The sequence below is a fragment of the Orycteropus afer genome, unplaced genomic scaffold (genome assembly GCF_000298275.1).
Source record: "Orycteropus afer afer isolate SDZICR_OR568_19922 unplaced genomic scaffold, OryAfe1.0 scaffold00326, whole genome shotgun sequence".
NCBI lineage: Eukaryota > Metazoa > Chordata > Mammalia > Tubulidentata > Orycteropodidae > Orycteropus > Orycteropus afer.
The window spans coordinates 1810497-1872833 of record NW_006921913.1 but is presented as its reverse complement, the minus strand read 5'-3'; the positions used below and the strand labels follow the sequence as shown (position 1 = coordinate 1872833).

The following is a 62337-nucleotide window of genomic DNA, read 5'->3' as shown; positions in this document are numbered from 1 at the left end:
GCCATTTTCACGAGTGAGGTGGTATCTCATTGCAATTTTGATTTGTATCTTTCTGATGGCTTATGATTGTGAGCATCTATTCACAGCATTTGTTGGCTGTGAGAATGTCCTCTTTGGTGAAGTGTCTGTTCATGTCCTTTGTCCGTGTTATGATTGGGTTGTCTTTTTGTTGTTGAGCTGTTGAAGTTTTCTGTATATTTTAGATTAGATCCTTGTTAAGAAAGTTGTTGCCAAAGATTTTTTTTTTTTTTTTGTCCAAGTCTGTAGGGTCTCTTTTTACTCTTTTGGTATAGAGTTTTGTTGAATAATAAGTATTTTTTAGGAGGTCCCAGTGATCAAAATTATCGTCTGTATTTTGTGTATTATTACCAAAAAACAAAAACAAAAACAAAACTCAATGGCATCAAGTTGGATCCAACTCATAGTGACCCCTCCTTGGGTTACCAAGGCGGTATCACTACAGAAGTAGATTGCGCAATCTTCCAAAGAGTGGCTCATGAGTTTGAACTGCCAGCCTTCTGTTAGCACTCAAATGCCTTAGGCACTATGCCATCAAGAGCTCCCTGTGTATCATTACTTGTGTTTAATAGGCTATTTATGCCAAAAATGAAGTCCCCTAGTTTTGTTCCTATATTACCTTCGAGGAACTTTATTCAAGTCCATTAACAGTCCCAAGATTGGCAGACAACATGACAGGCTGCTGAAGATGACGTGGCTACATGCAGGATTCAAATATTCCAAAAAGCTGCAGCTATTTCTCACAGCTTCTTATTATATACTGGAAGCAGACCACATCCATAAGGCAGCTACTCAGCTGCACCAATAGATTCCTCCACAGAGTTGATTACCAATCTCACCATGGGAAATGAATACATCCAGCTGCTCATTCACTCAAAATAAGGGCCAGCCAAATTGACACACAACTTAATGGTGACAACTCCACCCCTTGTCAACTTGGCATCTGTACTCATCTCCTTCACAGGGTGGCTCCAGTCCCCTAGTTCATCTGAGTGGTGACCTCACCCCCTTGGCCTGGTAGGATCTGTTCCTCTGCCTCTTGGGAATGGCAGCCCTGTCTCTCTCACTTTTGGGCAGGAGCTATGGCCCCATTCTACTGGCATTCATGAACAGCACACCTACACTCCAGAAGTAAGTTGGTAAAGATCTGATTCTTTTAAACCTAGGAGGCCGTGGTGGTTCCACCCCTAGAGGCCATGGTCCTATCCTGGAGACTGAGGCAGCTCCGCTTTTCATGTCCTTGGTCTCTCAGCTTGTCAATTAATGCCTAAAGGCAACCCACTCTGCCAGGAATCTTCCTGACCAAAAGGCATTAATCTCTCTTGATCCATGGGCTGGCTAACCTGCTACTGCATTTCATGCAAGTCTCTTCTACCAATTAATGCACGAAGGCAACCCACTCTGTAGGAAGCTGCCTAGCCAATGGCATCCAGCTTTCTCCTCCATGGGCTGTTAAGTCTGTTGCTATCTAACACTGGTTTCTCAACTCTGCTGCTGCTATCTCTCTGCTGGGGTCTCAGTGCAGGGATCTTGGGTCAAAGACACACTCCACTTCTGTTTCCACATTTTAGGTATCTGTCAGAGAAGCACCCCAGTTGGTCTTGCTACCAAGTTCTGTTTTGGTCTTCTAGTGCTGCTCTAACACTTAGCACGAGTGAATGGATGGCTTTAACAAACAGGGATTTATTTTCTTACAGTTTTGGAGGCTACAAGTCCAATTCAAAATGCCAGCTTTAGGGGCTGGGTGAAGGCTCCATGATCTTAGGCTTTCTTTCTGCTTCTTGCTCCTGGTCCACTGAAGCTGGAGGCATCTCTTAACTCAGGCAGCTGTTGGCTGTTGAGGCTGACAAACCCAAGGGCAACAAGTAAAATAGCACAGTCCCAAGATTATTTAGCAACACTATAGGCCACTAGTTCAAGTCCAGAAACAGTCCCAAGATTGTCAGGTAACATGGCAGGCAGGCTGCTGAAGACTCAGCTACATGCAGGGTCCAAGTGCACCAAAAAGCTGGAGACCTTTCTCAAAGCTGTCTTCTTATATACTGGAAGCAGACCACATCCCTAATGCAACTACTGAGCTGCTCAGAGCAGATTCCACTATGGAATTGATTACCAGTCTCATCATGTGGAATCACTGTATCCAGCTGCCCAGCCCCTCAAAATCAGGCTCAATCAAGTTGACACAAACCCTTAACTACTACAGATGGATTTACTTCTGGTTTCTCAACCCTGTTCCTGTGTCTGTGTCTGTCAGTGAACCAGTACTAGGCTGTTTTGATTACTGTGGTTGTATAAGAAGTGTTCAGATTGATAAGTGTGAACACTTTTTCTTTTATGTGTGTGTGTGTATTTATATATATATTTAGCGATTTGGGCCTTCTTCTTTTACAAATAAGTTGTCAATTAGAATGTTGTTGGAATCTGGACTGGGATTGCATTATATCTATAGATTGCTTTTGGAAGTACTGACATTTTTACAATATTGTCTTTCATTCCATGAGCATGGAAAGTGGTTCTTTTATGTTACATCTCTTTTAAAAAGTTTCTCACGTAGTGTTTTATAGCTTTCCTTGTATAAGTCTTTTATGTCCCTAGTTAGATTTATTCCTAGGTATGTTATCCTTTTGGGGACTACTGTAAATGGCATTGATATCTTGATTTCCTTTTCAGAGTCCTCCTTGTCAATGTAGATCTTATACTTTACCACTTTGCTAAATCATTCTATTAGTTCCACTAACTTTTTCTGTGGAATCTCTGATATTTTCTATGAATAAGATCATGTCACCTGCAATAAGGATAGTTTTACTTCCCAATTTGGATACCCTTTATTTCCTGCTTTCATTTCATCTTGTTCAAATATTCTAAGATGTTACTTAGTAAGGGTCTTAGATTTCATAAGGCATGTTATAATCTTAAAATTCCTATTTCTTTAAAGAAATAAAGACAATTATTTGATGTGCATAGAGTTTATTTGGTACACCTATCAATTTCTACAGTATCAATACAGATGATTAGAAACAATTCACATTGTGCCCACCTGCACCCCATGTCTAAAATGATTTATTTAGTATGGTATCTTGCAAGGCTGCAAAGTCAAGGTTCCACAGTATCAGTGAAAATTGTTTTATCTTGAAATAAATATTACAGATTAGTATATTCATCCATTTCCCATTAGAAAACACCAAAATTACACTTTTAGTTGTATTATTTACAGTGAAAACTTAGATTTGACAAAGCATCATTTAGTTTATCAAGAGATGTAGGAACCTCCCCCCCCCCCGACTTTTTCAGGATCCTTTGAAGTAAAATAAACTTTATATAACTTTAAGCACCAGCTTGACAATTTAAAGTATTCTTTCAGTTTTATAAAATATTCCTACTTTGAAAGGCAAAGTGAATGAAAAAATGTGAATGTAATTAAGCAAATCCTGGCCTGGATACTCTTTACTGCAATAGTCCCATTGTTTAAGGTTATGGTCAACTTGGCTGGATCATGATTCTTAGAGATCATCTTGTTTTACCACTGTGTTCACTTTGAATAAATTTGTTTATACGCTTGCAACAAACTCTTTGCCTTTTGTCTTAAAAATTACCTTAAAAAATTAATCATTTTGGAACTGTACAACTGCATTTTTCATTTATAGTATTAAATATGCAACTTGGTCCTTGGAGGTCATATTATTAAATTCCAGCTTCTTGGATAATTTGTTATTACACAAAATAATAAAAAAACCTTAAACTATAAAAAAATATTACTGAAGTCAACAGTCATATATATATATGGCATATCACTGTGCCAAGATTAGCCTGCCAATGGGTGCTTAAACTATTAGTGTACAGTCAGGTCTTAAAACATGATAGTTAAATTTCCATTCGGTATGTAAAATCAAAAGCTCTAAAAGACCCTTTTGAGTTCTTACTTTAGAAATACTAGAACACTATTAAGGCATTACTTAATGAACAGACCTCATGGAAAGTACCTAGTATGCCTGTACTGAAGTGCTAGTCATATTTTAAGGCAGTCAAAAGGTTTTTTCACTTTAAGGCTCTTGCATAATTAAATTTTATTTTCTGTACCCTATGCAAACATTGTTTTTTATAATGTAAATATCTATTAAGTGGCCAGTTTTGGAAATCAAAGTCTTTTTTATAAAGCAAATGGGGAGTTTAGAACTAGTTTGTAATACTCCTAATCTCACCTGATTTTTTTGATAATTTAATGTATCATAATTTAATTTGGCCATGTATGTATTCTCAAAGTTATATTTGCAAATGAAGCCTAACAAAATAATTTAAACAGAAGTTTCAGTAGAATGTTTGTATTACTATTCCATCAATTACCTGTGGTAGTAATGTATTATTTAAAATAAAGGCTTTAAACTCATTCATTACCCTGAATGATCCAAATATATAAAAGGATAATTTTCTTCTCAAATACAGGTAGGTACATTTATTACTGCAAACCAAAAAAGGCTGAATGACTGATTAAGTGAAACCAGGAGGAATGTAGCTAATTTACTATTTGTTTTATTCAAGCACAGATTCTAATAACTTCTAAAAGTGTAGAAAGTTAAATGCATTTTCAAGTTAAAAATTAAGTATTATACTTGTGTTCATAAAATTAATATGATACATGGCAGTGCTAAATCAAATAGAAGGGAAAAATATCTTAAAGGATCAGAAACAGCTTTTGCTATTTTCTTTGTATTTATAAATTCATTCTCATTGAAAATAATCACCTTAATTTCAATAACAATTCTGCAACATTATCACATCTGTCCTAGTTTCTATTTCTTTACCTCTTTCCAATGTAATTTGGCAATTTTGGGGTTTATAAAAATGTTATTTAATTTTATTCAAACAGTATGCCTGCCTACAGATTAGTTTTCTACATGAAAAATATTACCTTAGAATTAACTTTTAAATTAACTTTATAATATTTTTTCAAAAAAGCAAAAAATTGACCAGTTTTTAAAAAAATGTTGAAGGTGAACTCACTGCCAACCTTCTGGTTAGCAACCAGATGTCTTAAGCATCACACCACCAGAGCTCCTTAAAATCTGACAGTAGTCTTTCAAGTTTTGGAAAGATAAACATTGAGACATGCTATTTTCCTAATGTACTTATAAGAGAGGCAATTTTCTTCTCATATATAGGTAGGTACATTTATTACTGTAAACCAAAAAAGGCTGAATAATAGATTTTACTCAAAACACCACAAAATTTCTGGAAACATACAAAAGGTACATAATATAACTTGAGAATATATCAACCCAGTTGTATTTCCTAAAGACTTGCCCATTATTAATTAAAAATAATACAACCTTAAAGCTATGTGGAACAAACAGCAATCTGCAAATGCTCTTAACATTCTAAACCTAAATGTGACTTTCCTATTCATTTTTATTACCCAGGTACAGCAGGGATAGAAAAAGACAAAAAGATCAAAAGAAAGGAACTTTAAAAGGGAGGTTAAAAGCAATCTTCCAACCAACAGATTAGGAAGCACATAATAAACACCAAATAAAATGAATAAACACAACTAATTTCATACCTTCTTTTTCCTAATCCTTCCTTGTACATATTTACATTGATCAAATCACCCCAAATCTGTAGTATATAAGACTAGAATTTTTTGCTTTATCTACTTACTGTAAGGGAATCACCAAGAAATGTGGTTTTGTGGGTTTATCTTTAGGCCAAATGAAAACAAATAGAAGAGATTACAATGATTTAGCTTTTAAGTTATTGTTTAGATGTAGCTTTGTTGTTGTTAAAAATATTTCTCACCTAACTGTTAGGTTCTAAAATTTATTCAGGGTTTTATCTTTCTAAATCTATTTAACAAAATCTCAGAAAATGAGGGGGAGGAAAAAAAAAAAAAGAAAAAAGCCCAATACAATGGCATTTGTTCATTTGGAGATATACCAATTATTTTAAAAGATTAAGCAAATGTTTGTTAATATCATCTTCTCATTTAGAATATGAGTGTTTCCTAGATCTTTTCAAGAGTTGAAATAAGTGTTCTTTTCATGTATCGTAAGAATAGTTAACTGTAGTGCCTAAGGCATTTGACTGCTAACCAGAAGGCTGGTGGTTCAAAGCCACCAGCCACTACTCGGAAGGAAGATTGGGCAATCTACTTCCATAGAGTTACTGCCTCAGAAACCTAAGGAAGGGTCGCTATGAGTCGGGATCTACTCCATGGCTTAGTTAATACTCACTTTCACTGTGAAAACTTTCCCACTCTGCACCATAGTAGATAAAACTAAGGTCTACTCAGCTAATTTTCTACCTTTATTTTCAAAACACATATCCATCACCAAGAATGTTTCCAGTTACAAAAAAAAAAAAAAAGGTTCTAACTTGTATTGCAAGCCCTCCAATTTCAACTTTTAAAATATACTAAACTATTAATTCTTCTATGATCCAAGCATATTACTTTTAAAAGACTATGAAATTAGAGATGTTGCATCCTCTACGTCACAGTTAAAGTAAAACAGGTTCCAGAGAAGTGACACTTAAATTTAATTCACTAGCATCTTGCCTCACTAATAACTTCATAAAAGTTACTATAGTAATAAACAAGTGTTAATAAATGGAACTCCTAAGAAAGTTCAACAAGATGGGTTGTGTATATTAATTTTTAAGTTACAACTATGAAATATTTACATACCATCTAGGAAATAAGTGTATTTTCCTCAGGATTGTTTTTGTGTGTGTGCTTATAAATGATTATTTTTTAGTTTATTTTATAAGCAGTTTCTGTCTAAAGGTGTGTTTTTATTCTTTTTCAATATTTATTGTTTTTCAGGTGAAAGTTTACCCAGTGAATTAGGTTCCCATGTAATGATTTTTATACAAATTGTTCTGTGTCATTGGTTACAATTTTCACAATGTGTCAGCATTCTCATTATTTCCATTCTGTTTGCTGTTTCCATACTTCTAGTTTCTCTTCTTTCGTTCTTAGCTTTGCTTTTGGGTAAATGTTAACCATTTAGTCTCATATAGTTAATTGTTCAATAGACTCATGGGTGATACTGTTTACTTTATAATCCAATCTATGGTATTTTAGGACAACAGTCTCGGGGTTTCCTCCAGTCTCTAACAGTCCACTAAAGTCTTTTTTTTTTTTAAATGAATTTCATTTCTGTTCTACGTTTTTCTCCCATTCTAAATGAGACCTTCTATTGTGTCTGTGGTCAGAACAAGTGGTAGTGTAGCCAGGTACCACCTAGTTCTTCTGGTTTCAGGTTAGAAGAAGCCTCGGTTCATATGGCTATTAGTCCTGTGGACTAGTTTCTTTAGTGTTTTTTTTTTTTCATTCCCTTTTACTCCAGATGAGTAGGAAACAAAAGTTGTATCTTAATGGTCGCTCTCAAACTTTTAAGATTCTAGGCACTACTCACCAAACTATGGTATAGAACATTTAACTTTATGAACTGTATTATGCCAACTGACTGAATTATCCCACGAGACTATGGGCTTAAGCCTTTAAAACCCAGTAAACCATTTTACAAGTTGTTTGGATATGTCCAGGAAGTCTCTGTAACTGTGTGCCCCATATGCTTTATTATATCTATTGATAAATATGCAGCACACAAAACACCTATACCTACATGTGATGCACTCACATATGCCTTCTTGTTGACATATATGCATACACTTCTACCTATGTAACCACATACATATTTTTTGGTTATTACTGTTGTTGCATCGGGATTTTTATTTAAAAGCAACATTTTTCCAAATATTAATGTGATAGAATTCCTAAAAGTAATTCAGAAAATAAAACTTTACCACTTGAGTACATTTTATTTATACTGAGGTAAAGTTCTTTATTTTTTGTATAGGGTTATGGTATATATCAACACAGGTTATTAAACCAACATTAACTGTGCATGAGAATTACTATGAATTACAAAAGTAGATCTGTTCACCATCTTCATATTTCTCTATTCCTAAATCAATCATGTATATACATTGTTTCCTAATACCTAAATAAAAAACAAGTCTTGAGTAATCCTATTTTATCTCCTATTCCTCTCAGCCAGTCTGCCCAAGTTGTGGGGGAATGAATACTGGAAAGGGATTCGAGTGACCGAGATTTCTAAATCTAGCACTGCAAAATTACATTCATTCTCTTTTGGACCCTGGATCTTTAATCAAAATTTTACAGTTAGTTGATAAATTTTTAGTTTTTCCAGCTCCAAAATTCTATGATTTGAAAATACAGTAAGTCCCTGGGTTATGAATGTTTGACTTACATTATGCAAATCTGCCCTCACTTTGAAATGACTGAACCAACCCCTACTAGCAACAAATTCTTCATTACAATCACTTTCACTTGCTGCACGTGTAGCTTTTTAAAATTACTGAAAAGGCTTCAAGGCTTTTCGTACTCTAAAGACAGGCTAACTAAGAATGTTATGTGGCTGGTCTGACGCACCTACAATTTGACTTAAAGACACACTGAGGAACAGATATAGTTCATAACTAGGGGACTACTTGTATAGTTACTTTCTGTATTGGTTTCAGTATTTTTTTTTTTTTAAAGAAACAGTCTTTCTTTCTTAAATTAAACCCTAATCTGTTTAATTAGACTTATGTAAATACTTCAAAAAGGTCACTTCTAATCTTATTTCTCTGATGAATTTAATATTAGCTCCTAGATACATTTGTCTAAAAATACTATAGAAATAGTATATAACTGAAGGAAATAGACTTTTATACTATATTCCATTTAACGTTTCTATTAAGAATAAAAAGATCATATTATAATTTTAAATTTAAGAAAAGCATGGGTTTAAAGAATTCTATTACACAATTTGATTAGGTTCTTCACACTTTAAATTCAATGAGAAAAACATTTTAATGTATCAAAAGTAGCTAACATGTTAAATTCCATGCTTGACAAAGGATTAAAAACAGTATTTTCAAATCTACCATATAATTGACAATAATGATCAAAAACAATGCATTTTTCCCCATCACTAGCTGTGCTGACCAAAAAACAAAACAACCCCCCCCCCAGGTAATTTCAATATTTAAAACCTGTTACCAGTTCCCCTGAAGAAATGGCTACATGTAGGAACACTTTCATATCACTCCTGCAGCCCAAATTTCCCACGAAACAGAGGAAAACATCTACACAAACTATAATACTACCAAAGTTCCTTTCTCCCATAAAGGGAGAAACCATAAAACCTCTAACCCCCAAACACACAAAAAGGCTATAATTTACATTTATTAGTTTGACTTTTCACATATGGTAAGGGCTTTACAAAACCCAGAGTAAATTCTCAATACTTAAAACAATGAATACAAAAAGTTTTATGTGTAAGCTATCTTCAACAACCATGATGAAATTATAAGCAAAGATTCTGTCACTTCAACAGGTTGTTTTAATATTAAATCTTCCTTTGAAGAAGAGATGCTCAAGTAAACTATGTACTTCAGTGTAATGAAAATGAAGTTGAGTATACACAAATTAAACAGGAAAAAAAAGAAAAACTAATTTCTTAAAGACTGCTTGGTGATAATATGCTATTCAAAAATTGCCTTTCAAACCTTAAAGGGCCTAGCTTGCTTTATTATTTTTTTCTACGATCCAAAAAGAGTATCTGCTAATAAAATCAATGCCATACAATTGTACATGTGAAAAAATGTGAAAGTGGCAAATACTGGGCTATATATATTTTACGACAATAATAAATCTAGTGTCATGTTTTAAAAAAATGATTGCCACAAAATGACTACTGGACAAAAGGATAAGAGGCCACTGACATTTTTACAATTAGACAGTATCTAAAATCAATTTACAACTGGCTAAAAAAAAAGTTAAAAATAAACAATTTTTAAAAAAGTAAAAGGCTAATTTGATTTTAGTTGAAATTTTAATTGTTATACTTTTAACATTATGGATGGGGGAGTTAAATACTTATTTCCACTTAAGAGTATGAAAAAGAAAGTATGAGTACATGGTCTATGCTGTAATTCAGAAGCACTTACTGTCAAGTCACACTCCCCAATCATGGCAATAAAAGCAAACAAAAAAAAAATCAAATCTAATAGGTTACCTTTGCACACACAAACTTTAGTCTCTTCTCATCAGAAATAAAATACCCCTTTAATTGAAAAAGAAAGTTATTTATGGGATCTTAGATGACACTGAAAAGAATTGGTAAAAACTCATTCATAATTTAATCAAATGTCTTAGCATTTTCCCCTCTTCAGTATAAAAGTTTACAGATGATTTTCATATTCCATCACAGTTACATGGTCTAGTGCATTTCAGAGTATTTGGAAATTATCAAAGTTGTCCTTTCCCAGTGAAAACATGTAAGAAAACTTCTCAAATAAGGTGTTAAAGTGTCATGATATGGAACTACTTATTCTTTCGGCTCTCACCTCCTTTAAGTACAAATGCTGTTATTCTCCAAAGAAATAATAACTATTCTACTGCTCTACTATTGTACAGTATCAACCAGTAACAAGTCGTCTTTCTCAGTCAGAGGACGCTAACATGTATTCTGATGCTATTTCGCAAAAGAATGTTTAGTAGACAGAAAGAACTTTGGGCTCATCTTATTTTTTTTTTCTTCTTCCTTTTTTTCTTTTGGTAAAGTTAACTTTCCATCACATACTGTATCACCTTTTGCTGGATTAAGATTAGCTGGGAAGTAGCTGTGTATTCTTAGGAAGAGATGGCAATGGACCTTTTAGATCATGCTGGTACTTATGGTTAAATCACATCTAATGTGAAATTCCGAATTACATCCAGAGCTCCAGTATCAAAGCCACACATATCCAACATGCCTCGATCATCTGGGTCTGCAATGGTAAAACCATTTGATGTCATTCCGCAAACAATCAATTTGGCTGGAATACCCATTTTCTGCAGGAAAAGATCAAAATATTTAAAGGTTTTTATTAAGAAAGCAAATATCCTCCAAAATTAAAATATTTTAAAATCTGTAGTATAACTTTTCATTACAAAGTTAATTTTTTTTTTTTCCTGTCTCCATAAAATTTGTCACCTTTCAGGGCAGAATCCTTCATAAAGCACCTGAGTACTTTGTACTCACAGAACTGAGTCAGGGTGTTCAGGGGAGCTAGACATTTTCATCAACTTATCAAATACTAGAGTATGTGTGGATATAAATATAATGAAGTATTTCTCTGGAATTATCATTTTGGCCTATGACTTTGATATGTACAATATTCACATGTCCCATGGAAGAACTTATGTTGTCCTCCACAGCTACAATTTAAGGTTAAAAAAACGGAGTTTTGAGAAGAAGTAATAATTAGTGAGTGTGCAGTATGTCAGACACTAATAAGCTCTTAATTTATCTAATTATCATCGTTACAGCAATCCAAAACGTAAGTACTATTATCTACTATGACTTACAGCAGTTAAGTAATCTGCACAAGCCCACACTCAGTAGAAGAGATACGCAGGACCTGGAACCCACGTTGTCTTGACTCCAAAATCTATTTTCTTCACCTGTGCTGCTAATACTCAAGCTTATTATCAGAATGTGCTGTCAGGCTTGTTAAAACATACTGCTGGGTCCCATTCCCATAGTTTCTGATTCAGTAGGACTTTGTTGGTGCCCAGGAATTTGCATTTATAACAAACCTGGTGTATTATGCCTGGTGATGCTAAGGCTGCTGGATGAGAACCACTACTATTCAACAAGTTCTTTTTCTGTTTCCAGTCACAGTAGCCACATTTCAAGTGCTCTACAGTCCTCTGTGGCTAGTGGCTATTAGCAAATACAGAACATTTCTATCATTTCAGAAAATCGTATAGGAGAAAACTGATTAGAACACAAAAATACCGAAAAAACTTAAAAAGTATAAATAATAGCTTTGTTTTAATTTTATGAAGTCTTTTGGCAAAATTCACAAATGATAGTTCTAATTTTCAAGGAGCACACTGAATCATTCAAAAATTAACATTGTTGTTGTTAGGTGTCGTTGAGTATGTTTTGACTTACAGTGACTCTATGTGTGATGGAATGAAAAACACTGCCTAGTCCTGTTTCAGCCCACTGTTGCAACCACTGTGTCAATCCATCTCGTTGAGCGTATTCCTCTTTTTTCACTGACCCTCTAACCCTCATGACCAAACCTGAAGTCTTCCTCCAAAGAGTGGTCCCTCCTAATATTGTGGCCAAAGTACGTGAGACAAAGTCTTGTCATCCTCGTTACGAAGGAGTGTTCTTATTATACTTCTTCTGAGACAAATTTGTTTGTTCTTCTGGAAGTCCGTGGTACATTCAATATTCTTCTCCAACACCGTTATTCAAATGAATCAATTCTTCTTCAGTCTTCCTTATTCACTGTACAGCGTTCATACATGAGGACTAAGAATACCATGGCTTGGGTCAGGAACTTAGCCCTCAAAGTGACATCTTCGCTTTTGAACACTTTAAAGAGGTCTTTTTGCAGTACGTTGGCCCAATGCAATATGTCTTTTGATTTCCTGACCACTGCTTGTAAGGGTGTTGAGTGCGTAAGTAAAACGAAAACGTTCACAATTTCAATCTTTTCTCCATTATCATGATGTTGTTTACTGATCCACTTGTGAGGATTTTTGTTTTCTTTATATTGAGGTGTAATCCATATTGAAGGCTAGTCTTTGACCTTCATCAGTAAGTGCTTCAAGTTTCCTTTCAACAAGCAAAGTTGTGTCATTTGTGTATTGCCAGACTGTTAATGAGTCTTCCTCCGATATTAATGCCATGCTCTTTTTCATATAGTCCAGCTTCTCTGATTATTTGCTCAGCATACAAATTGAATAAATTTGGAAAAAGGATACAACCCCAGCACACACCTTTCCAGATTTTAAACCATACAGTCAGTATCCCATTGTTCTGTTCAAACGACTGCCTTTTTGTTATGCATGAATATAATTAAGTGTTCTGGAAATCCCATTCTCTGCAATTTTATCCATAATCTGTTATGATCCACACAGACGAATGCCTTTGCATAGTGAAACCAAACCAAACCAAACCCTACAGGTAAATATCTTTCTGGTATTCTCTACTTTCAGCCAAGATCCATTTGACATCATCAATGATATCCCTCATTCTGTGTACTCTTCTGAACCCAGCTGAATTTCTTGCAGTTGTCAATAAACTGCCACAATTGTTTCTGAAGTATCTTTAGCAAAATTTTATTTAAGTGTGATATTAATGACACTGTTTAATAATTTCAGCATTCTCTTGGATATTTCTTTGTAATAGGCACAAATAAGGATCTTTCTAGCATACAATGAAGATTTTCAGTGTTGCATATGTCTGCTGAAACATATCCACTGGTATTCCATCATTTTCTGGAGCCTTGTGTTTTACCAATGCCTTTGCTGCAGGTAGGACTTCTTTGAACACAATACATTTTTGATCATATGCTACTTCCTGAAATGGCTGAACATCGGTCAATTCTTTTTGGAACAGTGGCTCTGTATATTCCTTCCATCTTCTTTTTATTATGATTTGGGTTAAAATTTACAAAGCAAATTCATTTTCCATACAATAGTTCACACTCATTTTGTTTCATGACATTGACCACAATCCCCACCACATAACAGCCCTCCTCCTACTTCCTCTTTGTGGCCACCTTTTCCCTGTGTCCTTCTTTTCCATGTATTCCTGTCCTCTGAACTATCTCCCTGTGCAAATACTGCCCTTCTGATCTCCCACGGTTGATCATTCTAAGGAGTGTACCTACCTGGTGTAAATGTTCATCTTATATGCCTGTGTGTTATTTGGCTGGAAGCCATAGGAGTGAGTTCAATTCTAGGTCCGATTTCAAGGGCCATAGTCTCTATCAGACCAGTGAATCTGGTCTTTTTTATGAGTTTAAGTTTTGTTCCACATTTTTCTTACTCTATCTGGGATCTCCTACACTGATCCTTTTCTGATGGTTTACAGTGGTTGCTGGGCACCATCTAGTTCTGGTCTCACGGTTATATAGACTAAGGTTCACATGGTCCACTAGTCCCTTGAACTCAGGGTTTCCTTGTGTCATTGGTTTTCTTCATTCTTCTCTGCTCTGGACCCACTGCTGCATCTTAGATGGCAGTTTGCAAGCTTTCACTACTCACCAAAGTAGGACATAAAAAACTCATTGCCATCGAGTTGATTGCGACTCACAGTGACCCCCACTGGGTTTCCAAGGCAGTAAATCTCTATGGAAGTAAACTGCCCCATCTTCCTTCTGCAGAGTGGCTGGTGGGTTTGAACTGCTAAACTTCTGGTTAGCAGTCAAATGCCTTAGGCACTGTGTACCCCAGAGCTCCCTAAAGTAGGGTACAGAACAATGTTTTTGTGTAGCAATTGAGCTTGATAGTCTCTGCACCCACAGTCCCCAGCCCACAGGCCCAAAAACTCAGTCCCTCAGGATGCTTGGCTGTAGTTAGGAAGTTACCTTGACTTTGGCCCGTTAGCTTTATTATATAGGCATTGTTACAGCACATACAAATACATATGTAGAAATATTGTCTGCCATGGGAATATTCCCTTTTGCCTAGACATACGTGATCATTCAGCCTGTTTACCTGTGTATCCACCCATACATTGTTGTTGTTGTTGTTGTTGTTATGTGCCATCGAGTCGCCCCAACTCATAGCGACCCCTCCTTGGGTTTCCGAGGCAGTATCACTACGGCAGTAGATTGATTGCCCCATCTTCCTTCTGAGGAGTGGCTGGTGGGTTTGAACCGCCAGCCTTCTGGTTAGCAGTCAAGTGCCTTAGGCACTATGCTACCAGAGCTCCCACCCATACATTAATGTTTGTTATTATTGATAATGCAGTACTGTGTATGTAAAAGTGTTTATCTTTGTTGTTCATACCTCTTGTGCATGTCTATCTTCTTTTGATGCTTCCTGTATCATTCACTGTATGGCACATAGAATCCTTCGATGTTAGAACTTAAGGCTTAATTGTTTTTCCCTTTCGGTATTCTAATTCCAGGTGTTTGTATATTTCACTATAATTTTCTTGAGTGAGCCTCTGAAATCTTCTGTTTAGCTCTTTTAGTTCATCATTTCTTCCATTTGCTTTAGCTACTCTATGTTCAAGAGAAAGTTTCAGAGTCTGACATTCATTTTGGTCTTTTCTTTCTTTACTGTCTTTTTAAAAGACCTTTTGTTTTCTTCAGGTACACTGCCCTTGATGTCACCCTACAACTTTTCTGATCCATTAATGTTCAATGCGTCAAACGTATTTTTGAGATGGACTCTAAATTCAGATAGGATATACTCAAGGTTATATTCTGGCTCTCACAGACTTGTTTTAATTCTCTTTAACTTGAGTTTGCATATGAGCAACTGATTGTTCCAGTCACTCCCTGGCCTTGTTCTGATATTGAGCTTCTCCATTATCTTTCTGTATCGATAAACTGAAATTCCCATGTATCCCATCCAGTGAGGATGGAATAATTTATAGTAAGATAAAATATGTATTTCTCTTGATTATTGCTAAAATTATTGTTTGCAAGCATATTATTAGAAATATACAGCATTGGAATTGGTTGAAAAAACATTACATATATGTATGGACAATACTTTTCCTTATTTCAAGTACTACTGACACTGTAACTGGCATTAGTTTCCTATACAAAGGTACAGAACTACTTTTAGTAATATTTTTTGAATAGATAGTGAATATTTGAGAAATGACTATTTCTAGGGTGAGAAAAAATATTAGATTTCATTTTACCTTCCGATACTCTCTTAGAGCAACAACAGGATGGACACTTCCAGCAAAGGTCTCATTATCAGTGAATACAATGAAGACATCAGCAGCTGTGTTTGTCTTCTGAGCCCAGATCATTGGCAGAGCGCAATCAGTTCCACCTGCTGGGATCTAACTCATAACAAAAACATAAATAAAAATAAAAGTCTTTACTTCCCCATTAATTATTCACATTATCTTTTTGTTTACAACCAATATATAAGCCTTCCCAAAGCCTACATATATTTTTTTGATTTTATGCTTCTAGTGAGAAAATTAACATATAAAACAATTTGTTCTCACAAACTGTATATAAAATTATTATATATGTTAAGTATACTTATTAGTTTCTTACCTGATTCATAGCCATTAAAACTTCTTGTAAGGTCATATCTGCAGTAACTTGACATGGCACCATTTCATCTGAAAAAGCAACTACATAAGAATCTTTTTCTGTCCGTGTGACAACCTGAAAAATTCAATGGTAGTAATTTTCAGCAGAGTTTGAGGAAATGAGTATAGTATGATGAAGCCTGACAGAGCTGGAACTCAACAAGATTGCCTTGTTGTTCCAGGTCTTCTAAGTTTTCCCTGTTTGACAGGGTACAGTCTTACTACTTTTCTACAGCTTGTTTTAGGAGAAAATATTTGAGTTTTCTGTCTCTGACAAATTATCCACCTTATACAGGTTCCAGCTTTCATAGGTTTTACTGTATCTCAAGTACATAAAAATTCAGCTTTCAGAAAAATACAATATGAGGTTTATGCTATTACTAAACTTGCATTATCAGGTTTTGGAGCTACATGCAACAGCAGTATAGTTTATAAAGTACTTTCACAAAGAAACTGGTTTTTATAACAACAACCCTCTGAAGCAAATTGAGTATATATTCTTCTCATTATATTAAATAAGGAATAAAGCCACAGAAGAAAAGCTAAGAAGCTAGCCTACTGTTTATCTCCTATTCAGTGACAGGCTAGAACTGAAGTCTTCTGACCTGATCCCTTATCTTTAAACTTTTATATTCATTAAATATTTTTAAAAATGTATTATCTGCTTTCTCAAAATTACTAATTTTCTGCTATAAAAATTAAAATTTCTATTCTTACAATTCTTTAAACATGTTTTCCCAGTGTGCTTAAAATTTTGCTTTAAAAAATTATCTTCAGCTCTAAAAGGGTAGAAAAATGTACCAAATTAAGCTGGAGAAATACAAATAAATGAAAATGTATTTCCTGATTATATATAACTTTACAGTTTTGCTCCATTCTAAATATTTTTTTAGAGTAGAAAAAATTCAAGATGGTCTTAATTTTCTCACCATGCACATTGCTGCAGCAACTGCACTAGCATTGAGTATACTACCCAAAACTCTTTGGTTCATAGAAGCACTGACATCCACAGCCAGCAAGAAACGCTTTCCCGTTGGCTCGACTATCTAAAGAGAGAACAAAATAAAAAAAATCTTCACATGCAATCACAAAAATTATAAATAGATTAAGTTTCTAATAAATCACATTTGCCTACCACCTTTCCTTCAAAGGACTAAAGTGAAAGCCTTTCTGATTTTTTGATTGACAATTATTTCAACAGGCGTGGGAGCTCTGGTGATGCAGTGCCTAAGGCATCTGACTGCTAACCAGAAGACTGGTTGTTCAAATTCACCAGCCACTCCTGGAAAGGAAGATTGGGCAATGTACTTCCGTAGAGATACCTCTGACACCCAGGGAGGGTTTGCTATGAGTTGAGTCAACTTGACAGCAGTGAGTTTGGTTTGGTTTTTGGTAGCTTTCACTAATGGTAAAATAAAGTAAATAAGATAACATATTAAATAATTTTATTTAAAAAAGGATCTACCTATTTTTTCTTTTAAGTCTTTCTCACTGAGGTAGAGTAAAAATTTCTAAGAAATTTTTAAAATCAATAATGTTAACTTTTGGTTTTGACATGGAATTTCCATTTCTAAAAATATTACTTCCTATATCAAAGCAGATGACATCCATTTATTAAGAGGAAAAGCAGAGGACAGATCATGCCAAAGAATCCTATAGGAGCAAAAAATTTTAAAGTTGGCAATTTAAAATTATCAAAATGATTTTAGGATAATTAGCAGCTGGTAAAAGGCAGGGAGAAATACTTTACTAATAAACTTACAAGATTCATTACATATCCATACACCCACAAAACCAAACCAAACTCACTGCCATCAAGTTGATTCCAGCTCACAGTGACCCCTGTTGGGTTTCTACTTCTTTATGGAAGCAGATCACCCCATCTTCCTTCTGTAGAGCAGCTGGTGGGTTTGAACCATTGACCTTTGGGTTAGCAGACAAATGCCTTATGCACTATGCCACCACACCTCCTTACCTACACAGGTACTCCTTACTTATTGACTATCGTGTTATCAAACATCTCACATTTACGACGATAGTAAAAACAAAAACAAAAACAAAAAAACTATTTTGCATATTAACATGATATACCTGGCTGTAACAGACATTGAGGTATGAGACAAAAGTAAGGCTGGCTGTGATAAAGTTATGTGTCAACTTGGCCAGGCCATGATTCCCAGTGGGAATGATGTAATCATCCTCTGTTTTGTGATATGATGTGATTGTCATCCTCCATTTCCACATAATGCTGATTTTCACATAATGACCTGCTCTATGGAACCTAACCATGTTGCTAAGTAAGGAGTGGGTGTATTTATATGAACTAAGGAAAAACAAATGAGTATCTAACCCAAAATGGTTTTGATGATTAATATAACCATTAAAATATGTTTTAAGATTTTTTTTTTTTATATCATTACCTTAAAAGTCTTGTAAAAAGCGTCATCTAATGCTTTCAAAATTTCATTATCAGGGCGCCACTTCAGTTTTCCTCTAAGCCCATGCCCTGTTTTATAAGTTTCTAGTGCAAGTAAAACATGAAATGGATGTATACGAGCCTAGAAACAAGATAACAGAAAGCAAATACAAAATTCAAGTTAAAAATAATAGTAATTATGTATCTTCCTTGAATTTTCCTGTTACTGTTTGTATCTCCCAAACATCTTTCAAACATGGCAAAATGAAGATCTATTAACCTTAAATTTAAGAGTCAAAATGTAATCTGGTATGAGAAGAATCTTAGAACACCAAAAAATACACTAACTACATTTCCAAAATTTAGAAGGCAACTTTTTGAATCAGCAGTGGCTAAGAAAGGGCTACTCTGATGACTAGCAAGAAGGATGGGGCCATCCACTCCTGAAAAAATTGGTCACCGAAAACCTTATGAATAGCAGTGAAACTGTCTGTGATACAGTGATGGATAATGAGCTCCTCAGGCTGGAAGGCACTCAAAATACGACTGGGAAAGAGCTGCCTCCTCAAAGTAGAGTCACCCTTAATGATGTGGACAGAGTAAACTTTCAGGACCTTCATTGCTGATGGGGCATGACTCAAAATGAAAAGAAGCATTTAGAAGAAATTATTATTAATCATTAATCATCAGAACATGGAATGTATGAAGTGGAAAACTAGGTTATCAAAAATGAAACAGATTGTAAACAGACTGATATCTTAGGCCTTACTGAGCTGAAATGGACCGGTGTTGACCATTCTGTATCAGAAAATCACATGGTCTACTATGACGGGAATGACAAATTGAACAGGAATAATGTCGCATTCATGGACAAAAAAAACTTTCAAGATCCATCCTGAAGTATAATGTTGTCAGTGACAATAATATCCATATGCCTACGGGATGACCAGTTAATACTAATATTATTCAAATTTATGCACCAGCCACTAAAGCCAAAGGTGAAGAAATCAAAGATTTTTACTAACTTCTGCAGTCTGAAATTGATGAAACATTCCATCAAGATATATTGATAATTACTGGTAACTAGAACGCAAAAATTGGAAATGAAGCAGCATTGATAGTTGGAAAATACAGCCTTTGTGAAAGAATGATTCTGGAGATCACATGATAGAATTCTTAACACCTACGAATACCTTTTTTCCAACAACATAAATGGTGACTATACACATGGACCTTGCCAGATAAAATGCACATAAATCAGATTGACAGTATCTTTGGAAAGAGGTGATAGAGAAGCTCAATAACATTAGTCAGAACAAGGCCAGATGCTAACTGTGGACTAGACCTTCAATTGCTCATATGCAAGTTTAAGCTAAAGCTGAAGAAAATTAAAAGAAGTCCACAAGAGCCAAAATACAACCTAGAATATATCCCACCTGAATTCAGAGACCACCTGAAGAACAAATTTGATGCACTGAACACAAATGACTGAAGACCAGATGAACGGTGGGATGACATTAAAAAAAATTATATATGAACTATGCAAAAGGTTATTGAAAAGACAGAATAGGAAGAAAGGACCAAAATGGATGTTAGAAGAGACTCTGAAACTTGCTCTGATATGTAGAATAGCTAAAGCGGATGGAAGAAATGATGAAAAAGTGCTAAACAGAAGATTTCAAAGGCAGCTTTCGAAGACAAAGTAAAGCATTATGATGAAATGTGCAAAGAACTGAAGTTAGAAAACGAAAAGGGAAGGACACGCTTGACATTTCTCAAGCTGAAAGAACTGAAAAAAAAATTCAAGCATCAAGTTGCAATACTGAGATTCTATGGGAAAACTAGTGAATGACATGGGAAGCATCAAAAGAAGATGGAAGAAATACACAGAATCATTGTACCAAAAGAACTCGTCAACACACGAGGAGGCAGTATATAATCAAAAACTGATGGTATTCAAGTAAGAAGTCTAAGCTACACTGAAGGAACTGGCAAAAGCAAGGCTCCAGGAATGGATGGAATATCCACTGAAATGTTTCAACAAATAGATGCAATATTGGAAGTGCTCACTCATTTATGCCAAGAAATTCAGAAGACAGCTACCTGACCAAATGACTGGAAGAGATCCCTGTGTGTATTCATTCCAAAGAAAGGAGATCCAACAAAATGCGGAAATTATCAAACCGTATCACACATGCAAGTAAAATTCTCATGAAAATAATTTTAAAACAATTATAGCAGTGTACTGCCAGAGAACTGCCAGAAATTCAAGCTGGATTCAGAAGAGGGTATGGAACGAGGGATGTCATTGCTAATGTAAGCTAAATCTTGGCTGAAAGCAAAGAATACCAGAAAGATGTTTACCTGTGTTTGATTGACTATGCAAAGGCATTCGACTGTTTGGATGTTAACAAATTATGGATGATGTTGACATAGATCAAAATGCAGTCATTTGAACAGAACAAGGGCATACTGCATGGTTTAAAATCAGGAAAGGTGTGCATCAGGGTTGTATCCTTTCATTGTAATTACTCAATCTGTAAGACAACCAAATAACCTGAAAAGCTGGACTATACGAAGAACGTGGCATCAGGATTGGAGGGAGACTCATTAACAACCTGCTATACACAAGATGAGAAGACCTTGCTTACTGAAATTGAAGAAAACTTGAAGTACTTCCTTATGAAGATCAAAGATTACAGCCTTCAGTATGGATTACAACTCAATATAAAGAAAACAAAAATCCTTACAACTGGACCAATAAACAACATGATAAATGGAGAAAAGACTGAAGTTGTCAGGGATTTCATTTTACCTGGATCCACAATCAACACTCATGGAAGCAGCAGTCAAGTAATCAGATGAAGTATTGCACTGGGCAAATCTGCTGCAAAAGACCTCTTTAAAGTGTTAACCAACAAAGATGTCACTTTGAAGACTAAGGTGGGCCTGACCAAAGCTAAGGTATTTTCAATAGCTTCCTATACATATGAAAGCTAGACAATGAATAAGGAAGACCACAGAAGAATTGATGCCTTTGAATTGTGGTATTGGTGAAGAATACTGAGAATACCATGGACTGCCAGAAGAACAAACAAATCTGTCTTGGAAGAAGTATAGATGGAATGCTTCTTAGATGTAAGGATGGCCAGACTTTTTCCCACAGGCTTTGTCTTGTTGTCAGAAGGGACCAGTTCCTGGAGAAGGATATCATGCCTGGTAAAGCAGAGGGTGAGTGAAAGAGGGGATGACTCTCAACGAGATGGACTGACAAAGTGGATGTAATCATGGGCTTAAGTATAGCAAGAATTATGAGGATGGTGAAAAAACAGGCAGTGTTTCATTCTGTTGTACATAGGGCTGCTGTGAGTTGGGGCTGACTCAATGGTACCTAACCACTACAACAAGAAGAAAGGGCACTGAGAATGCTTACCTTTCTTATCAGTTTTTCATTACACAGTTTTTCACATACTAAAGATACTTCTGAATTTCCTGGTTCAAGCACTGAATTAGCAGTCATCTTTCCTAGATTTCTTAGTAATGCAGTAAGTGGCATTTCTTGTAACAAAGCCTTCCATACCTATTGCAATAATATAGGTAGAAGTATAAGGAATCAAAGGAAAACGAATTGATGTACATAGTTATATCATAATATTCATAATATATCTCTAAGCCTTTAATATGGGGTGCAGAGCACTTTTAGAATGAAAATCTATGCTACTTGGTCAAAGGCTTATCAAATAAGCTAACTTGTTCTTTACTAGAATAATAAAGTGAAGTATATTGAAAGGAACAGCATAGAAAAAATTTGTTTTACTTGACATAGCTTTCAACGAGTGTATTTTCCAGAGTGGAATGATACTTACTAAATGACAACTACATTCCAGGCGTTTGTGAAAAATGTTTTAAATAAACATTAATATCATGACAGAGTTAATTTCTTTCTTAAAAAAAGTAATTAATATACAGTTATATGTTTATCCTTTTAAAATATTACATAAATTATTCATGTTTAAACACATAAACCAAGAACTAAACCCATTACCAATGAATTGATTCCAACTCACGGAGACCCCACGTTTAAGACTAGAACTGCTCCACAGGGGTTTTTCTGGCTGTAATCTTTTCAGAAGCAGACTGTCAGGCACCACACAGTGGGTTCAAACCACCAAACTTTAGGTTCGTGGTTAAGTGCAAACCACCTACACCATTATGTTTAATCACATACTGTAATTTACTCACCTCTTTAGACTTTAAGTGGTTTGTTAGAAGATGTTCTCTAACTAATCTGTGCTCTTCTATTAGATGAATGACTTCCAGTTCATCTTTTGTTCGCTTGACTTTCTCTACAGCTTCCAGATAATTTAATAATTTTTCAGTCTCCACAGAAAGTGCTTTTTCCTTATACAATTCATGGACCTCTTTCCAGCCCTTTGTAATGTATTTGGTCACAATAGCAAGTCCTTATGAAAATAAAGAATTAAAAAGACACGTAGAATTACCAGGTAAAAAAATAAAAATGTTAACTGAATATATATGATATGACAGTCATAATGTGAGACTTGGGGGGAGGGGAACCTATATCCTAAGTCATTTTGTCACAGAAGTTTTTTTTTAATTTTCTATTTTTATTTTTGATACAACAGAATTAGAAATTTTGGTTGACAATGCTTATCTCAAGACCATAATTTCAGAATAATTTACAAGTATATGGATCTATCCCAGTTAATCTTATGAATTCACTTGTCTCTTTCAGGTGCTTAATAAATAATGAATTTTTGAATAGCAGAGATAAGTGGAGGAGCTCTGGTGGTGTAGTGCCTAGGGCACTTGATTGCTAACCAGAAGGCTGGTAGTTGAAACCCACCAGCCACTCCTCAGAAAGAAGATGGGGTAATCTACTTCTGTAGTGATACCACCTCGGAAACCTAAGGAGGGGCCGCTATGAGTTGGGTCTGACTAGATGGCACATAACAACAACAACAACAGAGATAAGTGGAAGCAAATAGACAGGTAAATAATTTTTGTTTTTATAGCTGAGAAAACACCATAGGCAAATTTAAAAAAATAAAGGGGAAAATAATGAAATATTTGTTCATTCCTTTTACAATTACCTTTAATAGTAGAAAGAGCTTCGGGTTGGGGGTAAGAAAAATCTAAGTTCTAGCCTTATTTTGTAATATATAAGCTGTATCATCTTTCCAGACCTTAATTTCCACTTCTAAAAAAGGTGATAATTTAATTTTCAAATTCAAACCTCTTTGAAGGGACAGACAGTTAAATAAATGATCCAAGCAAAGAGACACAATAAAGCAATATAATGGGAAGTGGTTATAACCATGTGTGATGAACTGAAGACAGTACATCCTGACTAGTGTTTTAGCCAAGTGTTGCTCAGAAAATGTATGTTTAAGAGAAGTCAGAACATGGATTTTCATGTGAAGTCTTATTATTTTCTCCCTAAAATATCATTCAAACAAAAGAAAATACATCTCTAAACCAGATTTATCTAATGTGCTATTTCTAAACTCTAAGTCATTAGAAGTCAACACTATATGCAAGAATTTCTAAACTATTATGACTCTTGCTATCATCCAAATTTTGGTACAAAATCTTATATTGTCTTAAACAATCAACCATTTCACGTAAGCATGTCTTCTATTTTGTTTTTCTAGCTAAAATGAAAAATTTCTCAATGGCAATCTTATAATTATTTTTATCTACCCAGTTCTAGTACTGGCCACATAAATAGATGCACATTAAATACTTAATTAATTGACTTATTTTATCTGTTATGTGGTAGTTAAGTTTGTGTGTCAACTTGGCTGGGCGTGGTTGAGTGGCTGGGCAGCTGGATGTAGTATTCCCCATGATGAGAGTGGTAATCATCAACTCCATGGTGGAATCTACTCTGAGCAGCTGAGTAGCTGCCTTAGGGATATGGTCTGGTTCCTGAATATAAGAACAAGCCTTGGGAATGGTCTCTAGCTTATGGCATGCTTAAACCCTGCATGCAGCTGGGTCGTCGTTCAGCAGCCTGCCATGCTCTGCCGATCTTGGGACTTTAAATGGACTTGAATTAATGGCCTGCCATGTGGTTTGGTAATATTGGGACTGTGCCTTATTACTTGTCAACCTTGGGCCCGTCAGACTCAGCAGCCAGCAGCTGACTGAAGAAAAGCCTCCAGCTTCAGTGGGCCAGGAGCAGGAGGTAGAGCTGAAGTCCAAGGTTGAGGGGCTTTCACCCAGTCCCTACAGCCTGGCACCTTGAATTTGGACTTAAAGTCTCCAAACTATAAGAGGATAAACTCCTGTTTGTTCAAGCCATCCCATTTGTGGTGTATTTTTGTTACTAGAGTGGTACTAGGTAACCAGAACATGTTATAAATGCACATTTCAATTAAAGTATATTGTTCACACCTTACTGGGAGTTTGTTTCAAAATTCTTTTCAGTCTGAGCAGCTTAGAAATTGCTATTATTTGACATTATGCCTAAATTTGAGATTGCTATTACAAGGTTTCAAGTATGAATTCTGCCTTCAACAATTAAAGAGTCTTAACTAAAAGATGAAATTTAGAGAATACTTAATGCCTCATTTTATAGATCAGGAAACCAAAGCCCAGACCAGTATCTGCACAGTTCAGAAATTAATCTGTATAAGTAGAGCTAGCAACTATGTGGTCTTCCTCTTAATTCAGTACTCACTCCACACCACCATGTAGTGTATTAATGAACAAATAACATAAACAAACAAGTAAGATAAATAAAGCTGAATCCCTATGTTCTTTGTATAGAATCAGAATTAAAAGTAATAAAATCATGGCTACGTGAGAAAGAAAAGCCCAGATAAATATTCTTATCATCTTAGTTGGATAATGGAAGGAAGGTTGGGCAATCTACTTCCGTAAAGATATCGCCTCGGAAACCCAAGGGGGGGTTGCTAAGAGTTGGGACTGACTTGATAGCAGTGAGTTTGGTTTCTTTGGTTTTAGTTGGGTAAGTTCTTTCCAAACCTAAAACAAAATCTCAAATCTATGAAGAACAATAGGTAAGTTACATTACATTAAAATTCCAAACTACAAAGGTAAGTTAGATTATAGTAAAGTTCCAAACTTCTTTATACTAGAAACACCTCATCCCAAGAAAAAATCTAAAGACAAAGAACTACAGGAAAATGCATGAAATGTATATAATAATAAATTATTAACTTCTACACTATGTATCCCAACAGTGCCCATCTATAGTAGGTACTCAGTAAGTCTTTGCTGAATGAATGAGTGGTGACCATAATCAATATTAAACACAATTGCAACCTAATGGATAAAAGGGCAAAGATCCAATAATAAAATCCACAGGAAAAAAAAATACAAATAATCAGTACATAAAAAAATGAGCACCCTCAAAATGCAAATTCAAATAACAAGACATAATTTTTCACCTAACAGAAGAAGACTGGGCAATCTACTTCTGAGAGATACCGCCTTGGAAACCCAAGGAGGGGTTGAGGGATTGCTACTAGTTGAAGCGACTCGACAGCAGTGAGTAACAATTAAAATTAAAAATACATATGATACAATTTGTGGAAATGTAAATTTACAACTTAACCATTATAGAAATATTTATTCTACACAAATCACTTCACTGCACTATTTTGTAGTAGTAAAAAAAGTCTGGAAACTACTTAATTGTCCACTAGTAAGAGACTAGCTAAATATAGTATATTTATATGATAGTGTATACACACACATACCTACTTCTACCAGCCTAGAAAACTATTAATAATACGCTTTTAATGGAAATAAACAGAATATCACTGTTTTTTTTAAAAAATTAATATATAGTACAATATATATATATTTAAGGAGCTCTGGTGGCATAGTGCCTAAGGCATCTGACTGCTAACCAGAAGGCTGGTGGTTCAAACTCACTAACTACTCCTCAGAAGGAAGGTTGGGCAATCTACTTCCGTAGTGACACCACCTCAGAAACCCAAGAAGGGGTTGCTACTAGTTGAAGCAACTCGATGGCAGTAAAACATTAAAATTAAAAATACATATGATACTATTTGTGAAAACGTAAATTTACAACTTAACCATTATAGAAATATTTATTCTACACAAATCACTTCACTGCAGTATTTTGTAGTAGTAAAAAAGTATGTAAACTACTTAATCGGCCACTAGTAATGTGCTATGAGTCGGATTTGACTCGACAGCAGTGAGTTTTTTTTTTTTTAATATATAATATATTTAGGAAAATCTGGAGTAAGATACAGCATACTATTTGTAATGATTTTTTTTTAAATGGGAAAAACTTACACTTTCTGCATATTATTTCTGTATGACTCAACTATTTTTTTAAAAAAATATTTAACTGCTAATAAAAAATGAAACACAAATATTCTTGTATATATAAATATTTCCAATAATTTACTGCTTAAATTTCATTTGAAAAGTCCATTTAAAAAGTGGCAAATTAGAAATTACTGAGGAGATTCTGTGCATGAAGGTATCATAATACAGTAAAACCTGAGAAAGTAAAACCTGTGTAAGATGGAAACCTGCCAGAGAAGGAAACCTGAAATATTTTGACTAATAGTGAGTGACAGAAAAGTCATAAGCTGTACCGTCTGTCAAAAGTGGAAAACTTCTAAGACCTGGAAGAGCAGGAAGTCTCGTCATATTCTGGCTCTCACAGATTTCACTGTACAATACATATGGAAGAGAAGGGGAGGGAACAAATACTGTACTTCTATTACTTGCTCAAGAGTATTTATATGCCTTCTAAGAAAGAGTAAGTAAGTATTATAGCACCAATTAACTGCTTGAAAGTCTCTTCCCATACCAAAACAAAACAAAACAAAAAACCCACTTGCCATCAAGCAAATTATGACTCAGAGCAATTCCATATTCACTGCCATCCAGTAGACTCTATTCAGCGACCCTATAGGACAGAGTGGAAATGCTCCACAGGGTTTCCAAAGCTGTGAATCTTGACAGAAGTAGACTGCCTCATTTTCCTCCCATGAAATGGCTGGTGAGTTTGAATCACCAACTTTTTGGTTAGCAGCCAAATGCTTTAATCACTGTACCACCAAAGGTCCTAGCAACTCCACAGACAGAAAAATATCTTTGTGTGATTGCCTATTAACATCCTGAATTGCTAGTTAAATTCAGGACTATTTCAGGTAGCTTTTAGGTTCTATAAGGAGCATTGGTGGTGCAGCAGTTAAGGCATTTTGGCTGCTAATCAAACGGTAAGTGGTTTGAACCTACAAGCCACTCAGCAAAGAATAGACAGGGCTGTCTGCTTCTGTGAAGATTTATAGCCAGGGAAACCCAATGAGGGTCTCTATCAACCCAATGGCAGCAAGTTTGGTTTTTAGGTTCTATAAGGAGCCCTGATAGCACAGTGGTTAAAGAATTTGGCTGCCAGCTAAAAGGTCAGCAGTAAGAACCCACCAGCTGCTCTGTAGGAGAAAGATGTGGCAGTCTGTTTCTGTAAAAATTTCCAGCCTTGGAAACCCTATTGGGCAGTTCTACTCTGTCCTAGTTACTGTGTGTCAGAATTGACTGGATAACAATGTGTTTAAGTTCTTTCTGGGAAGACAAAAAAACCAAAAACCAAACTCACTGCTTACTAACTTCTGGTTAGCAGTCAAATGCCTTGGGTACTATGAACCAGAGAGAAAAAAAAGGGGGGCTAGATGGCTTAGTGCCTAAGGCATTTGACTGCTAACCAGAAGGCTGGTGGTTCAAACCCACCAGCCACTCCTCAGAAGGAAGACTGGGCAATCTACTTCTGTAGAGATACCACCTCAGAAATCCAAGGAGGGGATGCTATGAGTCAGAAATGACTCGAGCATAATGAGTTTGGTTTGGTTTTTTGGTTTAGAGAGTACAGCCTGGCTATCTGCCATCTAGTGTCAAGGAGCTACTTTGCTTCTACATTAGTAATCTTGATGCTGCTTTCATAGTCCATAATCATTGAGATGAACATTCAAATTAGTGGTTAACATATTAAGACTTAGAAAATTAATCTGTAAATTGTCATTTAATTTTTGATTAATGTCTGAATTGCTTGTAGTAAGTTTTTAGTTCCATGCTAGCATTTAAAATATTTGAATTAGTCAATTAGTGTATGTTTTGAGAATTAAAGGTTATTTCTGAAATATATAATTATCTTAATGCACATAAAAATTTGCTATTTTTTGAAACACTCCTTTCTTCCCTGTTATAAAGATCTTATGCTTACCTTCGCTAGAAGGTTTAAGATGCGACAATCTTAACAGATCTTTGTGGGACCAGCCATTTCTTTGTTTATATTTTGTAACCGCCAGAGCAAGGGCCATGCCACCCTTTTCATTGTACCAGTCTGCTACAGCCTTCCGGAGCGCACGACCCCACATACCACATTTCATGCTTTCCTTCAGATCTTTCTTAAACTGGATGAAAGTAAAGAGATGTGTAGGAATACGGCAAACTTCAGAAACAGCTTTAAATGCTGCTTGTTTGGTGCTTATGTCAGAACACTGGGAACAAATGGCAAGTGCAAAGAGCATAGGCTCTTGCTTTGCGGTTCTGCCTTCTCGACTAAACAACTTTATTTCCTGTATTACTTCACATCCTCTGCCATCTTCAATTAATCTAATTAGAGATTCAGCATTTTCAAGGCCCAACTTCTGTTCTTTGATATAATAAGTTCCACCTTCAGAACCAAAGCATAAGAATCGGTGTAATCGAATCATGTCAGTCACTTGCCATACATATCCATCTTCAGAATTGGCTATCTGCTTCTCATTTAGTGGATGCATTTGGTTTGCTGATCTCTCCATTTTTCTGTTTTTTAGGAAACCTACCAAGAAAAGAAAAACATTATCATAGTTAGATAAAAACAGCAAAATTATAAAAAGGAAGCAGTATTTATTAATCTATGTTTATTAAAATATTTCATGGAATTTTTAATTTAAAAAAATCTTTTTAACCTAGTAAATTTTTCTCTTAATATAAAGTGTTACCATCTGACTATCCAGAGACAATCACTTAAATACCTTACTTTATAAAATGTTTTTTTTTTTTTTTAATTTACCAAAACTCAAAATCCTTCAAAGCAAACAAACTAGATTATAGCCATGGTAGTATGAGCATTACAAGCTGTGTTGGATTATGCAATAAGGTAAGCATGGGCTTACTTGTACTTACTAATCATAATGAACAATTTCACATTTTTTTAAATCTACATCAATGATTCTGCTAGTAAGTATGACTGGCATCTGTCTTTTTCCCAGTCCCACAGTAGCTTCCTGCAGAATCAAAGCCTCTTCTCAAATTTATAATCCCTGATAGGGACAGAGTACCCCATAAGCAAGGTAAGCATGATGTTTACCTTGCTTACGGGGTACTGTGCCCCTATTATAAGCAAGAAATAAGTAGTCACACCTCTGACGTATAGTATGCTTCTGAGATAAGCAGGTAGGTTAGCATGCAATCTTGAGGTATAAACAGGAGAATAAACCAGGGGTGGGGAGTGATAATAGTCACTAAGACAGATCTTACTCCCTGAAGAGCCAGTCATGTCCTTTAGGAGAGGCTAGATCTTTTCCTAGCGCCCCAAGGAATGAATTTTAATTGCAATAGCCAGTGGTTCTCAAACTTCATGTGCATCAGAATTACCTGAAGTGTTTGTTAAAACATAAATTGGTGGCTCTCGGCCCTAAGAATTTATATTTATCCCAAGTTCCCAAGTGGAGTATAATGGATTTCTCTTTATATATGGTCTTTCAGGCCTTGGATTTATAATTACTCAAAAAATCACTGGCTGGGCCCTTTCTACCAAGGACCTTCTATTTTGACTCTGGTCAGGCAGATAGTGGGAGCTGGGCCCCATTTAGTTCTTCTGGTTTCAGGCTAGATTCAGGCACTCTTTTAAATAGTATATGTGATTTACCGGGAGCTCTGGAAGCATAGTGCCTAAAGCATTTGACTGCTAACCAGAAGGCTGGTGGTTCAAACCCACCAGCCACTCCTCGGAAGGAAGATGGGGCAATCTACTTCCGTAGTGATACTGCCTCGGAAACCCAAAGAGGGGTCGCTATGAGTTGGGTCCGACTCGATGGCACATCACAACAACAATATGTGCTTTACTCATTCAATCTTACCACAACCCAAAGGTGTTGTTATCCTGATTTTACAGATGAGGAAACAGACAATGAGACGACAACTGACTTGCCTATGTCATCCAATTAATGAGTGGATTCAAGTCTACGAAGTCTGGCAGCAGTACAACTGTAGACGTAGACAGAGATTACAAATATATATGCATTTATCCTTTATTGCTTGTTTAAATGTTTATCTTCTCTACCTTGAGCTCCCTAGGGTCAAGGGAACACTACATGGCACACTGCAGTTCATCAATAAATATTTGGTGAGGAAAAAAAAAAATCATTGTTTGGGTTGCAGTTTGCTCTGTAATTGATTTACTTTACATACTTTGCAAGGATTGGTCAATTCTGCCCCCCTGCTAGGCTTATATAGGACCAATTCCACAGATGTTAATGGAGGACCTCACTATAACTGAGAAGAGTCTACAGTGAAGCATGTCCTTTGGACCCATGATCCCTGTGCCGAGAACCTCCAAGTCCCAGAAGAAAGAGCAGAAACACTGAAAATGGCACAAGATGTTGAGAAATGGCAGCAAGCACAGCAGAGCCCAGTGGCAGAGAAATGGTGGCAGCAGTATAAGCACTGAGAGCTACGGGGCTGGCAGATACCTACAAGCCCATTGAGAGAAAGCTGAGTGACTCTGGGCAGGACGCTTGCTGGTAGAGTGGGGTGTCTCCAGGTACTTGTTGGTGAAGATACAAGAGTAACACTTGCCCCAGATGGGCAGAAGCCCAGAGGCCCAGATGGGCCACTGGCTATCACAGGCAAGAGAAGGGCTATCAGCTGTCATGACCGAATAGGAACTGAGAGTTGTCCCGGTTGGAAGCTGTCCTGATTAACAAAGTTGATCTTCTCTCCCGAGTTGCTGCCTGTCACTTCTCTAATAAACCCTGTAGCTATGGGTATGGTCTGTGAGTTCTGTGTGGCCAATGTAACAAACTACTAAACCCAGTAGAGAAGTAGAGTGTGCCATGGTTGGTGGTGCGGATGCTTGGTATCACAAATGATTAAAAAGTTAAAACCAAACCAAACTCACTGCTGTCGAGTTGGATCTGACTCACAGTGACCCCTCAGGTTACTGAGGTGGTATCACCACAGACTGCCCAACCTTCCAACCTCCACCTCATAGGAACCAGCTTTACGCTGATCCAAATTCTCCCTTGTGGATGTAGATGAGTTCTGACAATGCTAGATTATAGCAGGTAATGCTAGACCTGGGCCCAATCACGGTGTTGTCATTCCCCTTTGCCACATGATTATTGGAGGCACTAGGCATGTGTCACAACTCTGGTCAATCTGACACGATAAGAAGTCTGCTCGGAATACTTCTCCGGTTTTCTTCAGTCTTAAAAGGGGGTTCAGGCTCTTAAAAAGGGATGTTCCCTTCTGCCCCGAGACATTTTCTTAACTTTTTATTGTGGTTTTGGGAAATGTTTACAGAGCAAATTCATTTTCCATTCAACATTTCACACAAATTTTGTTTTATAACACGGCCTGCAATCCCTACAATGTAACAGCACTCTTCCCACTTCCTCCCTGTGGTTACCATTTCCTGTGTCCTATCTATTTCTGCCTTCTGAGTTTTATCTCTGGGCAAATGCTGCCCCTTTGATCTCTTATTGTTGACTATTGTAAGGCGTGCGCACCTCCCTGGTGTTAACAGTTCACCTCTCACAGGCCTTTCTATTGTTTGGCTGAAAGCTGAACACTGGGAGTCAGTTCAGTTCTGGGATTAAAGGCTGATGAAGGGCTATGGTCTCAGGGGTCCCACCAGTCTCTACCAGACTAGTATGTTCTACTTTTTCCTTCCACTCTATCCAGGATCTCCTATTATGATCCATTTTAGAGTGGGCAGCACTGGTAGCAGGGCACCATCTAGCTCCCGTGGTCTCAGGGTTGTGAAAGCTGAGGTTCTTGTGGGTCATTAGTCCTTTGACTGAATGTTTTTGATTTTCTTCACTCTTTTTTGCTCCAGGTGAGATCCACAGTTGCACTTTAGAGGGCCACTTGCAAGCGTTTAAGACCCCAGTCACTACTTACCAGAGTAGGATGTAGAACAATGTCTTTGTAGACTATGTTATATACAACTGACTTTGATGCCCCTTGTGACTATGGTCCTGAGCCCACAGGCCTAGTGACTTATTCCCCTCTCCCAATATGTTTGGTTTTGGCTAAAAAGTCTTCATAACTTTGCCCCATTAGCTCACAGATGTTTTTATAGTACATACAAATATGTATGTACTAATATCATTTGCCAAACCTATATATGGTCATGGGTATAGTCCTGTTTGCCTACCCATACCTGATCGCCTTACCTGTCTACTTATGTATCCACTCATAGATTAATGTTTGTCATTAAAGATAATGCAGGATTGTGTATGTAATAGTGTTTACCTTTGCTGTCTGTAATTCTTGTGCACCTCTCTCCCTGTCTTCCTTTTCCTTAGTGATATTGTGCTGGCCACCCACTATTTGTATATTGCCTTTCCCTTGACCCAAATTAATATGTGATTCATAGTTAGTTAGTAATTTTCCCTCCCCTCCCTTCCCATCCCTGGTAACCATCAAAGAATGTTTCCTTTAGTGTGTAAACCTTTCCTTTATTTTTTGTAACAATGGACTCATATAGTATTTGTTCTTTTGTGATTGACTTATTTCACTCAGCATAATGTCCTCCAAGTTCATCTACGTTATGTGCTATTTTCATTCACAAGACATTTTCAATTACAAGTCATGCCTAAAGTGGTGGCAGCCCTATCAAGACTACGAAGGGAGCCAGGACAAGCCAATAGACATCTAAGGATAATATGGCAAGAAAAAAATGGAAGGAACCCGGGTCCTTGATGATCATTGAGCTGCCTAGAACAGCCCTACTTACAAATTTCCTGTTATGCCATAAATATTTATTGTTTGTTGTTGTTGTTGTTATGTGCTGTCGAGTCGGACCCGACTCATAGCGACCCCTCTTTGGGTTGCCGAGGCAGTATCACTATGGAAGTAGATTGCCCAAACTTCCTTCCGAGGAGTGGCTGGTGGATTTGAACCGCCAGCCTTCTGGTTAGCAGTCAAGTGCCTTAGGCACTATACTACCAGAGCTCCTATTTATTGTTTAGGATATTTTTTAGTTGAGAGCATCTTAACTGATTAACATTCTACCAACTGTGCATATTTGTAATTTAAAAGTCATCTGTAACTAACCCTCACTTTCCTTCTTCTACTATCTCTAAAGCTACTAGAGCTTTCTGGCAACAATATGCCTCTTTATCTTTCTAATGAAGCAATCACAACTGTCCACTACTTTATCAGTCCACCAATATCTTTATTATGGTATAGCTGTTTTTTCAGGTGCCACAAATCTGCCTGTACTATAGTTGTTGTTGTTGTTGTTATGTGCCGTCGAGTCAAACCTGACTCATAGCGACCCCCTCCTTGGGTTTCCGAGGCAGTATCACTACGGAAGTAGGATTGCCCAACCTTCCTTCCGAGGAGTGGCTGGTGGGTTTGAACCGCCAGCCGTCTGGTTAGCAGGCAAGTGTCTTAGCCACTATGCTACCAGAGCTCCCAGTACTATATTAAAACCTGTGAAAACTGAACCTGTGTAATGTGGAAACCTGTCAGAGAAAGAAAACTCAAATATTTCCCACCAAAAGCGAGCAATAGAAAAGTGTTAAGACTGTACCATTCAAAGGTGGAAAACTTGTGAGACTTGGAAAAACAAGCAACTTCTCCAATTCTGGCTCTCACAGGTTTCACTGTATTATTATAGTACACTGAGCATGAGCAAATGGTTGTTGCTAGGTGCCATCGAGTTGGCTCCAACTCATAGCAACCCATGTACAACAGAACAAAACACTGCCCAGTCATGCGCTATCCTCATAATCCTTGCTATGCTTGTGCTTATTACTGAAGCCACTATGTCAATCCATTTCATGAAAGATCTTCCCCTTCTTCCCTGACCCTCTAATTTACCAAGCATGATACTCTTCTGCAGGGACTGGTCCCTTCTGACAAGTGGCAAAAAAACCAAACCAAACCAAACCCTAAAAATTTAATCAGCACTTACTGAATACATGCTAAGTATAAAACGCACAAAGACTTCATTAGAATGACAAAAGAACCACCTCTCAGGGAAATCTATTTGGGACAGTAGAGATACATACATAACACAAAGCAAACTGTAAAATTAAATGCTCTAATAGAAAAGCCCAATCAATAATCCAGAATACGTGTATGGGGAAGACAAACTAAAAAGTTGATGAAATTTGTTGCTGTTGTTAGATGCCTTTGAGTCAGCTGACTCATAGTGACCCTATGTACAACAGAACAAAACACTGCCTGGTCATGCGCCAAGTTTGTTGTTGCTGTTGTCATGTGCCATCGAGTTGACCCCAACTCACAGTAAACCCTCCTTGGGTTTCCGAGGTGGTATCACTATGGAAGTAGATTGCCCAACCTTCCTTCTTAGGAGTGGCTGGTGGGTTTGAACCGCCAGCCTTCTGGTTAGCAGTCAAGTGCCTCAGGCACTATGCTACCAGAGCTCCTAAGATAAAGTTTAGGGGAAGGCATTTCAGGAAGGAGCTTCTGAAATCTTGCTCTGCATCTTTAAATTACAGAAAAGGAACTGTCTAAATGCACTGGCATAGCTATAAAGAAAAGTTGACAGGTAGAACAGTAGCTTAAAGAGAAGCACAAGGCTAAAGAAATTTTTATGTGATCATGACTATATTCTGGGGAAAGGGCCAGAAGGGATGGAGGGGTTAATACTATAGTTGAGACACAAGATAACTGCAACTGATAGCAGAAGTTAGAAGGGGATATGGCCTTAGAGCACAGGAATGTTCTCACACAGCAAGAGGGCAATCACCATTAAAAATCACTAATTTAAAGAGCAGGAAGAGGAAGATACGCTAACTAAAGAATAAGTAATAAACAGGTTGAAAAATCACCAGACATGGTTTTTGTGAAAGCTAACAGAGAGGCTAGCAATGTCAGTAGGTTAAAGTAAGATAAAATTTTCTATTAGAACTAGCAATTAAGGTGTTAGTTTCTTGGGTTGAAAGGCAGAGGTACAAGCCAAACTGAAAGGGGGTGAAAAATAAATAGAAAAAGTATCATCCATTGCACCAGGATCTTAGCCTCCACTGTACTCAGTAACTATAATCAGTCCCCAGTGACTAATGCTGTTTTTAGGAGCCTTCGAGTTGGTTCTGACTTAAAGTGACTCCATGTGCAATTGAGGGAACCACCACCCAGTCCTGCACCATCCTCACAATCATTGCTATGCTTGAGCCCACTCTTGTAACCACTTGTCAATCCATCTCACTGAGGGTGTTCCTCTTTTTCATCAAGCATGTTGTCCTTCTCCAGGGACGTGTAACTCAAATGCATCAATTCTTCTTTGGTCTTATTTATTTCCCAGCTTTCGCATGCCTGTGAGACTGAAAATACCACAGCTTGGGTCAGGCACACCTTAGTCCTCAAAGTGACATCTTCTCTTTCTAGCACTTCAAACAGGTCTTTTGCAGGTGATTTGCCCAATGCAATATACTGTTTGATTTTCTGATTGCTGCTTTCATGGGTGTTGACTGTTGATCCAAGTAAACTGAAATCCTTGACAATTTCAATCCTTTCTCCATTTATCATGATGTTGCTTATTGGCCTGGTTATGAGGAATTTTGTTTTCTCTATGTTAAGGTATAATCCACACTGAAGATTGTAGTCTTTGATCTTCATCAGTAAGTGGTTAAATTGTCTTCAATTTCAGCAAGCAAGGCTGTGTCATCTGCATATCACAGGCTGTTAGTGAGTCTTCCTCCAATGATGCTGCTGCTTTCTACTTAACAGAATCAGGAAATCCCTTTATACCACCTGAGGCTTAGGCCTGCACCAATGTAACCAACTTTACATGGGAACTGAATACCGACATACAGAGTTCCAACATAATTCAAATCACTGTTCCATCAGTCACATTCAAAACGTGAGGCTCTCCATTCTCTCATGTACTTAATCCCCACACCATTATCTCAGAAACTCAATCTTTGATTTGTTCCCTACACACCACCAGGAGTTCTACACCTCCTGTTAGGTGGAAACTGCCTAGTTTTCTTACATCTCTCTTTCCATCAAACCTAGTTTCACTCATACCCTTAAAGAAGGAGGTGTCTCTTTTGCCGGCAACAGGCCAGTCTCAAACTGGATACTCTAAAGCCCATTCAGTCCCACTTCCTTCAGAATCTCACTTCCTCAGTTATCTATCCCCTTTCTCTGTACTATCTTCAACTTTTTGAATTGAATTTAACCTCAAACTCAATGTTCTCTCACCTAAAAGGGTAAAAGATTTTCCTCTAGCCCCACCCTCTCCCTTGCTTTTATAATTATGCCTATGAAATCTCTTCTTCACTGCACACCTTCTGAATCTCACTAGAAACAAACTATTTTCTGTATCACTCTACTGCAATTGCTTTTCCCAGAGTCATTCCTTATTTGCTAAATCCAGTAGTCACTTTCAGGTCCCTTATTTTATTCAGAGCATTTGACAGTGCCAGTCATTCACTCCTTGAAGTTCTTTTTCTTGTGGTTCACACTTATCTTTAACTCTATGTACCCCTCCTATCTCCTTTAAAGGGTCCTTTCCCTTCTAGCTCTTAATTGTTAACATTCACTAGGATTCTATCCTAGGAGCTCTGGTAGCATAGTGCCTAAGGCACTTGACTGCTAACCAGAAGGCTGGCGGTTCAAACCCATAGAAGGAAGGTTGGGCAATCTACTTCCATAGTGATACTGCCTCAGCAACCCAAGGAGGGGTCGCTATGAGTCGGGGCCAACTCAACAGCACACAACAACAATAGGATTCTATTCTTACCCTTCCTCTCTCCACTAAGTGACTCCAAACCTGTTATGGGTCATAGGACCCTTTGACAACTTGATTAAACTAAGTTCTTGGCCCAGAAGAATGTATCCACACTGAACATTTTATTTCTTAAGTTTAGGTGTTCATAGATCTCCTGATGACATCTATAGAAGATATCTATTAATAGGTAAAATTTATGGACCTATGTGCCATGCATTGTATTAAAAACTTTGCATGCATTATCTATTAACATACTGTTAAAATTGCTAGTCCATGCTCTTGAGTGATCTATCTCATCTACTCCATGCTTTCAACTAACACCTTTATGTGAATGACTCTCAATTCTATAACTTTTTCGGTCAAATCCCTCTTATAAGTGCCAGATCCACGCACCCAACTGCCTAAGAGATATCTTTGCCTCATGCAATTCACACTCAACATACCGCTAAATAAAATAATCTCCTGCTTTCATCCAGCTGCCCAAGCTAGAGCTTCTCAACCTTCATCGGTTATAAGTGGGCTAAGATATTGATCCCTGAGACCTTGGGACAATCACTGGAGTCAGTCCTGGGGCTAGCAGAGGCAATCCTCTCTTCCTAGCATGAGGCTGCCTTTGGCCAGCACCAGTCTCATCTGCATAGCCCAGTGTGTTCTACAAAGATGTCATTTTCCACAGGTGTTATCTGGTGAAAAAGACTGGAAAACATTGGCATAAGCCCAAAAGATGACAACTTTTCTTTTTCACCCTCACACCCAATCAATCAACAGTCCAGTCATTTGCTTCCTCTGTATCATTTGAATCCCCACCTCTTGCTGTCTAGCTCTACAGTCTATACCTTGATGTAGGACCACCATACTTAAGAGTATGGTGATAGTCTCTTACCTGGTCTCCAAGCCAATTGGCTTACTTTGTGCCAATTTATTCATCATCCTATAGCCCAGAGTGATAGTTCTAAAACACGAATCTGACTGCACTACTCATCTATTTAAAATCATTCAATGGTCCCTCATAGTTTTCAAATATAAAATCCAAACTCCTTTACTTTTCCTCACAAGAGTACCGTAACAGTCTTTCCTAAAATGCATACAAAATAAATGCTCAAGTAGAACAGCATTTAATAAACACAGAATTCTGTATGTGCTCTCAGGGTCACACCTAAGATTGGTAGGGAAAGGAGCAATGAAGAAGTTGAAACTTTCATATGAATTATCTATTAATCCACTGTTGAAGGCAACCACTCACCTGTCAGTTTGTTGTACCGTGGTAACTATGTGTTGCTGTGATGCTGGAAGCTATGCCCTTGGTATTTCAAATACCAGTAGGGTCACTCACAGTGGAACTTCCAGACTAAGCCAGATAAGGAAGAAGAATGTAGTCAGGTTCACTTATGAAAAAAAAGTGGCCAATGAAAACCTTATGAATAGCAGGGGAATACTGCCTGATATAGTGCTAGAAGATAAGCCCCTTGGGTTGGAAGGCACTCAAAACACCACTGGGAAAGAGCTGCCTCGTCAAAGTGGAGTTGATCTTACTGATGCAAAAAGACCAATACTCCAGGAATGAGTGAGCTGAAATAGACTGGTATTAGCCATTCTGAATCAGACAATCATATGGTCTACTGTGCCAGAAGCGACCAACTGAAGAGGAATGGTGTTGCATTTGTCATCAAAAAGAACATTTCAAGATCTATCCCGAAGTACAATGCTGTGACAGGATAATATCCATACACTTATAAGGAAGACCAGTTAATACAACTACTATTCAATTTACTCAACAACCATTAAAGTCAAGAAACTGAAGTTTTTTTTTTTTTTTTTTTACCAACTTCTAGTCTGAAATTGACCAAACATGCAATCATGATGTATTGATAAATTCTGGTGATAGGAATCCAAAAGCTGGAAATAAAAATGATCTTGAGTGAAAGCAAATAATACCAGAAAGATGTTTAACTGTGTTTTATTGATTGTATAAAGGCATTCAACTGTGTGGATCATAACAAATTATAGGTAACATTACAAAGAATAGCAATTCCAGAACACTTAATTGTGCTCACGAGGAACCTGAACATGAACCAAGAAGCAGTTATTTGAACAAAACAAGGGGATACTGAATGGTTTAAAATCAGGAAAGGTACGTGTCAGGGTTATATTCTTTCACCATACCTATTCAATCTGTATGCTGACCAAATCACCTGAGAAGGTGGACTACATGAAGAAGAATGCAGCATCAGGATTGGAGGAAGACTCATTAACAATCTGCAATATGCAGGTGACACAACCTTACTTGCTGAAAGTGAAGAAGACTTGAAGCAAGCACTTACTGATGAAGATAAGCATCTACAGCCTTCAGTATGGATTACATCTTAACACAAAGAAAACAAAAATCCTCAAAACCTGTCCAATAAATGGAGAAAAGATTTAAGTTGGCAAGGATTTTATTTTGCTTGGATCCACAATCAATGCCCATGGAAGCAGCAGTCAGGAATTCAGGGGACGTACTGCACTGGGTAAATATGCTGCAAAAAGACTTTTTTTAAAGTGTTAAAGAGCAGAAGATGTCCCTTGGAAGACTAAGGTGCATTTGAGCCAACCTATGGTCTTTTCAATAGCTTTATATACATGTGAAAGCCGGACAAAGAACAAGCTAGACTGAAGCAGGATGGATGCGTTTGCATTCTGGTGTTGGTGAATAATGGTGAATATACCATGGACTGCCAGAAAAACAGACAAATCTGTCTAGGAAGAAGTATAGCCGGAATGCTCCTCAAAAGAGAGGCTAGCAAGACGTTGTTTCTTGTACATTGGTCATGTTATCAGGAGGAAGCAGTCCCTAGAGAAGGAGCTCAAGCTTGCTAAAGGAGATCAGTGAAAAAGAGGAAGACCCTCAATGAGATGGGCAGACACAGTGGCTGCAACAATGGGCTTCAGCATAGGATGTGAGGATGGCGCAGGACTGGGCAGTGTTTCATTCGTTTGTACGTAGGGGCACTATGTGTCCGAATGGACTCAATGGCACCTAACAACATTACAGTGATAGAATGATATAAATCTTCCCTTTCTAATTAGACTGTAAGCTTTCTAAGGATAGACATCGGATTCTTCTTTCTCTCAAAAATTCTAGTTATCTTCCCCAAGTTACCTAACACTATACTTTCACACAGTATGTATTTAATAATTAAATGGCAGTCGTATTTGTTAGGTGAACAATGTTGGAATGATATTTAATATCACATTACTGTATCCACCACCTTTTTTGCACCAAGTCCAAAGTGGTGCGATTTAAAGGTCTCAACCCAAATGCCAAACCCCTTACCTATCTACTCTTTCTCTCATATTATTCTTTGTGTCCATGTCTGGTTAGCTACATTAGTTCTCTTGAGAGCAAGAACCAGGTATGATCATTTTGAAAATCCCTCTGCACCTATAACATCACTTTTGATTAGTCATTAATCCATACTTAAAAAGATCTAAATAACACATAAGGTTGATTTCATAAACCATACATCTAAGAATAACACATTAACTTTGTAAATAAAAAAAGTCTCAATGTGTGCAATTAAAAATTTTATGTCTTTAAGTCTTAGGTATTTAGGATAAATCTTATAATCAGAATAAAATATAAGATACCCAACATGTAAACTCAAAAAAAAAAAAAAACCCCACCCAAACTCACTGCTGAGTCAATCGCGACTCATAGTGACCCCTCTTTGGGTTTCTGAGGCAGTATTGCTACAGAAGTATATTGTTCCATCCTTCCAAGGAATGGCTCGTGGGTTTGAACCACCAGCCATCTGGTAAGCAGTCAAATGCCTTAGGCACTATGACACCAGAACTCCTGTACAATATGTAGTTAATGAAAGTACAATAAAAAAAAAAAAAAGAGAAAGTAATGAGAACTGAAGGAAAAACTCATGTAAAATGTCTTTGTTAGTTTTTCTAATTCATTTAATATTAGGTATTCAAGGATCTTCTACGAGCAAGAAAGAAAATGAATTTTATCATCTAAGGAGAATGTCTGAGAGAGAGGTAATCCCTAAATATAATCCTTGTAATCCGTAATATGAGAAGTGAAGCTAAAGTATTTATTAATAGCTGTATCAATGAAATCTTCTTCTCTTTGTATATTATGATACTAATGACAACCATGATTTCAATATTTCTGCAGTTGAAAGTGTGCTTAGCTTTTCATATGCTCTGCAACCGTATCTCAGGATCGAACTAAAACAGTTGAACAGATGACATGATTAACAGCTAGGACAAAATTTATACCTCCCATTTGTAATATCATTCTAAAACCAATTTATATATAAACTATTAATACATGGTTTGTAGTATCATGACAAAACAAATTCTAAAAAATTACCAAATAAACAGGCATCGACCTTTTCTGTCTTCTAAATTATAAAGAAACCATATAAAAGTATGTAAAAAACCTACTGAGCTTAGAGAAAAATGGGTTAAAAAAATGAAAATTGAAAGGAATAAGATAATATCCATTGTACATGATCTAAAAAAAGAAAAAACAAACCATAACTTTATCTAACTTTGCTTGTATAAACTTACCAGCGTGCAAAGTTCAAAGTGAAAAATGCACAACAGAATGGTAGTATGTCCCGAGCAACTCCTTCCTGCCAGTGCTGATATACAAATTAATTTAAAAATTGGCTGCTAAATGACACCAAAGGCATAGGTAACAAAAGAAAGCTAAGTAAACTGGACTTTATCAAAATTAAAACTTGTGTTTTAAAGGACACCATCAAGAAAATGAAAAGATAGCATGTGGAATGGGAAACAATATTTGTAAAGCATACATATGATAAGGGATTTGTATCTATAGCATATATAAGGAATTCTTACAACTCAATAATAAAAAAACAAATAAACCAATTAAAAATGAGAATCTGAATAGAAACTTCTCTAAAGATATACAGATGGCCAATAAACACATCAAAAGATCTTCAACATTAGTCAGTTGGGAAACGCAAATCAAAACCACAATGACACAACTTGACAGCCATTAAAAAAAGAGAAAGAAACCAGCTGATGTTGAGTTGCTTCTAATCCATGGCTACGCCATGTGTTGCAGAGTAGAACTGTGGTCTACAAGGTTTCCTTGGCTGTGACCTTTTGGAAGCAGATAGCCAGGCCATTTTTCCAAGGTACCTGTGTGGATTTGAACCGTCAACCTGATTTCAGTTAGCACTCAAGCACTTAACCATTTGTACCACCCAGGGATTCCTTCATACTCATTAAACCCCTTGCCATCAAACTGATCCCAATTTACAGTGACTCCCACTGGGTTCCCAAGGCTGTAAATCTTTACAGAAGTAGACTGCCTCGTCTTCCTCCCATGGAGCAGCTGGTGGGTTTGAACCTCTGACCACTTAGTTAGCAGCCAAATGCCTTACCTGCTATGCCATTAGAGGACTAGGAGAATTTGGAACACTCATACCTTGCTGGTGACAATGTAAAATGGTACACCTGCATTGGAAAAGAGATAGTCTGGTAGTTCCTCAAAAAGTTAAACTTAAGAGTTACTAAGGAATCCAACAATTTCACTCGCAGGTATATATATACAAGAGAAACAAAAACATATATTCACATGAAAACTGGTGTAAGAATTTTCATCATCATTCACAATAGCCAAGAAAAATGGAAACAATGAAAATGTCCATCCAATAGAAAACAGATAAACAAAGTGTGGTGTGTCCATACAATGAACACTGTCAGCAATAAAAAAGGAATGAATCTTAAAAAAATTATCTTGTATAGAAGGCTACATATTGAATTATTCCATCATTTCTAGAATAGGTGAACTTGTAGACACAGAAAGCAGACTGGTGGCTGTTAAGGGTTGGAAGGAGAGGAGACTAGGGAGTAACTGCTATGGGTAAGGGGTTTCTTTTTGGAGTGATGAAATGTCCTGAAATAAGATTGATGATGGTCACACAACTCTGTGAGTATACAAAACCCACTGAATTATATACTTTAAAACAGTAAATTTCAAGATATATGAATTATGTCAAAAAAGCTATTTAAAAAAAATTAAAACTTAAAAAATTGGTTAACTGAAATATATTTGGGAAATATATTTATATTTAAATAAATACTACATGTTTATTTAACTCTATTTTTACCTATACCAGCAATGGAAGGGAACAGCATAGATTCTGCGAAAATATTTAGCCCTACATTTTTTAGATTTGACTTTAGAAATCAACTTGAGATATACAGGTATGTAATTCCCCCAAAACCAAGCCTGTTGCCATCAAGTTGACCCTACAGGACAGAGGACCTGTCTCATAGGGTTTCCAAGACTATTAATCTTTATGGAAAGACTAAAACATCTTTCTCCCTCAGACTGGCTCCAAAAAAAAAAAAAACCAAAAAAACCAAACTCAGTGCCATCAAGTCGTTTTCAACTCATGTTGTTGTTGTTATGTGCCCCATTTGGATTTCTGAGGCTATAAATCTTTATGGAAGTAGATCACTCTGTCTTCCTTCCCCGGAGCAGCTGGTGGGTTGACCCAGAGAAGCCGACCTTCCAGTTAGCAGTCAAGGCTAACAGCCACTGTGCCACCAGGGTTCCTTCTACACAAATATATACAGAAACTTAATTTATTCTTTCCTCAACTGGCACTATCTCCCTCCTACATGCATAAGTTCTATTATCAATCCTTTAGAAGGCAGTTGGGCACTGAGTGAGGTCACAGCCTGGTCACCTAGGAATCAGCTAATCCACTTCTGAATAATGAAGTGCTGCAAATCCAGATTAACAAAAAAGTACTTAATTCTTTGGGTTGGTCTGACCTACCCAGTGCTCTTAATGTGCATGACTCCAAAAAATTTAATACAGTTATGTTGTGTTAAATTTCTATAAATTAAAATGTTAGGGAAAAACTAAACAGATCACAACTCTTTTAAAAGAGCGACAGTGTAAAATTTTATTTTATATACTCATTTCTTTCTTGATTTATGACGCAAAATCACAGTATGTAAAACACAATATGTAATAACACTTGTTTCTGCTTCACAATCATTATAACTAGAAGATTCATAACATCTTTTACTAGTAGTAACAATATATTATTTCCAAGGATTCCTACATTTGCTTATATTTGCTGTTGTTAGGTGCCACTGAGTTGATTTTGATTCATAGTGAGCCCATGTGACAGAACAGAACTGTCCCACAGGGTTTGGTAGGCTGTAATCTTTACAGCTGCAAACAGCCAGGTCTTTCTCCCACTGAGCCACTGTGTGGGTTTCAACTTTCAACCTTTCTGTTAGCAATCAAGAGCTTAACCGTTGTGCCACTAGGGCTCCTTTTCTCATATTTAAAAATGAGTTATCTTTCAAAGTCTCTTGACTTTGACAATCCTGTTATTTGAAAATGCTACCATTCATCCCAAGAGGTCAAACAGATTAGCTTACTCCATTTTAAAATAAAGCTAACTTAAATCTATGACAGTGCAATAGGAGTTTTAAAATAAACAGTATTGGAAAAACTGGGATCACCAATTCAAGTATCTGTATGAGAGAGACAGGTGATGGAAATGAGTGGATCAAGTCAAGGCTGATGCAATAATAAATGTCCAGAACTGTGGCAAACAAGAGAGCATGTCAGTCTAAGTGGAGCTGTCAATGCAAGCACCTCCAGCCAATTGCTGCCATGTAGTAGGTTGCCAGAATTTATATTTCTCATCCAGAAATACGGATTTTTATGTAAACTCTTAGAATTAAATGTTAACAGCATAATTAAAGAAATTTTAATCCTCTATCCTGATGATTAGGGAGCTCTGCTGGTGTAGTGCCTAAGGCACTTGACTGCTAACCAGAAGGCTGGCGGTTCATACCCACCAGCCACTCCTTGGAAGGAAGGCTGAGCAATCTACTTCCATAGTGATACCGCCTCAGAAACCCAAGGAGGGGTCGCTATGAGTCAGAGACGATGAGTCAGAGACGAGTCAACGGCACATAACAACAACAATCCCGGCACATAACAACAACAATCCCGATGACAGGCACCTTGTGTCAAAGGCTAAACATTTGGTTTGGCCTTTATACAACAGGCACTATTTAAGTTAGGTGCCAAAAAAATGTTAGTATTGATATATATATACAGGACAAAAAAATCTTAAAAGTTCACAGAAATATTACAGATGACAAATTAGCAGAAATCACTACAAGTACCTTTGGGTTCTGATGATCATTATTCTAAATGTGGTTTATAAGGAACTAAAGCCAGACCCATGTGACTCTAAAATTTTTCCATTTAAGTATCTTAGAAGCATATACTGAACAGAGAGACTCCACAGCTTGAGGGCAGAAATTTTTTTCCCCAGAAAGAAATTTTTGACATCTTACCATTTTACACATATTTTTGCTTCTACTCCATAATACAGCCATGATTGTTAATATGAAAGATTTTTTTTTAAAATGTAGTTGTTTCCAACCTCAGTAAAATTGATGTTTATTTTGCGGCTTCACATAATCCTTAGCACGGTGCTCCCTAACTCAAGAGTATAGCTGTGACAGTTAATTTTATATATTTACATGTCAATTTGACTAGACTATGGTAGCCAGCTGTTTGGTCAAACACTAGTCTAGATGCTCTTCATCAAGTCAGTCTTGATTCATGGAGATCCCAAGCACAATGGAATGAACTGCTGCCCAATCTTGTGCCATTCCCATGACTGGCTGTGAATGGGAGATTTGTGATCAACAGGTTTTCATTGGCTTTATTTTGGAAGTAGATCGCCACACCCTTCCTCCTGTTCTATCTTATTCTGGAAGCTCTGCTGAAACCTGTTCAGCATCATAGCAACACACAAGACTCCAACAACAGGGTAGCAGCTGTGCATGAGGTGCAGTGCCCAGGAATCAAACTTGGGTCTCTTGCATGCAAGGCCAGAATTCTACCACTGAACCATCAACAGTTCATGTCATGAAGTAGTCAGTTATATATAATTAAATCATAAGGTCTAAAAACAGATTACTCTCTAATATGTAGGTGGGCCTCATCCAATCAGCTGAAGTACTTAACAGCAAAAAGGAAGCTTTTCCTAAGGTGCATTCTACCTCCAAACTGTAGACAGACATTTTGTCAGAACGCCTCGACGTTTTGGACCTACAGATTTTGGGACAGAAGACCAAAGGAATCTTCAGTCTAAAAATCTGCTTGACCTCTCGTGATGAAAGGTAGCATTTTCAAATAATAGACTAAAAGATATTCAGATGTGTAAATACAGAAAAGGAATTAATAACTGAAAGGTTGGTTGTTCGAACTCACCCAATGGCTCCATGAGATAAAGACATGACAATATGCTTCCATAAACATTACAGCCTTGAAAACCCTAGGGGGCAGTTCTACTCTGTCACAGGGGGCCACTATGAGTCAAAAATTGATTTGATGGAACCCAACAACAACCACCTGACCTGCAGATTTTGGACTTGCCACCCCACACACAATTGAACCAATTCCCCTCTCTCTCTCTCTCTCTCTCACTGGTTCTATTTTTACAGACGACCCTAACACGTCATCTGTTTTGAGTGTTTTAATGACTAATGCATTTTTTAATTTGGAAGCCTAAGGCCCTTCTTAAAAAAATAAAAGCTTTAGTCGCGTAGTGCCTAAGGCGTTTGACTGCTAATCTGAAGGCTGGCGGTTCAAACCCACCAGCCACTCCTAGGAAGGTTGGGCAATCTACTTCCATAGTGATATCGACTCGGAAACCCAAGGAGGGGTGCTCATGAGTCGAATCCCACTCGACGGCAGTGAGTTTGGTTTGGTTAAGGCTCTTCTTGGAATGATTTGCTTTTAGGGTGATGCATAAATCCACTCTTAAAGACTAATTTTAATGCTTTTGTAAGAGCCTGTTGAATGAAGACGATTTAGTCATTTACTGAAAATAGCCATTTTTGGCTTAACTCACCACTATCCAGTCTTGGAACCATCATAGATATTTTTAGCATAATACACTTTTATCAACCTCATTTTCATTCGGGGTTTCGCATCCCTTTGCATCTGTCTACCATAATACGGTCCGTAGGATCTTTCTCTTCTCTTTCGTCATTCCCCTTAGGGTAAATTCGCCTTCCCTTTTTCCACAAAGATTTTCCCAAATCCCGGATCGGTGGCAACGCCCCGCCGCGCAGAAGCCGGGGGAGAAGGAAGAGGAGGAGTAAAACAAGATCGCTGGACGCAAGCCTGCAGGAAGCTCTGCAGTTAGAGGCAGGAGGAGTCTCGGGTTCGGAAAGGGCCCACTTTCGGGAGAGTGCAGGCCTAGCTCTGCGAGGGAGAATGTCTCTAAAGCGATGCTGGTACCTGTACCTAGCAAGGGCAGGGCGCATAGGCGGGGCAAGGGAAAATGATGGTTTGGCGAAGGGTTCGCCCCGATTATGGCCGCTGGGATGCTGGGTGAGGGCCATGGAGGAGCGCCCTTGGAGCCGCTCAGACCGCACAAAGGGCCCCCAAGCCGGCCTCCCGCAGCTTCCTCACCTGTACTTGGCGGCCGAGATCCCAGCGGATCCTCGTACACGCACCGCCGCTGGTAGAAGCTCTGAGCAGCGTTGGGAAACCACGGGAGTCGGCGGCCTGGAAGGTAGCTGTAACTCCAGCTCCACCGCCTCCGGGACTTTCAGGTTCGGCTCCCGTTATCGGGCCCCGCCCCCTCTCTTGCTCCGCCCTCACTCCTGACTAGCGAGGACCCCGGATGTTACCTCTTTCGGCCCTCTGAATCCCCGCCCTTTCTTCTCAGGCCCCAGCCCCTTCCGAATCCGCTACGAGTCCTGCAAGGCTTAGGAAGGGTTTCGATGTCTCTTGGGTGGCTAGAGCGTCCTCCAGCGCGCCGTCGCGCTGCAGGTGACGGCGCCTGGAGGCTGTCGGGAAGTAGGCGGGGTGACGTGGGGTTGACGAGCTCAGCGGCGGGTATACCGATATCTGTGATCGGCAGCAGCTGGTGCAAGGGGAGGCTGAGAGCGAGAGGTGGAGCGGGGCGGCGTGCGGTCTGGGCCATGACGGGCAATGCTGGGGAATGGTGCCTTATGGAGAGCGACCCCGGGGTCTTCACCGAGCTCATTAAAGGATTCGGTGAGAGCCAAGGGGACCGTCCTGGGTCGAGGGTCACGGGAGAAGGCCCAGTCTGGGCATATATGTGGTTCTTTGCCGCCGCCACAGCTCCGTGTCTGAGGGAAGGTGGCTTCAGGAACCTGGAGTTGGGGAGGGAAAATGCAGGGCTCCCCACCGCTCTCAGCCCTTGGCAGTCACTTTTCCACAGTAATTTTAAAAGCCACGCCACGAGGGCAAGGACCATTATCTCTCGTGTACTCCGCTTTATTCTCAGTATCCGGCACTCAAAAAAAAAAAAACCCAAACCAAAAACTTGTTAGACTTGAACGCCCCCCAATCCATTAGTCACACATCTTTTTTTCCTTCCCGCCGCTCTTCTCTGGAAGGTAGTAAGATGCTTTGCTTAGGCCATCAATCCTGCAGGAAAAGTCAGGCAAGGGTGTGCCTTCTTAAGGGTGGAGTTTCTAAAGCCCAAGCTGCCCAGGAACCCGAGATTCTAGTTATTCGAAGCAGAACACTTTGTACTTGTGTGATGAGCTCCCCACACGCTGACTGCGTGGGACTGACAGGCCACTTCGCAGGCTCTTCTGTCCCCTGTTCATTTTTAGCTTCCGGTCGAGTATTTTTTTTTTTTGAGCTGGTGCTGTAGACTAGAAGCTTTTCCCATAATATCTCTCTGGTTATATTCCCTGTCTTCAATGCTAAATAATCAACATATTTTGTGTTTTATCCTTGTCTCTCCCTCTTGTTCCTGACCTCTTCTTTGGAGTAACTTTATTTTTCATCCGTTAATTTCCTCAAGTATTACTAATTTTAGTTCATCTTGAAAGTTGTACTCAGGATAAGAATTAAATGTTGATAATGTGTTTATTGAACATATTTAAATAATTGGAATATTACTTATTAAACATATTTAACATCTGCTGTATTTCAGGCACATTACTAGGGATTGGGAATTTTTAAGTTGAATAAACCATGACTGCTTCTCTGAAAAACTCACAGCCAAACAATAATATGGTGTGCCAATTGCTCTGTTAAAGTATGTAAACATTGTTCCACAACACAGGTCATGGAAAAGCATGGGGAGATAAAAAACATGAACAATTGTGATGTTAAAGTATATGGCTTAGGGAATAGCTAGCAAAGTGACTGAAACATAATTATAACAGTCTGGACAAATATTTGGATCTAAAGCTAAGAAGATAAGCTTTACATATTGTGTAGTTTGGATTGCCCTGCAATCACGGGGATTTCACTGTCAAAAATATTTGCATGGGATAGTGACATGATCGCTTTTATAATTAAGAAAGATTACTATACTCGTACATTTGGCCCTCTGTTATCTGTGGGTTCCACATCGGTGCATTCAACCAACCGCCGCTCAGAAATATTTGGGGGGTGGGGGGAAGAAAAATTCCAGAAAACTCCAAAATACAAAACTGGATTTTGCTGTGTGCTGAGCACTACATTGAATCCGTGTGAATGAAGTGATGTGTTGATACAGCCTTCCACCATTTCACAGATCCTCCTTCTGTTCAGCACTTGTTTGTGCATTGATCACTTCTTTTTTTTGGTACTTGTGTTGTTTGCACCCTTTGCTTTGGTGAAAAAATTGATCCTACAAAGCAATTAAGTGGCCAATGCAATCCCTCAAAGAGGAAGTATAAAGTGCTATTTATAGACCATTTACAGTTTGTTAGGTATTATAAATAATCTAGAGATTTAATGTATAGAGGGGGATTGTGCATAGGTTCCACTCCTCGGAAGGAAGGTTGGGCAATCCTACTTCCGTAGTGATACTGCCTCGGAAACCCAAGGAGGGGTCGCTATGAGTCGGGTCCGACTCGATGGCACATAACAACAACAACAACAACAAGGTCATTTTATATAAGGGACTTGAACAACCATGAATTTTTATATTAGTAGGGGCCCTGGAACCAATCTTCAGATACCCTGCAGGGCTATTATAGTTTGCAGAGTGGATTGGAATAGAGTGAGAAAAGCTAGAGATCTCTTAAAATGGTCAGGGTCTGAAATGATTAACCTTACTACTTAAAGTGGGTTAGAGAGGAGGAGGTAGATTTCAGTAATTTTGCTGTAATTAAAATCAGCAGGAATGGTGACTGACTGAATGAAGGGTTAAAGAGAGATGAAATGATTATGGTTTTTAGCTTGGGTGCCTTGTGTGAAGTGCAAGAGAAGAGTAGGCTTGATGGATAAGAAAATGGATTCAGTTTTGGACCTACAATGAGTTTGATATGTCTGTAGGTTTAGCAATAAATTTTATCCTCAAAACCTTAACTATTATGACATGTTAAAGTTAACTAAGGAATATTGTACTTGATAAATCTGTGTATCTTAAGATATCCAATCCACTAACAGCTATTCCTTTGATTTTCATATGTGTAGAAAATTTGGGATTGAACATGATGTAACTAAAGCATTGCTTTTCAGAGAGTGATACGTAAATGAATTTTCTGTACCTGCACTTAATAGCAGAGATTGAAAATATAGTTTAAAACCTTTCCACAAAGAAAATTGTAGCCAAGAAGGTTTCACTGGTAAATTCACTGGTAAATGTTTAAGAAATAAATAATACTCATTTTACACAAACTCTTTGTGAAAATTGGGGAGGAAGGAATACTTCTTAACTGATTCTATGAGGTCAACATTACTCTGACTCCAAAACCAAAGATATTAAAAGAAAGCTACAGACCAGTATCCCTCATCAAAATAGATGCAAAATTATAAATGAAATTTTAGTAAATTGAATCCAGTAATATATTGAAAGAACAATACATTATGATCAAGTGGGGGTTTATTCCAGGATTCAGGGTTTATTTAACATTTGAGATATAATCAGTGTAATTCATCATAGTAATAACAGTAAAACTAGATACCTCAGTAGGTGCAAAAGGTTTTTGACAAAATCTAGCATCTAGTAAGAATTATGAAGTGTGTTTGATTTTACTCTGATTGACAGCTAACAATTACCCTGCCACAGTTTTGTAGATGCTGACAGACAGCTTCTGGGGCAGAGATAAAAGATTGTATTACAATACAATAGATAGCGTGAGCCTCATGTTCACACTAGTTTACTTGTCTTCCAAGTCCTTGGGGAAAGATAGGGACCCAGGTGGATGCAGTTCACCCAGTGCCTCTGGCATAGCTGAGTAGCTCCCAACTTAATGGAACTCAAAATCTTAGGGAACTCCTAACCTGCTCAACTTTTGCTTCTAGGAGGCCATCTTTATTATCCTGGACAACAATCAAGTATTTTGTCTGCCCCAGAGGAAGACATTATCTCTGGGGCAGTTTTTTGAGTGTGTTCACTATATGAACATTCTTGAGAAGATAGTCCAGAATAAAGCTGGTAATGCCTCTTGTTCAGAATACGTGCAGAAACAGGAGAAGCCCATTGAGAATTATCTCCCAACAAGTCCACCCTTATTTTTCACACATAATAGTCTTCCTTAGTCACTCTAATTAATCTGAATAACAGGGCTGGTACAGTATCTGTTTGTCTCTTGCAAAGTTTACATTGCAACATCATGTGGCTCTCTAAGTTTTTGTATTAACCTTTCCTCTTGGCTTAAGACATCCAGTTATAGCAAGGTGTATTAGTATTTGTATACATTCCACCTTGACCTACAAGGAGGTTACTCCAAACCCAGTCCCCTTGTCATTGAGTTCATTTTGACTCATAGTCACCTGATAGGATGGAGTGGAACTGCCCCATATGGTTTTCAAGGATGTAAGCAGACTACCACCTTTGTTCCACAGTGCAGCTGGTGGGTTGGAACTGCTGACCTTATGTCAGGAGGAAGTCTAGGAAAATTTTGTCATTCGTAAAAACTGAGTTGAGGCAATCTGCCTTTCGAGGACAAGGTAGTATTTGTTTCTGTAAACACTTGAAGGTCTGTTATGACTGCCATACTGTGGTGGCTTGTGTGTTGCCTTAAGATTTGAAGGTATGCTACCAGTATTTCACATACCAGCAAGCTCACCATGTGGGGAATTTTAGAGGAGCTTGCAGACCATGACAGAGTAGGAAGAAAGGCCTGACTATCTACTTCAAAAATTAGCCAGTGAAAACCATAAATGTCACAATAGACTATTGCCTGATACAGTGCTGGAAGATGAGCTCTCCAGGTTGGAAGGCAGAGATGGCACAGGATTGTGCAATGTTTTGTTATATATAAGGTCACCATGAGTTGGAGCTGACACAATCACAACTAACAACAAGGTGGATGTTACCTTGTTTTGAGAAGAGAGGCAAGTTAATGCCTAGCTTACACAGATGAAGTAGTCATGGGGGTGCGCATGGTGCCCTGGAGGAATGTGTTGTTTACAGTTGTTTGGACCTCTAAAATGAGACCTACTTAGTCAGAGGGTGCAATATAAGAGTGCCTTCGATTTACGGTTTCAAGTTCAGTGATTGAGATTTGTCTGTATTTTTGGAGAGACTGTCTGAGGGCCATTGATTGAGTTTGTCCTATTCAAACCATCAGCCAAATTGCATTTGCCCATGCAAAGAATGGGAGCTCTGGTGGCGTAGTGCCTAAGGCACTTGACTGCTAACAGAAGGTTGGTGGTTCAAACCCACCAGCCATTCCCCGGAAGGAAGATTGGGCAATCTACTTCCGTAGAGATACTGCCTTGGAAACCCAAGGAGGGATCACTGTGAGTCAGGACGACTCCATGGCACATAACAACAACAACAACATGCAAAGAATGACTGAAAATGGGGTTAGAGAAGATATCTGGGGATGTTTTGCTTGGAAGGTTCAGAAGCTGAGGTTATCTCTGCTGTTTCTGATAAGACTTACTGGTAAGGTTAAAGGGAATGAAAATCAATTGTTGTCAAAGCCTCTATTGGGCATGGAAAACCTTGTGTGCATAGAAGACCTAACAGTCCGTTAGATTTAAGGCACTGGCAATAGTTTAGGAGAACCCTACCAAAGTATTTTCCTGGGGAGGAAGATTCCAGATATATATATATTTTATTTATTTATTTATTTATTTATTTATTAGGATTTGGGTGAAGATTTACAGAGTAAATTCACTTTTCATACAGCAGTTCACATATACTTTGTCTCATGTCATTGACCAAAATTTACAATGCAGCAGCTCCCCTCCCACTTCCTCCCCATAGTTACCTCCTCCCAGTGTCCATCCCTTCATACTCTTCGAGAGGCCCATTGTCTGCCAACCCTGTATATGATCTTGGATACACTCTCCATTTAGACATACATAATTGTTTAGCTTGTTCACCCATCTATCCGTCCCTATACCCATGTTTGCTTTCATTGACAACTCAGTATTATATTTACAAAGGGGTTCATATTTGTTGTTTGTACTGCCCATGTAACTCTCTCTGTCTTTCTCATCCTCAATGCTGCCATATTGGTCACTCACATTTGGTACATTGCCCTTCTCTTCACCCAAATCAATATTTATCTCTATCTATCTAACAGCATTCCCTCCCCTTCCCTCCCACCCCTGGTAACCAACAAAGAAAATGTCCTCCAATATATAAACCTTTCCTTAACTTTCACAATAACGGACTAATACAATATTTGTCCTTTTGTGACTGACTTATTTCGCTCAGCATAATGTCCTCCAAGTTCATCCACGTTATGCGGTGTTTTGCAGATTCTACATTATTCTTTAGCATTGCATAGTATTCCATTGTGTGAATGTACCAAAGTTTGGTTATCCATTCCTCAGTTGTTGGACATCTAGGTTGTTTCCAAGTTTTGGCTATTGTAAATAGTGCTGCGATGAACATCGGCGTGCATGTATCTGTTCTTGTTATGGCTCTCACTTCTTTAGGGTATATACCTAGTAATGGGATGGCTGGGTCAAATGGTATTTGTATTTCCAACTTTTGAAGGAATCGCCATACTGCTTTCCACAATGGTTGTACCATTTTACAGTCCCACCAGCAGTGTATGAGAGTCCCAATCTCTCCACAACCTCGCCAGCATTTGTTATTTTCTGTCTTGTTGAACTTTGATACTCGTGCTGGAGCAAGATGGTATCTCATTGTTGTTTTGATTTGCATCTCTCTAATAGCTAATGATCGTGAGCATTTCTTCATATGTTTGTTGGCCGCTTGAATATCCTCCTTGGTGAAGTGTCTATTCATGTCTTCTGCCCATTTTTTAATTGGATTGTTTGTCTTTTTGTTATTGAGGTGTTGGAGTGTTCTATAAATTCTAGAGATAAGTCCCTTGTCAGATATGTTATTACCAAATATTTTTTCCCAATCTGTAGGTTCTCTTTTGACTCTTTTGGAGAAGTCTTTGGAAGCACATAAACATTTAATTTTTAGAAGGTCCCAATCATCTGGCTTCTCTTCTGCTGTTGGTGCATTTTGAATTATGCTTGGTAGTCTATTGATACCAAATATTAGGGCCCTTAAGTTTGACCCTAAATTTTCCTTGAGGAACTGTATAGTTCTAGGTTTCACATTTAAGTCTTTGATCCATCTGGAGTTTGTTTTTGTGTGTGGTGTGAGGTACATATCTTGTTTCATTTTTCTGCACATGGCTCTCCAGTTTTGCCAGCACCATTTATTAAACAAACATTCTCTTCCCCACTTAATGGATTTGGGGCCTTTGTCAAAGATCAGCTGACTATAGGTCGATGGATCTATACCTGGGTTCTCATCCAGATATATTTTAAAGAAAATTATTATATTTTTAAACTTTTTACTGTACTTTGGGTGAAATTTTACAAAGATTCGTTTTACATTTGACAGTTCATACATGTTTTGTTTCATGACACTGATTACAATGCTCACAATGTGAAAGCTATCCTTCCATCTCCTCCCTGTGGTTACCCCTTCCCTGTGGTTACCCCTTCCCTATGTCCTTCTTATGTTGTGTTCCTGCCTGCCTAGCATTCTTTCTTTACAAATGCTACCCTTCTGATCTCCCATGGTTGACTTCTAAGGAGCGTATCTCCCTGGTATAGTTGTTCAGCTTGTAAGCTTGCCTGTCTGGCTGAGAGTTGAGCCATGGCATGGCAGTTAGTTCAATTTCTGCCCAATTGGTGACTAGGGGCCATACTCTTGGGAGTTTCACCAGTCTCTCTCTGACCAGTTACCCTGGTCTTTTTTATGTTTTTGAATTTTCTGCATTTTTTCTCCCAGTCTATCCAAGATCTCCAATGTTGATGCCTTTCTGAGTGGTCAGAACCGACTCGATGGCAGTGAGTTTTGTTTTTGGTATTCTGGAGCAGTGTTCTGGTTTGTATGACAAATTATATGGTCACCCTGTTTAAGACTCAAATCAACTTGTCTGTCGAAGTTTTTTGGATCAGCACAGATACTAATCATCTCTCCTACCTCTAAACTTCTAGAACACATCTTGTATATTTTTCATATGCATTGTATACATGTGATACTGCCTTTGAGTTGTCTGTGCTTATTTCCTAGATTTTGAGGTTCTTAGGTATTGTGAGAATGTTTTATTAATATATGCCAGAGCCTACTAATCTGCTTGGCACAGAAACTGTGTTTGGTACATACCAGCATTGTATTAATTTTTTAAAGTCCCCTCCCCAACTTTCTGCTTAATGTAAATATAAAACCAAACCTGTCTATATTAATTGAATACGGAGTGGCATGTGGTTGGGACCATGACAGGCAATGCTGAGGAAAGGTGCCCTAGGGAGAGTGACCCTGGGGTCTTCACCGAGCTCATTAAAGGATTTGGTGAGAGCCAAAGGGACCATGCTGGGTTGAAGGTCACCGGAGAAGGCCTAATCTGGGCGTATAGAGTGGTTCTTTGCAGGCTGCCCAGCTCCTTGTCTGAGGGAAGGTGGCTCCAGGAACCTGGAGTCAGGGAGGGAAAATGCAGAGCTCCCTACCACCCTCTGCCCTTGGCAGTCACTTTTCCACAGTAATTTTAAAAGCCATGGCACAAGGGCAGGGTACATGTCTCTTGTGTACTCTGCTTTATCCTCAGGACCTAACCAAACTCACTGCCATTGAGTCCATTTCGACTCATAGCAACCCCCTTTGGGTTTCCAAGGTGGTAAATCTTTGTGGAAATAGATTGCCCAGTCTACCTTCACAACAAAACCCCAGTGATATTCAGTAGATTTTTTTTGTTTTCAGATGGATTACAGATTTTTAGTGTTTTACCTTTTTTTTAACTCTTGACTTCCAGCTGTAGTAGTTAATGTTAATAATTGCATTGATGTCCTTTTGTGCTGTTCCTGAGACTGACCATATGTAGATTCACATTTATAAGGGTTTTCCAATTTTATATGTGAATGTCTGTCAAGCCACTGACATTCAAGTTGTTTCCACTTTTTCTCTACTATGAATGGTGCAGAACTCTCCTTAAACATATGTGTTTAATGCCAGAGCGTTTAATAGATACTTGTTGAATAGGACAAATTGAGACTCAGAATGGTACAGATGTCCAGTCACACAGTTGCTTTACTTGTTAGTTGACCCAGTTTTTTTTTTAACAACTATTGATTTTTATAGGTGGCCTAAGACTTCTGTAGCTCTCACTTTAGAATAATCTAGAATGTTAGAAAGTACTCAGGTTTTGGAATCAGACCGAGGTTTGAATTAGTTTTCTGCTCTATACTGGCTATATCAGCGTTCTCCAGGGAAAAGAACCAATAAGTGGTATATATATAGGCGTGTGTGTTTGTACATACATACATACACATCTATCTATATGGTCACCCTATTTAAGACAGGGCAATCTACTTCCGTAGAGATACTGCCTTGGAAAACCAAGGAATTGCTATGAGTTGGGACTGACTCAATGGCAGTAAGTTTTTTTTTTTTGGTTATTTAAGACTTAACCTATCTATCAAAGTATTATATATAGCTGTTTGTATATCTATGATTTATTTTAAGGAATTGGTTCACGTGCTTGTGAGGGCTGGCAAATGGGAAACCTGTATGGTAGGCTGGCATGTTGGAAACTGAGACAGTAATTGATGTTGCAGTCTTGACAGGATTTTTCTTTTCCAGGTCAATTTGGTACCCAAACACATCTTCTTAATCCTTTCATGACCTGTGGGAAATGCTGTGGCCACCTACATTTTCTGCTTTAGCAGAAAGTCATTATGCACTGTGTGCTGCCATCTAGTGGGGTCCTGTATAACTGAAGAAATGTGTCTTGTTCCAACAACTGCAGCACCAGAGACCCCTCAGGACATTGTTGTTGTTGTTGTTATATGCCCAACTCATAGCGACCTCTCCTTGGGTTTCCGAGGCAGTATTACTACGGAAGTAGATTGCCCCATCTTACTTCCGATCCTCAGGACATATGTGTCCCAATTATTTTATGAAAATCCTTACTCTGAAAATTTTTTTCCCATTTCATTCAAAATACCTTCCATTATTGAATATACATGGTTTCAACAAAAAATTCAAAGCAGAAATTAATTAGGTATTGAAAGGGTTAAGGGTTAAACCATACTTAATTTCTACATAAAGACAATAACAAAGTCATGTTTCTGCCTAAAATAATATAAATTGAAAATACGCTAACCGTTTCCTTAGAAGAGTTTGAAAAGACTTTAATTATTGTTCATTCTTCTCCTTTATAAAGGAACTCTGGTGGCACAGTGGTTAAAGCAGTTGGCTGCTAACCAGAAGTTTGGCAGTTCAAACCTACTAGCTGCTCAGTGGGAGAAAGTTGAAGCAGTCTGTTTTCATAAGAATTTACAGCTTTGGAAACCCTGTGGGTAGGGGGTAGTTCTGCTCTGCCCTATAGGGTCACAATGACTTGGAATTCACTCAGTGGTAGTGGGTTTGTTTTTTGCTTTTCCTTTCTGTCCTTAACTTAAATATGATATAAAGATTATTAATACATTTTAAGTTGAGGGAAGAAAGCAAGATATTTGCTGTCTATATTCAGACACAAACATTTGTAATAAAGTAAGGAAGAAATACAATGAAAACAATTATAATCTTTGTTTCTGCAACTGTTATGTGTTGTGGCTGGTATTCATAACTACTTTTTCCATTATGCATTCTACATTCCCTTTGTCCTCAGCAAGCACCTCTGCTGGTCATAGGTCTTAGCCCAAACCATGACAAGTGACCCAGACCTTCATTTTTGAGAGGTTTGGGATCTTTAGTAGTCTTGCCTAAATTGGGTTGCTGAAATTTTACATTGACTTTGAGCACAGGGCATGGTAGTCCTAAGAGATGTCCTAAGGGATCTCCTATATTCCAGACGTGTTCTTCCTTACCGCATTGTGTAATAGTGGTCCCATTTCCCCTTTGTAATCATGACTGACAACTCCAGACGGTACAGTAACTGCCTTCTTTGCCTGACTCAGGAGCATGAGGAGCCCAAAGTGGCCAGGTGGCAGTCTCAACTTCTAGTTCAATGGAATCATTGTATGTCTCCTACTGGGAATATTTATGCATTTAGAACTGATTTCTCTAGATAAGCAGTGCATAATATTGTAGGACAGAACAAAATTTTTGCTAGTGCATCACTAGGGGTGATAGTGAGTGGTGCCTCTCCCATTTCCACCCCTTAATTCCTGTACCTATGAATCCTAGCTATGGGAAAAACCCATACCGTTTATTGGACATTGATAAAAGTTAAATGCTTTCCTGTTAATTGAGAAGACAATAGTTTGAACCCACCAGCTTCTCTGTGGAAGAAAAATGTAGCAGTCTGCTTCCATAAAGATTTACAGTCATGGAAATCCTATGGGGCAATTCTACTCTGTTATATAGGGTCTTTGTGAGATGGAATGGACTCGACCACACACCCGATTATTTGAAAGCCTGTTTTGCTGTGTGATGATTATGTTTTCTTATTTATCATCAATTTTAAAAAGATTAAGGAGCACTGGTGGTATTGTAGTTATAGCATTTGACTGCTAACCAAAAGAATGGTGGTTCAAACCCCTTAGCTACTCTGGGGGTAGAAAGTTGACACATTCTGCTTCTGTAAAGATTTATAGCCTTGGAAACTATGAGACAGTTCTACTTTGTCTTTTAGGTTTTTTCTGTGAGTAGGATTTGACTCGATGGCAGTGGCTTTTGGTTTATAGCCTTCTGGGGACCATTGCCAACCCTGCAAGATACTGCCACTAACTGGCTCTAACTCAGTTTTCCAGAGGTGATTCTATCATTATAGCAGGACAAGTGCTTCATGAGGAACATGGTAAGACTAGTTAATTCCATGGGTATGGGCTCATTACCAAGTCAACTCATTAGCTTTGAAGTGAGTTCCTTGATCAGAAAGCAATGCCACGTGGGATATTGTAATGTTGGATAAGGCATTCTGTACATCCACAGATGGTTGTTTTGGCAGAAGTATTGCACGTAGGCAAGACAAATTTGTATCCAGCATTAAATGATTATTCCAGTAAGAGTTGAGTGCTTCCATGATGAAAGTTATCCGTTATAATCAACCAACAAGCAGGTAGTTGCTCACTCCAAGGAATAGTGCCATATTGGGACTTAGTGTCGATCTCTGCTGCTAGCAGATTGGGCACTCAACAGTGGCTGTAGCCAGATAGGCTTTGGTGAGTGGAAATTCATGTTGCTGAGTCCATGCATAACCTCCATCCCGGCCACCATTGCCACTTTGTTCATGAACCCATTAGGCAGTGACGGGAGTGGCTGAGGAAAGAGACTAGTATTCACAGACTCAAATCATCTTATCCACTTGCTTACAAGCAGTCCCTGGGTTAAGAATGAGATTCGTTCTTAACTATGTCTTTAAGAATTTGTAGGTCAGTTGGAACAGGTGTATATGATTCTTATTTAGCCTTACTTTAGTGTGATAAAAGACTCAGAGCCTTTTCAATGATTTAGAAGCTACACATGTAGCAAGTGATGGTGATTGTGATCAAGAAATTTGTTGTGTTTAGGAGTTGGTTCTGGAGCCCTGGTGGTGCAATGGTTAAAGCACTCACCTGTGAACCAAAAGGCCAGCAGCTCCTCTTCTGCAGGAGAAAATGTGGCAGTCTGCTTTCTTAAAGATGTATAGCCTTGGAAACCCTACGGGGCAGTTCTAGTCTGTCCAGATCACTATGAATTGGAATCGATTGAGGACAATTAGGTTTTTTTGGGGGGGTTGGAGGGATTGTTTCAGTACTTTCAAACTGAGGGCAAATTTATATAATATTAAAGCAGGGCTTCAAAGATGGCAGCACTCCAGTCCAAAATGATGGCTGACTGTGCTGCATTGAGTATGTGTGACTCCTCCTCAATACTGCCAGTAATACAGCCTTGTGCATCAAGCTCCTGAAAGGGCTCACTATGCCTTTTCCAAATCTCCCATTTCAGGACTCTGACCAGTAATATTTCTTGTTCTGGTTACCATGATGAATCACCCAAATGGTAAAAATTCTGATCTGTTCCTGTTTTGCTTCATCAGTTGCGACAGAACTGGTTCCAAGCCCTGCATTAAAGGGCAAATAGGATTTGTCCCTAAGGAGCTTAGGTGGAGTAGTGGTTTAAGCATTTGGCTGCTAACCAAAAGGTCAGTGGTTCAAACCCACTAGCCACTCTGTGGAAGAAAGATGAGGCAACCTTCTTCCGTAAAGATTTACAACCTTGGAAACCCAATGGAGAGCCTATGAGTCAGAATCAATTTGATAGCAATGAGTTTGGTTTGAGGAATTGGCCCTACATCAGATGTTTATAACCTGAGAACTGCCTGTATTAAAATCTCCTTATGCTGAGGTCACCCTTTGGTGAGCATTCATGTGGAAAACAAATATTCTCCAAATATTGTCCATTCAGAGAAATTTATCCACATATTTCTTCTCCAGACCTCCTTGTCACCAGTTTTCTAATCATGTTCCATCTAAGTCCTTGACTGTCAGTCAAATCATTGGCTACAGCCAGTGGTATACAGTTGCACATGTAGCCATGTCCTTCTAAACAAAATGGACCAGCACTGAGTGAAATTCTGCCCACTGGTAGGATTTCTGTTCACCACTGTCCTTGAGCAATGGTCCAGAGAGGGGATGCAGTGCTGCTGTTGTCTACTTTCAGGTGGTGCTTGCATTTCATGCATTACCAACTGTAAAGTAGGCCTGAATATTCTCTTTTGCCAGCTGATCATATGGGACTCCCCATGTGGCCATAAGTGCAGGCTGGTAGGAGGTAATATATCTGGAATAAGGACCTGGGCATTTGGGTCACTTCCTCATTTAGCCTACTTGTTCCTTCAGGGTTTACTCTAGCCTGATCTTGTATATATTACTTCTGTTTGATGGAGGAGTGCTGCTGTGCATACCCAACTTCATGTGTTGTTGGGTCAAACAACACCCAGTTTGTCATGGACAGCTCAGATTGCATGATACTTCTTGGCTTGTAGTTAGACACTTCATGGTCAAGTAAGGCCCAGTAGCAATCCAAAGTTTTCTTTCAAAAGGAGAGTAGTTATCTACAGGATGGCAGGGCTTTGCTCCATAATCCTTAGGGTCTGCACTGTGATTCACTAAATAGGGGCCTGCCAAAGGCTCCAGACAGCATCTTTCTCTGCTGCTGACTCTTCAGACTTCACTGGATCAGCTGGATTGTATGACTCAAATGATGGAGCAATTTGTACACCAGCCTGGGCCTTTTGTAAAGCGGTCTCTTGTTCTCAGTTTCACCCAAAACTTGCAGCTTCACCCAAAACTTGCAGCTTTTCAAGTCACTCGATAAATGTGCCAAAGTAGC

General features: G+C 38.1%; 2 protein-coding genes across 2 annotated transcripts in view; one reads left to right on the top strand and one right to left on the bottom strand.

Annotated features, from left to right (window-relative positions):
- Nucleotides 1–3082: 3082 nt before the first annotated feature.
- Nucleotides 3083–29408, bottom strand: RO60 (Ro60, Y RNA binding protein). The gene is made up of 9 exons (XM_007952164.2): nt 28829–29408; nt 22816–23036; nt 22007–22153; nt 18578–18715; nt 17087–17203; nt 16120–16233; nt 15750–15896; nt 10796–10915; nt 3083–3103 (listed from the first exon to the last, which is right to left on the bottom strand). The coding sequence occupies exons 1-9, from the start codon at nt 29406–29408 to the stop codon at nt 3083–3085; spliced, it is 1605 nt and encodes a 534-aa protein (XP_007950355.1).
- A 19190-nt stretch (nt 29409–48598) lies between these two features.
- UCHL5 (ubiquitin C-terminal hydrolase L5) overlaps nt 48599–62337 on the top strand; it is a 73580-nt gene continuing 59841 nt past the window's right edge. The window contains exon 1 of the mRNA XM_007952161.2: nt 48599–48674. Coding sequence (XP_007950352.1) covers nt 48599–48674 — 76 coding nt within the window. The remainder of the gene's footprint in view (nt 48675–62337) is intronic.

Coding starts and splice junctions, on each gene's coding strand:
- RO60 (XM_007952164.2), bottom strand. CDS start 29,408: ATGGAGAGATCAGCAAACCAAATGCATCCACTAAATGAGAAGCAGATA. Junction 23,037..28,828: donor TCTTAAACCTTCTAGCGAAG/GTAAGCATAAGA, acceptor TATTTTCATAAG/GACTTGCTATTGTGACCAAA. Junction 10,916..15,749: donor CTCTAAGAGAGTATCGGAAG/GTAAAATGAAAT, acceptor CTTTTCCTGCAG/AAAATGGGTATTCCAGCCAA.